At 37.2% G+C, this 72,089-nt stretch overlaps 4 protein-coding genes across 5 annotated transcripts; 2 read left to right on the forward strand and 2 right to left on the reverse strand.

Moving 5' to 3' along the window:
• Nucleotides 1-16,906: 16,906 nt before the first annotated feature.
• LOC107805583 (nucleoside diphosphate kinase 3-like) lies at nt 16,907-20,657 on the forward strand. Its single transcript, XM_016629652.2, has 7 exons — nt 16,907-17,107; nt 19,046-19,180; nt 19,324-19,361; nt 19,476-19,526; nt 19,698-19,865; nt 19,946-20,058; nt 20,328-20,657. Exons 1-7 carry the CDS (start codon nt 17,020-17,022, stop codon nt 20,449-20,451), a joined length of 717 nt encoding a protein of 238 aa, XP_016485138.1. The 5' UTR covers nt 16,907-17,019; the 3' UTR covers nt 20,452-20,657.
• A 19,420-nt stretch (nt 20,658-40,077) lies between these two features.
• Nucleotides 40,078-45,544, forward strand: LOC107798357 (uncharacterized). Its single transcript, XM_016621334.2, has 7 exons — nt 40,078-40,211; nt 42,255-42,321; nt 42,403-42,461; nt 42,558-42,647; nt 42,749-42,888; nt 44,731-44,788; nt 45,059-45,544. The coding sequence occupies exons 2-7, from the start codon at nt 42,255-42,257 to the stop codon at nt 45,233-45,235; spliced, it is 591 nt and encodes a 196-aa protein (XP_016476820.1). The 5' UTR covers nt 40,078-40,211; the 3' UTR covers nt 45,236-45,544.
• A 2,321-nt stretch (nt 45,545-47,865) lies between these two features.
• On the reverse strand, nt 47,866-51,602 carry LOC107798355 (calcineurin B-like protein 7). 2 transcript variants are annotated; one of them, XM_016621331.2, is made up of 8 exons: nt 51,494-51,602; nt 51,328-51,410; nt 51,150-51,209; nt 50,339-50,447; nt 50,063-50,115; nt 49,087-49,167; nt 48,380-48,492; nt 47,866-48,175 (listed from the first exon to the last, which is right to left on the reverse strand). In XM_016621331.2, exons 1-8 carry the CDS (start codon nt 51,561-51,563, stop codon nt 48,103-48,105), a joined length of 642 nt encoding a protein of 213 aa, XP_016476817.1. In that variant the 5' UTR covers nt 51,564-51,602; the 3' UTR covers nt 47,866-48,102. The 2 variants fall into 2 exon arrangements, with proteins under 2 accessions (XP_016476817.1, XP_016476818.1); XM_016621332.2 differs by lacking the exon at nt 49,087-49,167.
• A 6,667-nt stretch (nt 51,603-58,269) lies between these two features.
• Nucleotides 58,270-60,126, reverse strand: LOC107798354 (uncharacterized). Its single transcript, XM_016621329.2, has 2 exons — nt 59,721-60,126; nt 58,270-58,887 (listed from the first exon to the last, which is right to left on the reverse strand). Exons 1-2 carry the CDS (start codon nt 60,124-60,126, stop codon nt 58,637-58,639), a joined length of 657 nt encoding a protein of 218 aa, XP_016476815.1. The 3' UTR covers nt 58,270-58,636.
• Nucleotides 60,127-72,089: the final 11,963 nt, after the last annotated feature.

Raw genomic sequence — 72,089 nt, forward strand, 5'->3', positions numbered from 1 at the left:
GATAACCAATCCATACCCAATATCACATTAAAGTCAACCATACTGAGCAACAATAGATCTACTCGGGTCTCCAGACCGCCAATAGTCACCACACATGACCGATATACGCAGTCCACAATAATAGTATCGCCCACAGGAGTAGATACATGTACAGATGAAACTAAGGACTCACGGGGCATATCCAGAAAATGGGCGAAATATGAGGAAACATATGAATACGTGGAACCAGGGTCAAATAATACTGAGGCATCTCTGTGGCAAATTGAGACAATACCTGTAATCACAGCATCTGAATAAATAGCATCTGGTTTGGCAGGGAGAGCATAAAAATGGGCCTGACCACCCCCTGATCTGCCTCCCCCTCTAGGGCGACCCCTCGCTGACTGGCCTCCACCCCGAGCTGACTGGGCGGATGGTGAGGTAGCTTGTGTTGTAGTTGGAGGCTGACTCCTCTGCTGATATAGACCTCCATGATGACGAGGACACTGCCTCCACATATGCCCAAGCTCCCCACACTCAAAACAACTCCCTGGTATGGCGGCGGAAACTGAAAGGAACCCCTAGCACTGGGATGACTGGTAGAAGAATCTGGCATGGAAGAGCCCTGAATAGGTGGAGCACGGGACGAACTCTGAACTGGAAGGGAACTAAGTGATGAGTGGCCCTGATGAGATCAGTATAATACCATCAATATACGCTAATGGAATGAATTCCACAAGAAAAGCTTCAAAATTAGACCAAAACCCGAAATTGGCTCAAAAATTGCTTGTGGGGCCCACATCTCGGAACTCGACAAAAGTTATAAAATCCGAAAGCCCATTCAACCACGAGTCTACCCATACCAATTTTACCAAAATCCGACCTCAACTCGACCCTCAAATCTACAAATCTTATTTCCAAATTTCTAAGTTCCAATCTCCTATTTACACCTCAAAATCATATAATTTAGTCGGATTATTCGATGATAATTCAATATTATGGAGTAGAAATGATCACAAGGGACTTACCTCAAGTTTTCCTTGAAAATATATCAAAAATCGTCTCTCCTCAAGCTCCAATTTGTCAAAAATGGCAAATGGGACGAAGTCCCTATTTTTATAATTCTGCCCAAACAACCTCGGTTCTGCCTCGATCTGGACCTTCGATCGAGGTCCTCGATCCTGGTCCTCGGTTCTGCCCCTCGATCCTGGTTCTCGATCCCGGCCCTCGATTATGTCTTCGACCCGGCCTTCGACCGTGACCCTCGACCCTGGGCTCGATCATGCCTTCGATCGTGGCCCTCGACTCTGGGCTCGATCATGGCTTCGATCGTGGCCCTCAACTCTAAGCTCGATCTAGGCTTCGATCGTGGCCCTCGACCCTGAGCTCGATCTGGGCTCACATCTGGGCTCGATTTCTGGGCAGAAGCAAATTTCCAACATAAGGAAATTGCAGCAACTGTTCTAGTTTAATTTATGATCCGTTAACCATCTGAAACTCACCCGAGGCCCTCGGGACCTCAACCAAATATACCAACAAGTCCTAAAATATCATACGAACTTAGTCGAATCCTCAAACCACCTCAAACAACGCTAAAACCATGAATTACACCCCAATTCAAGCCTAATGAACTTTGAAATTTCTAATTTCTTCAAACAACTCCGGAACCTATCAAATCACGTCCGATTGACCTCAAATTTTGCACACAAGTCCTAAATGACATAACAGAGGTATTTCAATTTTTAGAATCGGATTCCGACCCCGATATCAAAAAGTCAACCCCCCGGTCAAACTTCTCAAAAATAAAACTTTCGGCATTTCAAGCCTAATTACTCTACGGACTTCCAAAAAATATTTCGGACATGCTCCTACGCCCAAAATCACCATACAGAGCTATTGGAATCATCAAAATTCAAATTCGAGGTTGTTTACACATAGGTCCATATCCGGTCCACTTTTCTAACTCAAAAGTTTTTTTTTTCAATTATGAGACTAAGTGTCTCATTTCACTCCGAGTTCTTTTCGGACTCGAACCCACTAACCTGATATAACATAATATAGCTGAATAATACCAAAAAGAAGTAGGAATAGGGAAAACAAGGTCATAACTCTCGAAACGACCGACCGGGTCGTTACACCTTCGTACACTGTTGATAATAAAAGAAACACGCGAAATTTCATGACCACTTACCAGATCAACATGTCAAAGAGCTCTCTTGCCCCAACCAGAACCATAATCGCTTTCTGAGCCGACTTTCAATATTATACCCCTGAATATACCGAAATCAAACCTGACACTACCCATTCTAGGTCCAGTGACCTTATATTACTAGACACAATTGTTCCATAGACATGCCGCACCAATATAACATCAGAGCCACAACCTGTGCTATCCGTGCACCAATACGCAACAATTCCAATGTACCCAGTCATGAAAAATGACTCAAATGAGAGAACTGCCCCGCCAAATTAATAAGTACCGCCACAACGTAACGCTGAAAATTCATCATACACCATAGAACCATCACCCGATTCTAACACAAGGTCCATACCTTAACATAACTCCGCTGCAATGCGTGACCCCATCCAAAAGTTGGTCCATGATATATACTCCGAGCCACCCTGCTCTAAATTAATAACGACGAATAGGCAAATGATAAAAATACCACACAAAACCTGAAAGGACATAACCATTACGCTATCGATCATGCAATACCCAAATACTCATCACACTCAAATTTCGCTATAAAGTTCAAATAGAACCGCACCATCTGTGCACATAACCAATGAATCACAACTCTTCGTAGCATAAAGGAGTAACTCACAGATCATTTCAGAACACGAATAAGTTCAACATCAACCGAATGACACATCCCTCAATAATAGCAGTATGGAGCCAACCATTCCGGCTCGGTGTAGAATACACATCTTAATTGGGCCTACCTATGGGCCCCAAATCAACTCTCGTCACCACAATAGATAAATAACCCTTCAAAAATTCACCGCAACTGATTCATAATACATCATATCATCTAACTCGCTTCGGTCACGACTTCACAGTCCACAACCACAAAATAATCTGCTCATGAGAACTCCCAGTCTCCAAATCCATAGAACACACGAAGCACTATTTCTGATTCCATCAAATTTAAATCTCTCTAACTCAACCAAGCCATGCAGGTCGCCAAACCCAAGAGTATTGCCACAAAGCACCTGTAGAAAACCCCCACATCATAAGCACCCAAAGAACCGATCATATCCATTACCATACTGATCCAACATACTACCAAGTAATCCTATTTCTCCAAGTCCCTTCCGAATTTGTCTTGAAATTGATACTTCTCCTTGCTAAAATGCCACGATCTTTAACCACAACTCACCCCACAAACCTTAGCATAGAAACATAACACCCTACGGTCCATAAGCAGTTGTATTCTTCTTAAGAACCTTCAAAAATACCACAATTGTAACACTCACTCTGAAAATACTTTATGTGAATTTGAAATTGTTATTCTTACCCTACTTATACTAAAACATAGAATCCATAATCATACAGAATTTCCGCAAGTCCAGGCACCATCCAGTGTAAATCTCAGGTTTTTATCCATACACAAGTCTGGAGAAATTCTCAATTGCTATATAAAATTCTCAAACCCACTAGAATTTTCTCGGAAGTCACCCACTTTGCTCAAATCTAATTGCACCGCCCAAATGGGCCAAAAGACAAGTACCCCATTAGCACAACAACACTCAAAGAAGTAACTCTACTTCAATACCCCCAATCAAATTCATACTCCGTGCGTACTATATATTTTGAAAATAACAACTCACTCATCCCATGATTTTCACATACTCATAAAGTACAATATAACTCATATCCAAGAATTCGTTTACTCAAGTCATTCTCGAACTCCACCTCTGCAAGTCATAACTAATCCACAAGCATGCCTCAGACCAAACCTAAAATTTAATATATAACCATGAAATTAAGTCGTCTGCAGCAGGCTCCCCCACTGGCTCAAAGTCATAAATTTAAACACTCTATAACTCACAATATCCATACTCTACTACTGCCCTAATACTTCCGTCAGTTCAACGAAAAATTCTTCTCAAGCTCATATAACGCCAACCATAAAAATACCCTAAATCATCTGCTAAGCTCGCAATCATTCTCTTGACACTCAAGTCCACTTTCTCAGCCAGATTTGAATTTAAATCTCCACACATATGCCCCACTGGCAGAAAGGAAACTCTCCACTCACATCATAAGGAATACACCTATGTAGATTACTCCGCAGGAAATAACCCACCTGCTTAACCTCAAATTGGCATCTTGTTATATCTTTTCGCAGCCATAATTTCTATGCAATCACTAAATCTTTCTGAGTCCAAACTCACTAACTAGACATGAGAGTTTAATTTGTCCCAAAATTTAATAATTGTGAAAGATCCTTCAAAACATTCACATTCGAGACTGTACGTCACATCAAAATGAAAATCAAGCACCTAACGGCCTTCCTTTATATTTCAAGGAAACACTTCTCGTCACATTCAAATCGTCTTAACACATCCCGCAGTTACATTGTACTCATCACAAGGCCATTCCACCACTCATCGAGCTACAAATTCCCCTTGTAGGGACATTACCGGACATACGAGTCCAAATGTACAAGTTCTCACAACAGAAATTACCAAGCTTAAGCTGCGGTCTAAACTTGGCCTCAGGTCCTCCAGACTAGCCCATCACCAAAACACACAATACACATCTCGAACCTCGTCCATAGAATTACAAGTCGGAGATGCACAGCTGATACCGAGTGCTCATGTGCGCATACGAATACGTGGAAGGAATTCAAAGAGTTATGTCCCAAGATGAATCAATCTCGCACGATAAGGAAAGAAAGATGGGAAGTATATATCCTAAATGCTATGTAGCATGTCGAAGATAAGTATGGACGTCATCATACCGATCCGCAAGACTCTACTAGACACTTGCTCATGACTTATAGAACCTATGAACCTAGGGCTCTGATACCACCTTGTCACGACCACAAATCCAACTAGTCGTAATGGCACCTAACCCAACCCGTTAGGTAAGCCAACTTTTAACTATCCAATTCCAATAATAATTATTAAAGTAATTTAAGTAAATAAAGATCTTAATCTTATATATTTTTCAAGAACTGGTAGTACAAATCATGAGCTTCTAAGAATAGAATTTACAAAGCGAAAATGAAATAAATACATAATTTGTTTGAATAGTACATAAACAGAGCTTTTATAAATCTAAGGCTACCATGAACAAGAGGCAGCTACAATAGGAATGCAGGTAAATCTTTAAATCCCGCAACCATCGAGCACAACAACAACAACAGCCAATATCTACATGCAATGTGCAAAAGTGTAGTATCAGTACAACCGACCCCATGTACTGAGTAAGTAACAAACCTAGCCTTAGGTTGAAAGTAGTGACAAGCTTCCTCCAAGGTCGGGTCCAAAACCATTAGTCCACAGCAATCCATAACAATATAAAGCAAATAATACCAGAAGTAACTCAAGGATAAAATACTCAGCCAAATCATGATTTCAAAAATAATAGTTCTTTCTTTCAAATACATCAGTGAAAACCTAAATCGTTTGCCGAAGTTGCCAAAAATATGAATAGTTTGAAAACAATAAATTTCTCCCAAAATCTTTTCAATAATAAATAAGATATTTCATTTTCCTTCCGGATAACCCGTGTAAAACAAATGCATCACTATGCTCATCTGTCAAAATGTGTGAGAAATCATGAATGAAGTGATGTTGTACAACATGAGGAAAAATACAACTCTATGCTTGTATGTCATGTGTGCATGCCAATACGATGCAACTCAGTGATAAAATCATAAACAGCCCCTCGGGCAGAACATCACTCATATACAACCCCTCGAGAAAACCTCACAGTCACTCGTGCCACTCGGGCATACCTCACAATCACTCTTGCCACTCGGGCATACCTCACATTCACTCTTGCCTCCCAGTCACTCAGCACTCGGCACTCGCACTCAGTTGGTACCTGCGCTCACTGGGGGTGTGTACATACTCCGGAGGGGCTCCTTCAGCCCAAGCGCTATAATCTGCACGAACAACTCACGTGCTGCACGGACAACTCACGTGCTGCACGGACAACTCACGTGCTATAATAATAAAGTATGCTGCAGGCGGGCACCCCCGATCCACACTCATCCTCACAATCAGGCCCTCGGCCTCACTCAGTCATCAATCTCTCCAGTCTCTTGGGCTCACAATGTCATGAAAAATAGCCAAAAAATGATGATATGATGTATCAATAAATAACAACAGAGACTGAGATATGATATGCAATGAAATGAATATGACTGAGCATGAATTTTCAATTTAACACAATAATTCACAGTAATATGACCTTTGTGGGTCCCAATAATACTGGTACATAGCCTCAACATAATTTTTAATATGATTTTCAGCTTAATTTCTTCAACACATAAAACTACATAGAAAATGCCAAGATTAATTGACTACAAAATTTCAAGGAAAGAATTACGTCACAGTTTCTATAATGCACGCCCACACGCCCGTCACCTAGCATGTGCGTCACCTCCCAAAACTTTCACATAATACATATGTTCAGGGTTCATACCCTCAGCTCCAAGATTAGAAGAGTTACTTACCTCGAACAAGCCAAATCCAATGTCGAGCAAGCTAAGCAATGCTCCAGCAATTCCACTCAGCGCATATCAATTTCCAAACGGCTCGAATCTAGTCACAATTAATTTGATTCAGCCCACAAAATTTATAGGAATTAATTCCATATCAAAATACTAATATTTCCACAAACATCCGAAATTATGCACCAAAAATACCTGTGGGGCCCACGTCTCAGAATCTGACGAAACTCACAAAATCCGATAACTCATCCAATTATGAGTTCAACCATACTAATTTCATTCAAATCCGACTCTGAATCGGTGTTCAAATCTCAAAAACTCATTTTATGAAGTTTCTACAATTTCCCCCAAATTTCCACCTCAAATTACTGATTACATGATGAAAACAATGATATATTCATGTATGTTAACCAAATCTGAGTTAGGATCACTTACCCCGACGAATTTCTTGAAAACCCCACGAAAAATCGTCTCCAACCGAGCTCCCAAGGTCCAAAAATGAAATAATAACCTAAGCCTCGGTTATATAGCCCATTCTCTGAACTCACCATGCGCGGTCCGCAAAATTCCAAGCGCAGCCGCGCCCCGGGTCCCGCGGTCGCGAAAAATTGGCGCGTCCGCAAAATTCTGGGACTGCACTGCCATGCTTTAGTATTTTGGCAAACCTTTCTCTACATATGTCCAAATGATGAGTTTTTTACCTTTATGGAAACTAGACACGAAGGTCTACAACTTTCATTTTTGAATCATCTCAAAATTCCTTGTAGATCAAAACATTAGGCTTCCAAAGTCGGACCAGCGGATCTGCAGAACTTCCAACCGCGGTCCGCGAAATTCTAAGCGCCTCAGCGCCCCAAAATGTGCGGTCCGCGTTCCTCCTTCGCCTCAGCGTCCAAAAATGCACGGTCCGCGTCCCCGAAAGTACCAGAACAATATTAGAGTGCCGAAATGCCCGGACTCGCTCAAAACGCATTTCGAAACTCATCCGGAACATCCCGGACACAAACCATATATGAATTTCAATCATAAAATATGCTACGGACCTGCTCGCGCACTCAAAACACTGAAAATAGGTCACCTTGACCCGATATTGACAATGGCCAAACTCCCAAATTTTTTAACTTTATAAATCTCTCAACCAATGATCCAAAAATACACCCAAGCCCCTCTGGACCTTCAACCAAATATACCAACATGTTCCATAACATAACACGAACCTACTCGAGGCCTCAAATCACATCAAATAATGCTAAAATTACGAATCACACCTCAATTCAAGCCTAATAAATTTTGAACTTTCAAATTATATATCTTGTGCCGAAATACATCAAATCAATTCGGAATGACTTTAAATTTTGCACACAAGTAATAAACTACATAACGAAGCTATTCAAATTTCCAGAATCGGATTCTGACCCCGATATCAAAAAGTCAACCCCCGGTCAAACTTCCCAAAAATTTAACTTTCGACATTTCAAGCCAAATTCCACTACGTACCTCCAAATAATTTTTCGGACACGCTCCTAAGTCCAAAATCACCATACGGAGCTATTGGAATTATCAAAACTCCATTCTGAGATCGTTTACACATAAGTCGACATCCGGTCACTATTTTAACTTAAGCTTTAAATCTTGGAACTAAGTGTTCCAATTCATTCCAAAACCTCACCGGACCCGAACCAATTACCCCGATAATTTACACAATAAATGTAAAGTACAATTTGAGCATTAAATGAGAAGACGGGGTTGTAATACTCAAAACGATCGATCGGGTCGTTACATAACTCATACTTAGGCATCATTTATTTTTTTAAGATTAAGACGCCTGAATCTGAATACACGTCTGAATATCAAAATGTGTATTAAGATTAAGTCGTTCGAATCTGAATACACATCTGAATGTCAAGATGTGTATTAAGATCTGAATACTAAATGATTAAGACTGTTTGATTTTTAACATCTGAATGTATAAAATTTACGTTTATCTGAAAATTAATAAACATAAAATTCAAATAAAATACTAATTAATCTAATATTATATCACTAAAATATATAGATTTTTAAAATATGATAGTTGCTGGTGGTGATGGCTAACGGTAGTACTTGTGAATGCCGACTAAAAGCGGTGGCTGGTGGTAGTTTAGGGTAGTAGCTAGTGGTGATTGGTAGTAGTAGCTATTATAATTAAAAATGGTGGTGGTGGATGGTGATATTTAATAATGGCGAATGGTGGTGGTTGTAGTTGTGATTGAGGAAGATGGTGGTGGGTGGTGGTAGTTTATAATGATGGGCAGTGTCAGCTATAGTTGTTAATGGTGATGGGGTGGTTAGTTGTGGTAGTTGAGGTGGAAGAGTGTTGGTTGTCGTTAATGATAGTGGTGGGAGTGGTGGGGATGGTGGGTGGTGGTAGTCGACAATGGTGGCGGCTATGATTGAGGATGGTGGTGGTGGTGGGTGGCATGGTGGGAGTTGATAATGGTAGGCGGTAGCGGCAGTTAATAATGAATATGGATAATAGCATCTTAATGAAATTAAGTCTCTGTTATAGATCTTAATGATACATACCTATTCAGACTCATTAAGTAGTTGTGAAGTAAAAAAAAATAAACACACTTATTGATTAAGATCTGAATAATTAAGATTCAGACTTTGAAAACAAACACACTTAATGTCTGAGATCTGAATGATTAAGATTCAAGCCTTCATTAAGTGCAAACAAATGAGGCCTTAATGTAGACACTTGTTTGCGTGAAACTTTCAAGTAATTTTAATATATATTACATCGTTAGAGAGTAAAATGTACACTCTAGGGGTGTATAATATTTTTCGGAAAATATTTTTTAATTTTTTCATGTTTGGTTGGTCTAAATGTTTGGAAAATATTTCCCTCCAATTAGAGGAAAATATTTTCCATATCAAGAGAAGGGAAAATATTTTTCAAAACTCCTTCTCAACCTTCCCCACCCTATTTTCTATCCCCACCAACCCATGTCCATACCCCACCCTACCCCCACCTACCCATCCCACCCCCTCCATCACACCCCTACCCTAAATAAAAATATTATTAATAGTACTTTCTTTTCATGTTATAGTTAGATTATTTTTTTCATTCAACAAATGAGTATTTTTTTTCATGATATAAAAAAGTATTTTTATTTTTATTTTAACAAAAAAAATACTTTCTTTTCATGTAGAAAAAGTATTTTCTTTTCATGATGTAAAAAAGTTTTTTTTTTCATTTTAACAAAATGAATATTTTCTTTTCATGATATAGAAAAAGTATTTACTTTTATTTCAATAAAATGAGTACTTTATTTTCATGTTGTAGAAAGAGTACTTTCCTTTTCAACCAAAAAAAGAGTATTTTTTTAGTTATGAAGCACAAATTTCAACTTTAATTTTACGTAAAAAAGTAAAGCTGCACATTAGTTCCTTTTGGGTTTGTGTGAATTCTTAGAGACTTGTGGGAAGGGGGGTGGGGTGAAGGATGAGAAGAGTAGCATAAAAGAACCCTACCCTGTAGTCCACAAAAAATATTTTCTACTCTCTAACCAAATACTAGAAAATATTTTTCGGGAAAAGTTTTTCACTCACCAATCAAACAAGAAAAAATAAGTGATAATATCACTCCAAATATTTCTTTAATCCTAGTAAGACAAAACTATATAAGGTATTTTTCAATAAAATAACATAAATATGAGATGAATCATGACATTGTACTAAAATATTCAACAATAAAGATAATAAAATCGCATAAAATAAATATTATTAATAAGTCATAATGAAAACAAACATAATTTAAAATTATGACTAATAAGTATATTATTTACACACTAAAATAAAAATAAGTTATACATTTTATCTAAACCATGGGAAAACTAAAAAATAGATATCCAACACTATTTTCATTCATAGTACAATTGAATTGAATGTCTTTTATTAGCATTAGTATTGATTTGATTTTGGTTTAGGATTTATTTGAGTTACTAACATTTATGGACTATAAAACTTATTGGAGCATACAAAAATTATAAGCTCAAGCTTGAAATAACACGTTAAAAGATAAAACTATGAAAAAACTTAGGAAATATTTATAAGCTACACTATCATAAATATTTTTATGTATTAAATATATTTAAAATTTCTATACATATAATGTCGGGTTGGTTTGGTTTCGGATTGATTTTTTTTAGTTAAAACCAAACCAAACCAAATATGGTCTGGGTTTTTTTTTCAACACCAAACCATAGTCATTTTTTTTTTCTCGGTTCGACTTGGATTATCGAGTTGGTGCGGTTTGTCGGTTTCATTTGTACACCCCTACCCTCATGTGTACACCAAACTGTATTAACTTATCATTTAATGAGGTGAAAATATAAAATAATTAACGAGTAAAGAAGTATATTTTCTATTATATAGAAAGAGCAAAGATGGTCGACCACTGGCATCATTGCAAATCTATCTTTATTTAAGTACAAAATGGTAATTACGTCACAACAATTAAAATGAAACTCTAGAAGGATCCCTTTTTCTTTCTCATCTCTAACAAAAAAAGAGCACCAGCGGCTCTTTTCTTCATCTTCTCATCCAGGTAAGCTTTCCTTTTAAATTTTGCTGAAATTTCTCTTTGTTGTTTTCAATCTTTTCAATTTTTGGTCTACCCATGTTATATTTGTATTGATTTTGCCCGTTTCTTTGTAAAAATCCAGTCTTTTTTGCTTCATTGTTGTTTCTTTAACATAGTCTTTTTGCTTTTCTAATTTTATTAGGTCGTCCTCTCTGTATTTCCAACTGCAGCTTCTTGTTTCTCTCCCTCTCCCTCTCCCTCTCCCTCTCCTGTAATTCTTGAGGCTAGCATATACATTCTTTTTGTTTTTTATATTGCTTTCAAATATGTGAAGAAGATTTTCGTTTTCTCATAAATAAGAACTCTGTAATTGAACTATGATCAGATTTTAAAGAAGTGTAGCTATACTGCAACAACAATTAATTTTTCTTTTCATATTACTATATATAATTTGCTATTAACTGGTATGATAATTTTTTTGGTCCGGCGCTGGAGAAAATATGCTTCTGCTCTATCTTTAATTTTGATATAATACTCCAATCAGAAGTTGTAGTATATTAGCTTAATGAAAAATAGCAGAAAGTGACAACACTCTGAAAACCGACCAAACCTAAAAGTACTGACTTAAAGCCAATGCGGAACTAATAGTTAAATTTACGAGTTACTTTAAGAATTGGGGGTTTTGTAAAACTTTGAGTTCAATCAATCCTATGCAAAAAAAAGTTGAATTGAAATTCCGTCTATATACTTTGAAAAATAATCTTGATGGTTTAGAACTTCCTTCTAAATCAAGGAAATAAAGTCATATCCAACAGACTGTGCACAAACTAAAGGACTAAGCGCCTGAGAACTTCAAGGTTTGAGGATTCCATGTTGAACTACTCCAATGGGTCTTCAATCTGTATGTATTTTTCAAAATGAGGTATAAATATAGGTATATTGAAGTTACTGTTAAATTGACAAATGATTAACTTCAATATAGCTACATTTATACCTTATTTTGAAAAATGCATACAAATTGAAGACCCATTGGAGCAGTTCAACATGGAATCCTCAAACCTTGAAGTTCTCAGGCGCTTAGTCCTTTAGTTTGTGCACAGTCTGTTGGATATGACTTTATTTCCTTGATTTAGAAGGAAGTTCCAAACCATCAAGATTATTTTTCAAAGTATATAGACGGAATTTCAATTCAACTTTTTTATGCATAGGATTGATTGAACTCAAAGTTTTACAAAACCCTCAATTCTTAAAGTAACTCGTAAATTTAACTATTAGTTCCACATTGACTTTAAGTCAGCACTTTTAGGCTTGGTCAGTTTTCAGAGTGCTGTAACTTTCTGCTATTTTTCATTATGCTAATATACTACAACTTCTGATTGGAGTATTATATCAAGATTAAGTTTTTAGTAAAGACAATCTCCTATAAACAAAATTAAAGAGAGAGCATAAGCATATTTTCTCTAGCGCCGGACCAAAAAAACTATCATACCAGTTAATAGCAAATTATATATAGTAATATGAAAATAAAAATCAATTGATGTTGTAGTATAGCTACACTTCTTTAAAATCTGATCATAGTTCAATTACAGAGTTCTTATTTATGAGAAAACAAAAATCTTCTTTACATATTTGAAAGCAATACAAAAAAATAAAAAGAATGTATATGCTAGCCTCAAGAATTACACGAGAGGGAGAGGGAGATGGAGAGGGAGAGAAACAAGAAGTTGTCGTTGGAAATACAGAGAGGACGACCTAATAAAATTAGAAAATCAAAAAGACTATGTTAAAAAAACAACAATGAAGCAAAAAAGACTGGAGTTCTACAAAGAAACGGGCAAAATTAACACAAATATAACATGGGTAGACCAAAAATTGAAAAGATCAAAGACAACAAAGAGAAATTTCAGCAAAATGTAAAAGGAAAGCTCACCTGGATAAGAAGATGAAGAAAAGAGCCGATGGTGCTCTTTTTTTGTTAGAGATGAGAAAGAAAAAGGGATATTTCTAGAGTTCTATTTTAATTGTTGTGATGTAATTACCATTTTGCTCTTAAATAAAGATAGATTTGCAATGATGTCAGTGGTTATTCAGAAGATAAAAGTAGCAGAAATGAGGATGTTGAGGTGGATGTGCGGGCACACTAGAATAGATAAGATTAGGAATGATGTTACTCGGGAGAAGGTGCACGTGGATCCTATTGATGACAAGATGTGGGAAGCGAGGCTTAGATGGTTCGGACATGTTCAAAGAAGAAGCCCAGATGCTCCGGTACGGAGGTGTGAGCGGCTGGTTGTGGAGGACACGAGAAGAGGTAGAGGGCGGCGTAAGAAGTATTGGGGAGAGGTGATCAGACAGGATATGGCGAGGCTCCAGATTTCCGAGGACATGACACTTGATAGGAAGATGTGGAGGTCGAGTATTAGAGTTGTAGGTTAGGATGTAGTTGAGTCTTGACTTACTTCATACCATTGTGGGACTGGCCACGTAGAGTTTTTGTCTAGGGTAGCTAGTGACAATGTTGTGTTTTACTACTTCGCTTTTCAGTGCATGTCCTATTTACTAGCTATCGTTTTTGCTTTGCTTCTTTCTTCTGCATTTCCTGGTGTTCCTATTTTTTCTATGATTGTTGTGGTGATACTAATGTTGTTTCGTCTTGTCGTTTTGTCTTTTTGTTTTCTTGAGCTGAGTGTCTTTCGGAAACAGTCTCTCTACTCCTTTGGGGTAGGGGTAAGGTGTGCGTACACACTACCCTCCCCAAACCCCATTAGTGGAATTCTATTGGATTGTTGTTGTTGTTGTTGTCAGTGGTCGACCATCTTTGCTCTTTCTATATAATAGAAAAATAAGATGCCTTCTCAGTGATCTATATCTACTCAGCAAATTTAAAATATTTACAGATTTGGAAAACTTATTAGGGCTTTCATAAGCCATGAACCAACTTCAGTGGAAGAGGCTTCTTCAAGGACAGAACTTAAACTATAGAGTTAGTATCAGTATAGTGCAGTGCTTCTTATAACTGATAAGGCGTTATTGACTAACCACATAGGTTTTTTCTTCATTAATTTTCACATGTGCTTATATACCAAGTCACAAAAGTTATAAGCAGCAACTTTCTCCTCTGCTTTAGCCACTTTCTTAATATCAACAAGTAGATACGCTTAAGCAACATTAGCCTCAGTTTCCATTTGAACATGAAGCTCGCCATATTACCACCCATAATTTTCATTTAAATCATACATGGATCTTTTACAAATTTATTTTTAAAGCTTCCATAATAAGCCTCCCACACTATTAGATGTCATATACCAAATTCCACGGCATGATTTATGGTGCTTGATTTGTAATTCTTAGCTATTTATTTGGTTATTTTTGCTTTTATTACTTATTCATTTATGTAGAGTAACTAATAAATCAAGTACCATATTCTTTCTGGGACATGTATCTCTTGAAATATATGCTCCTGAAGTCAAGCATTCAGAAGAAGTCAAGCATTCTTTCTGAACGTTTCTATGCTCGAGATCATCTTTTAACGTACTGATTTTTTTAATTCCAATGAAACCTGAAGGTTTTGCCAGGCAGCATGAAAGTGTAACGCCTAAAAAGTACTCTTCGTGTTACATTAGAGATTTGGTGTTACAGTATATAAAGTAACAAATTATGCCCAAATATTTATCTGGTTATAGCTCATAAACTATTGGTTCTGGAATCTGGTTGTTCCTGTATTACTATTATTTTAACTCATGACTGGAATGCAGGTTCATTCTAGGAACATCAATGTTGGTGTTATTATCTATTGATGCCGTGAAATAAGATTTTCAAGTAACTAGATATTGAATCAGCATATGCTACATTTTTCTGTTCTTTCTTATTGCGATTCACCTAAAAGTTGATATAATATACTTGGAATTTACTTTAAGTTTGTATTTCATTTAAATGTTTGTGTGAAAGTATAAGTGGTGGATTGATATACCATCTTAGCATACTTGGTAGGGACTAATTCACTTGACCATTTGGTTTGTTCTACTTTTACTTCAGTACATGAAATACACAAGGATTATATGTTTCATGTATATTTATATAAATACACTCACATATATGCAATCTTTTAACATATATGAAGTATGTCTTATAAACATGCTTCTGTGATGAGTGCTTTCAAGTTCTATTTTTCTTTGTTTGCAGATTAAAACTAGCAAGCGAAACTCTGAGCAAAATTTACTTACCATGGTTGCAGAAGACTTAAAGCTCCTCTCCTCCTCTATCAGTTCAAATGGTAATGGCTCTTGACTAATTATATTGGTACCTCTTTTCATTCAATCTCTCAGCATAATATTTTCTATATATTTATGTTTATTAGTAAGATGGTACGACCTAAATCACTTAGAAGTATTTCCTTGAAACAGTAGTGTTGGTTGTGCTTTTTTTCGTTCAGTTTATTTATTTTATTTTCTTTAGGTTGTAGTTATACACATGCTTCAATTGGTAACAATATGCTAGTGAAAATAGTTACTTTATGCTATATGTGTCGTTTTTTTATACAAACTATTATTTAATTATTTTGCTTGATTTAAGCAAATTATTCCAATCACAACCTTGATTTGTTATGAATTGTGCATGCTCAGTATCTTGTCAGTCACAAAAATCTAATTTATTCAAGGGGGTATATTTTATTTCTAAGATACCCTTTTACTGACGGATGATTGGTGCATTTCTTCTTTGTCAGTCTTTCTTAAGGTAATGTACTTTAAATTAAAAGGTTGATGAAGAAGTTACTTACTTTTAGAGGAGGCTTATGGTGTTCTTGTCATACCGTATATTCATAGACTTCCTGAAGTTAGGACATTTTTACCCTGCTCAACCAATTCAAGCAATTAAGTAAAGACGCTTCTTAAGACCAAGTAACTATCAAAGCATATAGTTTGGACAAAGATGTATGAAGGACTTGCATCATCAATTTATCTGGTGTTATCTATGGTAACTTAGTCATGCAGTTATAGTAGCTACCTCCTAGCAGAAGATATTTCAAAAACCAAGTCATGAACAAATAGTGACTTTGATCTATCATTTTGTATGGTTTACCTTGGTAAATTTAATTTCATTAGGGAGTGAGATTTATTGTTCCTAAATGCACAGATTCTGAATATGCATGCTCTAAATAGTAGGTGGTCTTTAATGTTTGTCACTATTTACTAAGAATGGAACTGTACTTATGTATTAGTGAAAGTATAGTTATTCTAGAGTATGTATTCCTATTTTGGGATCAAATCGTACGTGCAACTAAAGATTAGACATAAATTCTCTGAGCTGTATCAAAATTTAAAATATTTGGCCCGTGCTATGCACGGGCGAACCTCATCTACTATGCCAATACACGTTGTGCATATATTGATTTGACATCAACACTGAGTGCAAATATATTTTTAACGTCAAATAAAAAAAAAAGACAAACACGTGATTCAGATTTAATGAGAAAGCAACATATATAGATACGAAGTCGTAACTACAAAACAACGAATCTGATTCATTCAATCAAATTCCAACAACTTCGGTTAAGATTTGACCCAATCAAAGCCCAAACTCTCTTCTCCCACACACCCCTTTAGCGCGTGAACCACGTGTGCATTAACAATACTTTCCAAATCAGTTACCTCAAAATAAAAGCTCACTCAGTCACTGATCACTATTCCATTCTTTCCTTTCTTCCTTCTCTACATTTCACTCTTCACAAAAGAGTGCATTAGATTTGTTTTTATTTTAAGGTTTAGATTTGAATTTTGTTTGAAGATGAATTCTCAGATTTGCAGATCTGCTTCACGAGCTACTAAATCTCTGTTTTCTGCTTATTCTAAGCAGCGTTCTCGTGCCTTTTCTGGTAAATTTTTGTTCCATTTCTATTTAATTTCAATTTATTCACTCATGAAAGAGGTCGTTTTTATAAATGTATATAAAAATTTGGATGTATCTAATATGCACCGACCATGTAAATATTTTTTGCACTATGAATCTATGACGGGGAACCTTGTAGCAACGGTAAAGTTATTTTCGTATGACTTATAGGTCACGGGTTTGAGTCGAGTAATCAGCCAGTTATGCTTGCATCATGAGTGAATTATCTTTTAAAATGCCGGTGCACGGAACTTAAGCTCTAAAAATTTATCAATGTGTGTGTGGTGCACATATCGATATCAAATCCTCATTGATATTCGAGCTCAAATTTCACAAATTGTTATATAACTATTTTTTTTTTCATTAAAGTCATATAATTTTGTTTTTTCACACGAAAATCATATAAAAATGACTTTTTTTCATCAAAGTCATATAACTTTGTTTTCTCACACAAAAATCATAAAAATTTCACTATCTCACACAAAAATCATAATGGTCGAAAAACAAAGTTTTCAGTAATATTTTCTTATTTTACGTTTTTTTATTTTTTATTTTCAATCTAATAAATAATTATCCAATTAAAATAGGAGAAATATGAGTATATTTTTAGCCGTTCTCAAAAATAATAGCCGATAATATATATATATATATATATATATATATATATATGTGTGTGTGTGTGTGTGTGTGTGTGTGTGTGTGTGTGTGTGTGTGTGTATTATATACATATAATATGCACATTCCATATATATTTTGTCTAGCAAATGCAATTAGTTTCGGTCGACCGATTAATTTTATATTTTTCTTTTAAAATAGGAATGACCCAACCCAGCTGACCCAATACTCATATACGTAAGTTAAAATAATACTACCATAAGAAACTTAGTTCGGAATTCATGAGATTCTATTAAAAAAAATAAGAAAATAAAAGGTATAATTAGAGAGCACTTGAAATAAAAATGATATCGATTTGAATAAAAATCTTGAAAAAATAAATAAAAGATAGAAGCATTATGTTTTAAAGGATTTACTATTCACTTTTAGTATTATTTTAATTTTTATATATGAGTATTGGGTCGGGTGGGCCAGGTCGGGTTGACTCATCCCTATTTTAATTGGATTATTATTTATTAGACTTAATTGAATTATTATTTATTAGACTGAAAATAAGAAAATACTAATAAAAAATATATTTTTCAAGTTTTATAATTTTTGTGTGAGAAAACATAGTTATATGACTTTGGTGAAAAAAAATCATAGTTATATATATGGTTTTTATGTGAGAAAACAAAGTTATATGAATTTAGTGAAAAAAAATCATAGTTATATGACCATTTGTGAAATTTACCCCGTATACACGTGTGCATATATGTGATGTATTGATTTGAAATCCTAGATGTTCCTATGGCTACCTTTAGCATCGTGATGAGTTTGATCTGCCGGCGGGGAAGCATTGAGCTTTCCAATCATGATATTTAAGTTTTTGAGCTTTTAGGTTGATACTCGTCTTTATATCTATATTGTAATTCATTTATTTGCAATTTGGCATGTCTATTTTTATATCTCGCCGGTGTTCCACTTCCTTCAGTAGATTGGTGTTTATGTTTTAGAGGAAACAATGATTAGTGGATATTTGAGAATTTTAAGTCTTATGGAACAATGGAGGAGATAGATCTGATTGATTCTGATTACTAGTGGTCTTTACCTTTACATTTGTTGAGCGATAAGTTAACTATCAAAGCAGAAAAACAAGTAATTGCGTACAGAGGCGGAACCAGAATTTGAACCTTATGGGTTCGAAATTGTAATCCTTCTAAGTTACCGGGTTCTAAATTAATAAGTTGTACATTTCAATGGATTTCTTAAGACATCCCGCACTCTGCCTCCGCCCCTGATTGTGTGAATATACTTGTCCTATTTGCAGGGGGACGAGCAGTGGCTGCAGCAGCCACAGTTTCTTTGAGAGGAGTTGTGCCTTCTTTAGCTTCATATGGCAGGACTGACTCTGGAAATTCATCTAGAGCTTGGATTTCGGGAATCCTCGCCCTTCCTGCAGCAGGTTCATATCTTATTACTTATCTATGTTAAATTAATGTTGCCGCTCAAGTTTGTGTCATTTTGAAAATGCAACTTCACTAAAAATTTGAATTTTCTGTATGATAATCTGATTTCATTTGTTTTGTTTCTCTCTTTATTATATAGCTTACATGATCCAGGAGCAAGAAGCACATGCTGCTGAGGTACACTATCTTAACTAATTTCCCCTTGATTGAGATGTTAGATGTTATATCTTGCATTTGTCATCATCTTCATTTTTTGTCACAACTAACATCACACAATATTTTTCGTACAAGATGGAGCGTACCTTCATCGCCATCAAGCCAGATGGAGTACAAAGGGGCTTGGTATGTTAAGTAGGGTTAGAATGCTGCTTCCTTTTATTTCTTATAAATTCCTGTAATATGCTTTTTCCTTCATTCTCACTTAAGTGGTTGGAACAGTATGTTGGACTCCTATGCGCTATGCAGATGTTAGTTCTCTTTCCAATTGGCTTAGAGAGTTTTGTACCATTGCAGATTTCAGAAATCGTATCGCGCTTTGAGCGCAAAGGTTTCAAGTTGGTTGCGATCAAAATTGTTGTTCCATCTAAGGATTTTGCCGGAAAGCACTATCATGACCTTAAGGAGAGACCATTCTTTAACGGCCTATGTGATTTCCTCAGCTCCGGCCCTGTTGTAGCAATGGTTAGAGAAATTTAGCCAAGTCTAAATTTACTTGTTTGACAAAATGATTCGCTTTAAGTAATTCCATAATCAATCTCTAGGTATGGGAAGGCGAGGGAGTAATTAGATATGGACGGAAGCTTATTGGAGCGACAGATCCGCAAAAATCAGAACCTGGAACAATCAGAGGTGACTTAGCTGTTGTAGTCGGAAGGTACAAAAACTTCTTGCCTTAATTCTATAGTTAGTCTTCTTGAGCTTTGGAGCAACAGTAAAGTTGTCTCCGTGTGACCTATAAGTCACGAGTTCGAATCGTGGAATCAGTCATTGATGATTGCATTAGGATAGGCTGCCTACAGCATACTCTTTGGAGTGTGTCCCTTCCTCGGACCTTGCGTAAATGCGAGATGCTTCGTGCATCGCCTGCCTTTTTTGGTCTTCTTGTGCTGTTGCATATTGCCGTTAACACGAGTTGCTTTACAGGAACATCATCCATGGAAGCGATGGACCCGAGACTGCCAAGGATGAGATCAAACTATGGTTCAAACCAGAAGAGTTGGTTAAATATACAAGCAATGATGAGAAGTGGATATATGGTGTGAACTGAGCAAACGTATTTTCTCTTAATTTAAACTGCGATTAACTCAACATGAAGACTAGAAACTACTGATTATCTGAATAAATCTGATGCCAATTGCCTTAGGCTATAGTAGTAACATAACCTTTAGCATATTGTTATTTTAATTGTTCAATAATCAGATGTACTGAAATGCTGCTGAGACTTTGTCAATTGCATTTTTCTTTGTTGTGCTCCGAGCATAGTTTTTTTTTTAGTATGGGAAGATTAGGTGCAACTCTTCATATCCCCCCCTCCCTCTCTTTATTAAACAGTGAACATTTATATTCACACTCGGTGTTTACACCAAACTAATAAATGAAATAGATTTGTTTTTCTAACCAAGGTCAAGCAATGTATTTTCTCAACGTAATTTTTAAATGGAAAGGTTAAAATTACTTCGTTTGGTGTAAGTACGGGTAAGTATTTATCAATTTCTATGGTATGAGTGAACGACTTTTGACTTGACTCTACGCTTACTACTTTAGAAGTGTTAAGGGCTAAATAAACATCTCAAATTGGTCTATATTAGCTGCAATTCTCGACTTTAATGATCTGAAGCAGGTTTTTGATTGAACTCAAGAAATTACAAAAAATTGTGTTATGTTGTTAGAAATTGGTATTTATAAAAGTTTTTAAAAAAGAAACAATATATTAGAAATAAGTTTGTCAAGGAATATTTATATGTTTTTTGGTGGAGTCAAGATTTGAACTTTATGAGTTCAAGATTAGATTCGGTAACGACCATGCGGTCGTTTTGAGTGTTGTAGCCCCTTTCCCCCATTTTCTTGTTCATTTTATGCTTAATTGTTGCTATGTGACTTGTCGGGGTAGTTGGTTCAGTTCCGGGGATGTTTCGAAATGAGTTGAGACACTTAGTTTCAAGGTTTGAAGGCTTCAGTTGAAAAAGTTGACCGGATGTTGACTTATGTGTAAATGGCTCCGGAATAGAGTTTTGATGGTTCTGATAGCTCCGTTAGGTGATTTTCGACTTAGGAGTGTGTCGTGATAGTGATTTGGAGGTCCGTAGTTGATTTAGGCTTGAAATGGCGAAAATTGGAAATTAGAAGTTTTGAAAATTGAGAAGTTTGACCGAGAGTTGACTTTGTGGTTACCGGACTCGAATTTTGGTTCCGAGAGTTGGAGTAGGTCTGTTGCGTCATTTATGACTTGTGTACAAAATTTGAGGTCAATTGGATGTGATTTGATAAGTTTCGGCATCGATTTGTAGAAGTTGGAAATTCTTAGTTTTCGTTAGCCTTGAATTGAGGTACGATTCGTATTTTTTATGTTGTTTAATGTGATTTGAGGCCTCGACTAAGTTTGTATCATATTTTAGGACTTATTGGTATGTTTAGTTGAGGTCACGGTGGCCTAGGGTTGGTTTCAGATGGTTAACAAATAAAAAATGGAACTTGAAGCATTGTTGAAGCTGTAGACCTTCTGGTGTGATCGCACCTGTGAGGGGATTGGTTGCAGGTGCGACTGGAGTGACGTAGAAGCGAGGTTGGTTTGGCTAAGGGAGTATCGCAGGTGTGGAGGGAGGAGCGCATCTGCGAGTCCGCAGAAGCGGAACAACAGTCACAAGTGCGAGATTTTGAAATTGGCTCTCGGTGCACAGATGCGGACGTGGGGCCGCAGGTGCGGTCTGGCAGGTGCAAGCCTTTGGCCGCAAAAGTTGTAGGTCAGGGGTTGAGTGTAAATTCGCAGGTGCGGATTTTTAACCGCAAAAGCGGTACTGCAGAAGCGGAACCTCTGGAATTGTTTAAATTCGAAGGGTTTCGAGGTTTTAATCATTTTTGGACATTTCGAGTTCGGGCTAAGGCGATTTTGAGAGGGATTTCGAAGGAATTTTTTGAGGTAAGTCACTTGTGATCATTTTTATTCAATAATATTGTTTCCCCATTGAATTTTTCACCTAGTTTGTGTGTTTTTAAGGTGGATTTTTGGGAGTTTGAGGCTAGGGATTTGGAGAGTTAAATTTGGGGATTTGAGTGACGATTTGGTGTCGAAATTTGATAAATTTGGTATGGTTGGACTCGTGTTTGAATGAGCTTTCGAATTTTGTAACTTTTATCAGATTCCGAGACGTGGTCTTGAGGGTTGACTTTTGAGTTAACCTTTTGACTTTTGATTAAGAACTTAGCATTTTCATATGGAATTGATTCCTATAGCTTGAGTTGATCGTATCGAATTGTTTATGGCTTTATTCGAGGCTTTCGGAGGCCGTTTCATGAGGCAAGAGCTTGTTAGAGTAGAGATTTGTACGGTTTGAGGTAAGTAACACTTCTAAAGTTAGTTATGAGAGTATGAAACCCTGAATTACGTGTTACGTGATTCGTGTTGAGGTGACGCGCATGCTAGGTGACAGGCGTGTGGGCGTGCACCGTAGTAATTGTGATTTAGTTGATTCTATGGAACTGTGTAGCTATCTTATTTGAACGTTATTACTGTACTCTATGTGTTAGAGCACTTGAACTGTGATTTATACTAGAAAATATGTTTAGGCTATATGTTGGTACTATTAGGACCCACAATGGTCGTTTTTTATTGTTGAGTTATTTGCTTAATTGCAGTTATGTACTCAGTCACATTCATCGATACATATCATATCTCAGTCTCTGTTATCGTATATTATCACATCTCGTATCATTGATTTGGGTTGCTTAGCATGAGTGTTGTGAGCCCTAGACTGGAGAGATTGATTACTGAGTAAGGCCGGGGGCCTATTGTGAGTGATATTTATGAGATCGAGTTGCACGCCGCATCAGACTTTATTGATTCATGCCAGAACTTGGCTTATTATAGCGCTTGGACTGGATCTGCCTTTCCGAAGTCTGCACACCCACAGTGAGCGCAGTTGATATTGATTCATTTGCATTGGGTTGGATCTGCCCTGGATTTAATTGCATTTGGGCTAGATCTATCATGTACAATGCTGAGTGATTGAGTGTGATGAGTGAGAATTGATACAGTCAGGTTAAGTACTCTGAGAGTGTGAGTACGCGATGCTTTCATTGTGTTTAAACACATATGATATGCATATTGGCATGTAGATATAGAGATGTCATATTCCTTTTATCATTCAAACTTGGCATATTTTATCCGTTCTGAGTTTAATTGCTAAACCTGGAAGCATGTCTAAATTCTTGTACTGTTACCTGCAAATGATGAATTTTTGAGATATTACTGTCATATTTTTCATAAATTTCCGTGCTGTTAATTCTGTATGTGGGCTGTAATGTTCGAGCTTGTCACTACTTTCGGTCCAAAGGTTAGATTTGTTACTTATTGAGTTGGTTGTACTCACGCTATACCCTGCACTTCGTGTGCAGATCTCGGTGTTTCCGGGCACGGTGGTTGCTGATTCTTAGAGTTTTCAGTCATTCGGACACTATCGAGGTAGCTACATTGGCGTCCGCAGACCTTGACTCTTATCCCCTAACCCTCAGTTTTTTTTTAGGGTAACAAAATATGAATTTTAGAAAAGAACCAAAATTTCCAGTACAAAAATACCTAGATCAAAAACTGTTTGTTCACAAACTCAAGATAGCTAATAGCCTGTTACATGCTTAAAAGTATTTTGGCAAAGACGGCAACTTAAGATCTGGGATTCTCTTTCTTCTCCTTAAAGAGAGCCAGCAGAGAGACACCAGAAACCTTCACAACCTTGAACCTAACACCAGGAAATGTCCTTTACGACCAAATCCAGCGATCAACACCTCATCATTTTCTTCAATGTAGTTCAAACAACCATCATTGGGGACAAAAGCAACAATCTTCTTCCCATTTTTGATGAGTTGAACCCTAGCACATTTACGAATAGCAGAGTTCTGAGTTTGATTTTTTTTTTTCAAACACCCATATTTTTTTTCTTAGACCGTATATCAAACGTGACACCCTCATTTTGGGAAACTTGTGTATCGAGCCGTGACACTTTTATCCAGTTTTATGACATTATTCAGTATATTCTGAATTTAAAAGTGTTGGGTGTGTATGAGTGTTGGTTTGTCTAGTATCATGATATGTGCCATCACAACGGTCGAGTTTTGGGTCGTGAATGATTCAACCGAACATTATTTAAAAAAATTGAATTTTACATATTAACCTTTTAGCCAATATTAGATATAACATTAAATCAGCTACCGATGGAACAAGGTAACATTAAACAAGAAATAATAGACACAGACACGATATATAAAACATTGATCTCTGAACCTTATTCTAAAACGAAGCATCTCAATCATGCCGAGAATGACCAAAATTCCCAAAAATTTTCTTATTAACCAACTTTTGTTATAAATATATTATATTATGGATGTTCATTTAGTACTCCATTGTAAATAAGCTTTCTGAAGAAGCTTATTCCATATGAGGCTCTGCCGTAAATATGTTTATCTATTTAGTACTCAATTGGAAATAAGCCTCCTGAAGAAGTTTATCCTTTCGGTACTCCGTTATGGATAAATATTACCCATGGTAGAAGATTATCTATATCTGACACAACAGCTTACAAGCAGCTTACACAGCAGCTTACAAGTAGCTTACACAGCAGCTTGCAGTAGTAGCTTACACAACAGCTTCCTTTCTTCTATAAATAGAGGAGAATTCAGTTCATTATGTACATAAGTTTGAAGTTTGAATAATATATCAGTTTCTCTATACTTGTCTTTACTTTACTGTCTTTACTTCATAACACGTTATCAGCACGAGACTCTGTCATCTCGAGAAAATACTTTGAAAGTATCAGAGGTACGAACTTTCTTTTTCTAAATAATATCAAATCTTTCTAAACTTGAGTTTGTAGCCCTGGATATATCGGGCAAAAGCTACATGTCTTGGGTGTTTGATGCCGAAATTCATCTTGATGCGATGGGTCTAGCAGACACCATCAAAGATAAAAATCAGCCATCAAACCAAGACCGTGCCAAAGCAATGATATTCCTACGCCATCACCTTGATGAGGGCCTGGAAATGGAATATATTACTGTTAAAGATCCAGTCATACTGTGGAATAATTTGAAAGATAGATATGACCACCTGAAGATGGTTGTTCTTCCACAGGCACGTTATTATTGGACTCATCTAAGGCTACAAGATTTTAAATCTATCAGTGAGTATAAATCTGCTATGTTCAGAATTATTTTCTAATTGAAACTATGTGGTGACAATATTACTGATCATGATATGTTGGAGAAAACTTTCATGTGCTCCTGCAGTAGCAATATCGAGATATGGGATTCAAAAAGTATTCTGAACTTATCTCACATCTTCTTGTAGCCGAGCAATATAATGGACTATTAATGAAAACCCATGAAAGCCGACCTACTGGTTATTGTCCATTCCCTAAAGTGAATGAGACGAACTTCCACCAAGCTAAGCGTGGAAGAGGACGTGGCCCCAGTCGTGGTCATGGCCGTGGTCGGGAAGGAAACTCTAATCGTGGTAATAATAATGCACCAAAGAACCCTCCTCACCACCAACAGTGGAAAAGGAAGGAACAAAGGCATGAAGCGGTGCAAGCAGCAAAGCCAAAAAATGCATGCTATAGATGTGGAGGAAAAAGGCGATGGTCACGTACATGCCGTACGCCAAAGCACCTGGTTGAGCTGTATCAAGCCTCCCTGAAGAAGACAGAGAAAAATGCTGAAGCAAATTTTATTTCTGAAGATAATTTAGACTTCATACATTTGGATGTAGCTGATTATTTTGCACTCTCTTCCTTGCCACCTAGTTTAGCAGTTGTTCATCGGTATTCCATGTGTCCATGCTTTGAAATATCACAGCGTTTCGTCCCATGTGTTTGATTTCAGCTCTGTCCAGTTGGACAAGGATTTGACTTATGAGGAGGAGCCGGTGGCAATTCTAGCCCGGCAAGTTCGCCAGCTGAGATCAAAGAGTTACCCTTCAGTTCGAGTGCAGTGGAGAGGTCAGCCTATTGAGGTATCTACTTGGGAGTCCGAGTCCGATATGTGGAGTAGATATCCCCACCTTTTCGCCAGCCCTGGTACTTTTCTATGTCCGTTCGAGGACGAACAATTGTTTTAGAGGTGGAGAATGTGATGACCTAAAAGGGTCATCTTATGTTTTAGAACTCGAATCTGCGCTCTTAAGACATAAAAATCTCATTTTTACCCTCCTCGATTTACGTGCGCAGTCTGGGCATGTTTCCGGAAAGCTTTTATGTTGAAAACTAATGAAAATAAGAATTTTTGCCTTAAAAGTTGATTTTAGTTGACTTCGGTCAACATTTTTGGTAAATGGGCCCGGATCTGTATTTTGACGGTCCCGGTGGGTCTGTGCCGAATTATGGGACCTGGGCGTATGCCCACAATCGAATTCGGAAGTCCCTAGCTCAAGTTATGAATTTTTGATGAAAATTAAAAGTCTGAAAATTTAATTATTTTTAAGAATTGATTGGTGGTTGGCATTGTTAGTATCGGGTCTGTATTCTGGTTTCGGAGCCCGTTATAAGTTCATTATGATATTTAAGACTTGTCTGTGAAATTTGGTGAGAAACGGAGTTTATTTGACGTGATTCGGAGGTCCAGATGAGAAAATAGAAACTTTAAAGTGTTATTGAGAATTTTATTTGAATTGATGCTAAATTCGTAGTTCTAGGTGTTATTTTGGAGATTTGATCACGCGAGCAAGTCTGTATGATATTTTTCGACTTGCGTGCATATCTGGTTTGGAGCCCCGAGGGCTCGGATGCCATTCGCGCGATGCACGAGTTGAGTTCAAACCTCAACAAGGCTGCTGGTGCACCAAATCTGGTGTGCCCGCACCTGCAAGCCTTTGGTCGCAGGTGCGAGCGATAGCCCCGCAGGTGTGACCAAAGCCTGGACTTCATTTTTTCCGCAGATGCGGACGTCGCTCCGCAGGAGCGGGACTATAGAAATGGAACCCTATCCGCAGGTCCAGCCCTAGTTGGCCCAGTCCTTTTCCGTAGAAGCGCACGTCCTGTCCGCACGTGCGGATGCACAGGTGTGAAGGTCGCTGGGCAGTGAGTTCATTTAATTTGGACTCTAGCCATTTTTCTTCTCGTTTAAAAAGGATAGGAGGCCTAGGGCAATTTTTCAAAGATATTTTCTTCCCCAAATCATAGGTAAGTGTTCCTTAACTCGTTTCTTTCAATCTTTTACTTCATTTTACAAGAATTCAACCTAAAACCTAGAGTTTTCATGGTAGAATTAGGGGTTAGGGTAGAAACTAGGGATTTCGGGAATTTGAGGATTTAGACCTCAATTTGAGGTCAGATTCCAAAACTAATTATATATTTGGGCTCGGGGGTGAACGGGTAAGTGTATTTTGGTCCGAACCTCGAATTTTGACCAAGCGGGCCCGGGGTCAAGTTTTCAACTTTTTGGAGGAAATTTTGAAAAATTTAATTTATGCAATATAATTGATTTCTTTAGCAATATTTGATATTATTGAGTCATATTTGAATAGATACGAGTGGTTTGGAGGTGAATTCCAAAGGAAAGGTTGTGATTGAGAATTAAGTGGCCTTCGGAGCGAGGTAAGTATTGTATCTAACCCTGACTCGAGGGAATTAGAAACCTTAGATTACTTGCTAAGTGAAATTCATGTGAGCGGCGTATATGTGAGGTGACGAGTACTTATGCGCTGCCAATTTACCTGTTTTTCCATGTTTCTTCCGTTTTCTTATATTGTCTCTTCCTATGCCTAATTGCTACGCGTTATACTAGTGTTGTTAAATTGATCGTCATTATCATATTTGCGGATTTTCTTTTGGTAATCGAGTATTTATTTAAAAGTTGAGATTTATATTGTGGAACCAAATATTGAAGTAAGGTTTGTACTTGTTATTCTATCTCCCTGTTGTTATTTATGCATTGCATTATGGTAAGGGAGAGTGTTAATGCACGAAGGGTAATGTCGTGCCATATTGTGAGTGTAAAAGTACGAAGGGTGATGCCGTGCCATATTGTGAGTGTAAAAGTACGAAGGGTGATGCCGTGCCATATTGTGAGTGCAAAAGCACGAAGGGTGATGTCGTGCCATGATATGAGAGTTAATGCACGAAGGGTGATGCCGTGCCGTTTCTATTAATTTTATGGTGAGATTGAGAGTAAAAGTACGAAGGGTGATGCCGTGCATTTTTCCTTACTGTATTCACTATTCCTGTTGATTCATGGTATATTGACTGCTCCGGTGATCATTTTGTTGTAGTTCTTTATCTTGTATTCCCCTCAGTATGTTCCCCTCCCGACATTTCCTGTTTAGTTTTTCATTTATGTTATTTGTATATACATTGTTAAATTGTACAGGTTCATTTGTAGGTGCCTTGCCTTAGCCTCGTCACTACTTCGTCGAGGTTAGGCTCGACACTTACCAGTACATGGGGTCGGTTGTACTGATACTACATTCTGCACTTTCTGTACAGATTTTGATACCGGCTCGGGTTGATCGAGATTTTGCTATTGGTCCGCTGGCCGGAGACTCAAGGTAGATCTGCCGGCGTTCATAGACCTTGAAGTTCCCGTCTATCTTTTTTGTTCTACTGTTTCTTTCATTCAGACAATTGTATTTCTTCCAGACTATTGCTTGCAGTAAATTCTAGAATGCTCGTGAATTGTGACTCCAGATCCGGGTAGCAGTAATTAATACAGTTTTATGATATTCCGCACTTATTATATTTCATCTTAGTTAATTATTGTTAATTACTGAATGAGAATAAGGAATTGGTTTAATGATTCTCTAGCATTGGCTTGCCCAGAAAGTGAAATGTTAGGCGCCATCATGGTCCCGTCGGTGGAAAATTTTGGGTCGTGACAGCAAGCACTCCCTGGATAAATTAATCCAGTCCATCAAATTTAAAGTGCTACTTCTTGCATCAAAGCATCTCGACATGGAGCACTCCAAGGATTAAATCCAGCCCATCTCTCATGAAGGAATTAGAGGCACCTTTCTTGAATCATGGGAGACAATTTGAAGTACTGCTCCCTTTCCCAATAAAGCATGGAGCATGCAAGCATTCCATGGATAAATTAATCCAGCCCATCAAATTTGAAGTGCTGCTCCTTTCTTCAAAGCATCTCGGCATGGAGCACTCCTTGGATTTATTAAATCCATCCCATCTCTCATAAAGGAATCAGAGGCAACTTTCTTGAATAAAAAATGAGTAAAATATTGGGTGCATCTATCAAAGACAAAACTACAACAACTCTCAAATCATGCCTATAAGAAAACAGGCGAACTCAAGAATCAGATACGCAACTTTCTATATAATTGTCCATCCAACTACAAGTTCTTTGTTCTACTCTTAACAAGCATTGAGATTTACTTTTAGTAGATTTACTGTGTACACAAAAGAGTGAAGAGAGACTTAAAAATATTGGAGAGGCAGTGTGTCCTTAGAGGTTGTGTCATTATTCATTACTTTGGTGAGCGAGTGAGAACCAAAGAGTCGTTGTTGGTGAGTGTGTTAAAACCAACCCTTGTTCGTTGTTGGTGAGCGAGTGAAAACCAAACTTGTAAACGTTGGTGGTGAACATCGAAAATAACACAAACTGTACACAACTCATATTACAAAGAGATCAAGAGATAACATCTTTGCAACCCAAGGAGGCTGGAGTAGTATACCACATTGGTTCCGAACCAGTATAAAATTTCTGGTGTCATTTACCTTACTGCTTTCATATGTTATTATAAGTAATTACTGTTTGTTGAGATTAATATTTAATTGAATCAAAGTACTAACAGTATTGGGCACTCTGTCTCCGCATCAGTCGACTAAGAGCATACATAGTCGACTAGAAATTTTTAACATGCTACAATTCATCCGCCTCTTGCACTTTCAGTTGTCACATTACTAGTCTCACTAAAATTACAAGTAGTACTTCTTTTGGGCAACTTTTTTATGGCACAAATAACATAATCTTTACGCTCAGAATTACTGAACTTATTAAGAATAGGATCAGACAACACATATTCCTTCATTAGCCACTTACCATCATTATAATCATCAGAATTAATACACTTATTATTATAACACATACTCTTCATTCGTCCAATAATCAAATCTCTTTTCCTCTGATCACAACTCTTTATAGTAACAGCTCTTCCCTTATCTTGTTGTATCCAAGTTCCACCTCTTCTTCCTACAATCCTACTAAACCTTCCCTTGTTCTTCTTCCTTGGTGTAATAAAGTAACGGTAAATACATGTGTCCCAATTATCTTCTACTCCTCCAGTAGAATGGCCATGGCTGTAAGTTACCTAAGGTTCTTGTTTGTAAACATCATACATTGCAATAAAACCATTGTCATTCAATTCTTGCTTAGCAACAAACCTCAAAAGAAATTTCACTAACTCTGAATCCGTCGGTCGAAATCTATACCCTTCTCCAAGATTATCCAACTCCATCATATTCATTGTTTCTTCAATATGAAGATGAAAAAAACGCAGCAGCCGAGACTAGAGAGTTTTGAGTGATAAAATAGGGCTATATATATGACTTAGGAGTTTAGATACTTTGTATTTATAGAACAAAAAGTTGATTATGATCAATGGCAATGAGTTCGATTTTAGGGAAGTACGTGAAGCCCAAGTATATTCAACAAATTTTACCTGAAATCCCTGCCTTTGTAGGAAACCATCCAAACGTGTAACAATTTAGGAAACTTTCTTCTAACGGTCGAAATTGTTCGTTGTAAAATAATTTAAAAAAAGGAACTGTTAATATATGGAAACATGGGTGTATACGGTCGAAATAGATTTCGGCCTTCATACGTTCGATCGAGTTCGAGTGTTAAGAAGTCGGAATGAGATTTTGGGAGTGAGCTCTGAGGTCGGTACTAACGAACCTCGAGCCCAAAGGTCGCCCAAGGAGGCGGCTCGATAATCCTATCGAGCCCGTGACTGAATCGATCCGCAAGGCACTGCTTCGAGGTCAGAAATGCGCGACACCCATCTCGAAGGTCGAACTCGATCCAAGACCGAAGGGCCCGACCCAGTAACGAGTTCGAGCTAGTATCGAGCTCACAGACAAGAGCCGTTGCAACCACACCAACAAAGAGAATCTTGGCGGGAATCAAGGAAGAGACAAGTCATCATGGGTCTTCCACTACATGTTTTATTTTATTATTTTTTGGTAATGACCCTCTTCTATAAAAGGGGGAATCCTTGTAAGCTTGGCAGGTGGAACATAAAAAAAAGATCACTTCCTCTAGATATTGATAGTAATCCCCTTGTGTTTGTTTTACTTATTCATTCTTTTTGCTTATTATTTTCGTTCTTATAGTCAACAATACACATATTTCCATTTCTCTACGCGATTTATATCAAATTGTATCGCATATCCTTAGAACCATCCACAAATCTAATGTTATCCGATTTTTCCGGTAAACAGTTTGGCGCCCACCGTGGGGCTAAGGGTAACAGTGATCATTTGATATAAACCTAAAGTACATGCCAGTTTGCAACTTCAAATCAGCAATGACTTCACCTATCGACCACGAAGAATGTCGACAAAGATCTGATTGGCCAAAATGGCAAGAGTCAATTCAATCGGAATTGAAGTCACTTGCTAAAAGAGAGGTCTTTGGACCAGTAGTCCAAACACCTGCTGGTATAAACCCAGTTGGTCATAAATGGATTTTTGTGCGAAAAATGAATGATAAAAATGAAGTTGAAAGATACAAGGCTCGCCTTGTTGCACAATGATTCTCACAACGACCTGGAGTCGATTATGAAGAAATATATTCACCAGTTATGGATGCCATAACATTTCGATATCTCATCAGTTTAGCCTTACGTGAAAGGCTTGAAATACATCTAATGGATGTGGTTACAGCTTATCTGTACGGGTCACTTGATAATGAAATTTACATGAAAATCCCTGAAGGATTTAAAATGCCTGAAGCATATTCAAAATCTCGGAAAATGTACTCAATCAGATTACAAAGATCTTTGTACGGTTTAAAACAATCTGGGCGCATGTGGTATAATCGCCTCAGTGAATATTTGCTGAAAGATGGTTACATAAATGATGTTATTTGTCCATGTATTTTTATAAAGAAAATGGCTTCAGAATTTGTTATACTTGCTGTTTATGTTGATGACATAAATCTTATTGGAACTTCAGAAGTGCTCCAAAAGGCAATTGAATATCTTAAGAAAGAATTTGAGATGAAAAATCTTGGAAAGACAAAACTTTATCTTGGTTTGCAAATTGAATATTTAGCAGATGGGATCTGTCACGCCCCGACCTGGGAGCGAGACTGGCACCCGGTGCCTCAACTAACCTGGTGTACCAAATTGCGACTAAGGGACTCTGAACATATAATATCATAATTTGGCCATGGGGCCACCTTGCAAGACAATTTGTGAATCAAAATATAAAACTGAATGGAAACTAGCGCTGACTAAACATCAATATAAAGTTGGGCTGATAAAACCAACAGGATATGTCTACAAGCCTCTACTGATGGATATATTGTGATCGGAACAAGGCCCCGACCTACCCATAACATATATACATACATACAGAAGATGTACACGAAAACCTAGACCCGATAACTCCAAAGGACGTGGAGCTTACCGATCAGGCTGAACTCTGCAAATACCTACTGAGGAGGTCTACCCGTCTGTCTATCTGAACCTGCACGCATGAAATGCAGCGTCCCCAGAAAAGGGATATCAGTACAAAATAATGTACCGAGTATATAAGGCAATAACATAACTGAAAGTTGAAACTGAACTGATAATATAATAACTGAAAGTAATTGGGAGTCAAAGATGATCTGGAGATATACTTACCTGTTGATACTGACTCAACTCCTTCAATATAGTAAGTAAAATAATTGTCCGGCCTTATAAGGCTCGGTATATATATATCTGCTCTGCCGTAGTAGGCTCGTTCATTGGCGCTCGGCCATACTAGGCTATGTATCTCGACCATGCTGGGCTCGCTCATAGGCGCTCGGCCACAGTAGGCTCGGTATATAACTTTTCATCTGATCAGAGGTTGCCCAATAGGGGCCTGCCCATCGATTATAGTTCGATGGTAATGAAAATACTGTAATACTGTATATATAGGCTTGCTGCTCTCTTGACTGGAAGAAGACAATACTAAATTGAATATAGAGTCTCGATAAGGAATAATATTGTAACTTATGAGACTAGAATAATGTGAATAAATTCATGAATACGAACTTCTCTTTATGTCTCATTACTAACACATGTAGCTACGAGATCATGCCAAAATGAAGGAAGGCTTAGCCTTAACATACCTTATCACACTCTTTCCAATCACCAAGTTGAACTCGCCTCTTCTCACCTTAATCTACAACAACGATAATAATACTATCATTAAGTTATGAAACGTATAACTATCGCACAACGAATAACATGCTTATTTTGTATTAAAACGGACAGCATCTCCCCTATAATCCTTACTTCCTCCAAATTCAAGATAACACCAACAACACCAAAAATAACAATAACAACATATATACATTATTTTCCAACCTTATGTACACCACAAAATACTACAAAATATCCCAACACACCACAATCTCTTCATACACAAACGACCATCATAGTATTGTCAACAACCCCGAAAATGTTACGACGAACGACTAGCCCAACATCCTGTATTTATGTGGTGTTTCTCCATACCCTTCCTCCTCCAAAACTCTACAAAACAGTAGTAAATCACGCAGCCCAACAGCAACACCAAACAGTCCACAAAACAATCCATAAAACAGTCCGCTACAAGTGAATAACTCGAACTCACGGCTTCCGATCACCGTCCCGTGAGTTCTTACAAATATAGAACAACTTACCATGCATCTACAACTGTAAATAATGGATGAAAGAGAGTAGTAAACTTACCTTATTTGTGGGATAACTCAGCTCCTATCTTGGTTCTTCAAACTCTAGGCTTTACCTCCAATTAGAACTTGAAAGGGAGAGAAAATCAATTGGGGTTTGTGGAAAATTTTTGGGAGGATTTTTGCAGAGATTAAGTCTGGTTATTTTGCCCTATTATCATCCTAATATATGAAGGGGATAGTCCTTTAAAAATTCCTCTTTGAGCTACCCGAACTGGCCCAGTTTTGGACTACCCGAACTGGCCCAGTTTTGGATTCTCGTTTAAGCAAGTAGGTGACAGTCTGCGCAGTCTCGCAAAAATGCCCATATCTCTCTACTCAGATATCATATTGACAAACGATTTAATGAGTTGGAAAGTAGACTCATAGATCTTTAATTTTATGGATGAAACAACCCATAACTCTAAGTATATTGGGAGAAAATAGCAATTACATTTGACCCAAAGTTTCAGTAAAACTTATGAACGTAACTTGTGATGACTTTCATCGACTTTTGTTCCACCACTCGCTTGACTTCAAAACATAACACACGACTATCATACGAATAACATAACTCATAACATAACCTCCTTGTCATGTAAAACACCCTGGTCTCATCCCAAAAGTATATGCTACAACATTCCCAATTTGTCGGCTTTCGACGAAATATTATTTTCTTCAATTCCTTTAGCTTCTAAACCTTCCAACCCTCTTTGTACTTGTTGTTCATGATATTCAATATTTGTAACTTCCGAAGTAACATGATTAACTTGCTTTATATATTTTCAAAGATGATCTCATATTTTGGGTCCTACATTAGTTTGCTCACGACGCAGTATTACGTACAAAAATATATAGGGTGTAACATCATTCCCCCCTTGGGAACATTCGTCCTCGAATGTTTACTTTTAGAGACTTTGGAAAAAAATTTCCAGAGTTTCCTCCGTACACTAGACTATAACTAACATGCATGCAACCAGAAAACATATTATGCATGCCACACATGGCCAATGTCTATAAATAACAACACTTTGCCTCAAAGAGTCGTAAATCATAAATACTGAAAGTCAGAAAATAAGAGCTTACCTGATAACCTACTAGCCTGAATAGAGTTGTGCTGTAGCATCCCATCTCGAGCCATATCTTCAGTTTGAAATAGGTGGGGGTATTTATACTTTATTTCTTCCTCCGCTTCCCATGTCATCTCTTCCACATTATTGCTTCTCCATAAAACCTTCACGGAGGCTACCTCTTTATTTCGTAGCTTGCAAATTTATCGGTCTAAGATGGCAACTAGAATTTCTTTGTATGACAAGTCCTCCGTAATTTGTACATCATATGTGGACACCACTCTGGTAAGATCGCTAATGCACTTCCGTAGCATAGATACGTGAAAAATCGGATGGACTGACTCCAATTCTTAGGGCAATTCTAACTCATAAGCTACTTGTCCCACTCTCCGAATAATCCTGTAAGGCCCAATATACCGTAGGCTAAGCTTGCCTTTCTTGCCAAACCTCATCACGCCCTTTATAGGGGATACCTTTAAGAATACCCAGTCATTAACCTCAAACTCAAAGTCTCGTCGCCGCACGTCAGAATATGACTTCTAGCGACTCTGAGCTGTCAACAGTCGCTCCCGGATATGTTTTACTTTCTCTACGGCCTGCTGAACTAGGTCTGGCCCATGTAACCCAGATTCTCCAACATCAAACCACCCTACAAGAGATCTGCACTTACACCCATGCAAAGCCTCGTACGGAGCCATCTGGATACTGGAGTGGTAACTGTTATTATATGCAAACTCGACAAGAGGTAGATGTTCATCCCAACTTCTTTTAAAATCCAACACACATGCTCGTAACATATCCTCGAGCGTCTGAATTGTGCGCTCGGCTTGTCCATCAGTCTGTGGATGAAAAGCTGTGCTGAGATTCACCTGAGTCCCTAGACCTCTCTGAAATGATCTCCAAAAATATGCTGTAAATTGAGCCCCACGGTCAGATATAATAGATACTGGTACTCTGTGTAGCCGTACTACCTCCTTAATATATAACTTTGCATAATCTTCTGCTGTATATGTAGATCTGACTGGTAGAAAATGAGCTGATTTAGTGAGCCTATCGACTATCACCCATATAGAATCGAACTTACGATGAGAACGAGGTAAACCCGTAACAAAGTCCATGTTTATCGCCTCCCATTTCCATGTCGGGATCTCTATAGTCTGCATTAGCCCTCCGGGCTTCTGATGCTCTATTTTCACCTACTGTTAACTAGGACACTGGGCGACAAACTCAGCAATGTTCTTCTTCATATCGTTCCACCAGTACATATCTTTAATGTCATGATACATCTTCGTCGACCCAGGATGAATGGAGTACCACGAATAATGTGCCTCTGACATAATCCTGTCTCGTAGCCCTGCTACATCTGGAACACACAAACGACCCCTGTATCTCAGAACCCCATCTCCCTTGAGCTCTAACAATGGATTCTTCTGCTGCGGAACTCGCTCCCTTAACTCGACAAACTCTGGGTCCTCGTACTGCCTTTTCTTGACTTCAGCTATGAGAGATGATTTTGCAGTGTTTTGGAGTACAACTCCACCATCGTCGGAATCTACTAACCGAACCCCCAAACAAGCCAATTGATGAATCTCTCTAGTTAATTGTCTTTTCTCAGCCTTTACATGTGCTAAGATACCCATAGATCGACGGCTTAAGGCGTCTGCTACAACATTAGTTTTCCCTGGATGGTAGAGAATGTTAACATCAAAATCTTTCAATAACTCAAGCCATCGCCTATGTCGCAAATTCAACTCTTTTTGCTTGAATATATATTGCAGACTTTTATGATCTGTAAATACATCAACATGAACACCATATAAATAATGCCGTCAAATCTTAAGTGCATGGACAACCGCAGCTAACTCGAGATCGTGGGTTGGATAATTCTTCTCGTGCTTCCTTAACTGCCTTGAAGCATACGCAATTACCTTCCCATGTTGCATCAGGACACATCCTAACCCGACACCTGAGGCATCACAATACACGACATAACCCTCTGGACCCTCTGGAAGTGTTAGAACTGGCGCTGAGGTCAACCTGTTCTTAAGCTCTTGGAAACTTCGCTCGCAAGCCTCCGTCCACTGAAACTTAGTTGATTTCTACGTCAACTTTGTCAATGGTGTCGAAAGGGAAGAAAAACCCTCTACGAACCTCTGGTAGTATCCTGCTAAGCCTAGAAAGCTACGAACCTCTGTCGGAGTGGTAGGTCTAGGACAAGATTTCACGACCTCAATCTTTTGAGTGTCTACCTGTATACCTTCATCGGATACAATATGCCCCAAGAATGCTACAGACTTCAACCAGAACTCACATTTAGAAAACTTAGCATACAACTTACGATCACGGAGGGTTTGGAGTACCGCTCGCAACTGGTCCATATGCTCATCCTCTGAACTTGAATAGACCAGAATATCATCAATAAATACTATCACGAACAGATCTAAAAATGGCCAGAATAGGCTATTCATCAAGTCCATAAATACGGCGGGTGCATTCGTCAACCCGAAGGACATGACAAGGAGCTCGAAGTGGCCATATCGGGTCCTGAAGGCTGTCTTCAGAATATCTTTCTCCCGAACTCTGACCTGGTGGTATCCCGATCTCAAATCTATCTTTGAAAAGAATCTAGCCCCCTGCAACTGATCAAACAAGTCATCAATCCTTGGAAGTGGATACTTATTCTTAATAGTTACCTTGTTCAGCTGCCTATAATCGATACACATCCTCAACGAGCCGTCTTTCTTCCGCACAAAGAGTACCGGTGTACCCCAAGGTGAGGTACTGGGCCTGATGAAACCTTTCTCCAGCAAATCTTTTAAATGCTCCTTCAACTCCTTTAATTCGGCAGGTGCCATTCTATACGGAGGGATGGATATTGGTTTAGTTCCTGGAAGCAAATCGATGCTAAAATCAATCTCTCGCTCTGGAGGAATACCTGGAAGCTCATCTGGAAACACATCTGCATACTCAGTGACTACGAGAATAGACTGAAGTGTAGATATCTCAGCATCTGCATCTCTAACTTCGCACAATATGATAAATGCACCCTTTTGCAATCATTTCCCTCACCTTCAGATAGGAAATAAACCTACCTCTGGGTGTCGCTGTATTACCTACCCATTCAAGGACTGCCTCACCTGGAAAATGAAATCTGGCGGCCTTTGCTCGGTAATCAACTGTGGCATAGCAAGCTGACAACCAGTCCATGCACATGATAGCATCAAAATCCATCATCTCTAGCTCAACTAGGTCGGCTGAGGTCTGACTACTACAAACTGTCACCGTACAACCTCGGTAAACCCGTCTAGCAATAATCGATTCTCCGATCGGTGTAGATACCGCAAAAGGATCGCTTAGATGCTTTCCTTGACCACAAAACGGAGACTATACTCTCGAACACTCATATGGGTTTGTTTTATGCTAACAAAGATAGTGCAAATCTTGTTGGTTATACAGATGCAAGTTATTTATCTGATCCCCATAAAGCTAGATCTCAAACCGGCTACGTTTTTACATGTGGAGGTACTATCATATCATGGCGCTCCACAAAATAATTTATTGTTGCTACTTTTTTAAATCATGCTGAAAGCTATTCATGAAGCAAGTAGGGAATGCGTATGGTTGAGATCAATAATTCATTTTATTCGAGAAAAATGTAGTTTGGAATGTGAGAAAATACCCACAATTTTATACGAAGACAATGCTGCATGCATAGCCCAATTGAAGGGGGGATTTATAAAAGGAGATAGAACGAAGCACATTTCACCAAAATTATTCTACACACACGATCTTCAGAAAAATGGTGATATTGATGTGCAACAAATCCGTTCAAGTGACAATCCGACAGATTTATTCACTAAATCTTTACCAACTTCAACTTTTGAGAAGATGGTATACAAGATTGGAATGCAGAGACTTAAATATTTGAAACAAGGTTTTCACCAGGGGGAGTAAAATACGCTATGTACTCTTTTTTTCTTACTAAGGTTTTTTTCCCACAGGGTTTTCCTTATAAGGTTTTTAATGAGACAGCTAGCAATACGTATTATTAAATATGTGTACTCTTTTTCTTTCACTAGGATTTTTTTCCACAGGATTTTTTCCTAGTAAGGTTTTAATGAGGCACATTATCTTTTAATGAATATCCAAGGGGGAGTGTTATAAATATATTATATTATGGATGTTCATTTAGTACTCCGTTGTAGATAAGCTTCCTGAAGAAGCTTATCCATATGAGTCTCTGCCGTAAATATGTTTATCTATTTAGTACTCCATTGGAAATAAGCCTCCTGAAAAAATTTATCCTTTCGGTACTCCGTTATGGATAAATATTATCCATGGTAGAAAATTATCTATATCTGGCACAACAGCTTAAAGTAGCAGCTTACACAACAACTTTCTTTCTTCTATAAATAGAGGAGAATTCAATTCATTATGTACATAAATTTGAAGTTTGAATAATATATCAGTTTCTCTCTATACTTGTCTTTACTTCATAATAATTTTTTTTTTTTTTTTAAATTTCGTTATCAGTCAAATTATGCTACGTAAATTGAGACGGACATTGTAAATTGCTAATAATATGTCTTAATGTTGATTTCCGCAAAGAAAAGTAAACGTAACTCTCACGTGATTGGCTCGTGCCTGATCCAATAATTAATGGTGCACCTGCACCGCCTCTACATATAAATATGTCAATATCTCCTTATTTCATTCTCAGTTCACCATAATTTTTCGCCGTCTCGAACTTTCTCTTCTCCTCAAAGCTCGAAACCCTAACTTCAATATCAGCGCTATTCACGAATCTCTTCTTCTAATTCGATTTCGCAAGCATAAACAGGTAACGATCTTACTTCCAGAAATTTTCAATTTCTATAGATTGCGTTTCTCACGAGCTCTATTTTTGCTTTTGTTATTTATGTTCATGTTATTACGCCACAAAATGTTTTGATAGAGTAAAAACTGTGATTTAATTAGTTCAAGTTTAATTTTTTTTTGTGGCTATCGGAGCCTTAATTTTATAATTATAGCCTCTTGTTATGTGGAATTTGCGTTACTCACGAGCTCTTTTTTTTGTTTTTTTTTGTTTTTGTTATTCATGTTCATGTTATTATGCGGCAAAATGTTTCGAAAGAGTAAAAATTGTGATTTAATTAGTTCAAGTTTAGTTTTTTTTATTTATTCTGTAGATATTCGAGCCTTAATTTTATAATTATAGCTTTTGTTATGTGAGGATTCTAGACTTTTGTTATGCAGACTTGTAAAAAGTTTCATACTTTTGTAGGAGCTATAACTAATGATGCCAAAAGCTGAGAGTACGAGCTCCTTTTTGTTTTTATTATTTATGTTCATGTTATACACTGCGAGTTGTTTTGAACGAGTAAAAATTTGTGATTTAATTCACTCAAGTTTATTTTTTTTCTTCAATTTTATAGCTATCGGAACCTTAATTTTATGATTATAGCCTTTTGTTATTTGGAGACTCTAGCCTTTTGTTATATGTGGACTTGTGAAAATTTTCTTGATGTTCTGGAAGTTATAATTAATGGTGCCAAATAGTTGAGAGTAAGGCTTAGTTTCTGTTGTTACACTTGTATTATCAGAAGCAGAGCTAGGATTTCAAGCTTTTGAGTTTGGAATTCTAATCCTTTTACGTTAGTGAGTTCTAAATATAATAATTTGTACATATTAATGAATTTTTATAGACAAATACTAAGTTTAGATCGGATCTACTGGGTTCGGCCCGAACCCGTAGCTGAAGGGCTAGCTCTGGCCCTTGTGTATTATGGTCCAGTTTGATGAGTGTCTTTTTGGTTTGGTAAGAGTTATGTATGTCATTTTGTGATACGTAGAACCTCTAGTGCTTTTAATGAATGCCTAATAAGATAGTATGTTTGAAGGATTCATGTATCTAATTGCACCTAGGGGTGTGGCCTAGTGGTCAACAAAGTGAGAGAGCAACATGAGGTCTCAGATTTAAATCCCAACGGAGGTAAAAACACTATGTAATTTCTTCCCATCTGCCTCAGGCTTGGTGGGTAGAGTTATCCCGTATCAGTGTTTGTGCTGGCCGGGGGGGGGGGGGGGTTAAACAGGTAGTCGGTGGAATAGTCGAGGTGCGCAAGCTAGCTCAGACACCATCGTCATATAAAAAGGGGATTCATGTAGCTAATTCTATCTCGATTGAGGCGTTGTTGTTGCTGCTGCTAGAACTTATTCCCCTTCACCGTGTTTTTCTTTTGGGCTTTGTTTTCTTATGAGGTCATTGGGTTATTCTCCTAGGAGAAGCTATAAATTTAACATACTTTTGCCGTTTCTAAGAACAACTACTGCTGCTCTCTGATTTCTAGTTCCTCTAGTTTATTTTAGATGGGAAGCCTGGGAAGTTGGAGAAACTGGTAGGGAACTCGAGCTTGGAGTTAGTTTCATCATATGGTGTGTTGAAAAAGTATAGCTGGGAAGGGTTGAAATTTAGTTTCTAGATATTCATGTGAGAGGAGAGAGCTGACTTATGAGCAGAAGGCCTGATTATTTCTGTTTTTTGTTGATGGGGATCCTTAAAAGGTTGAATGCTGTAGAGATGTGTTATTACTTGAAAAGGTGTGGGAAAAAGCAACTAAAGCTTCCATTTTTATCTGGATCTCATGTGTGTGCGCAGTTACTTTAATGCATGTCTATTTGAACAATTGCTTTGGTCTTTTAGGTAATACCTATAAGTTTCTCTGTCGTTTGAATAATGTGCTTCAAGCATCTGGGTTCTAGTGTGTGCTAGCATTGAGACTCTTCTTCTCTTGATCTTCCATCTGCTGATATTCAAGTTTAGTTGGATAGTCTCCATGTTGTCAATGCTGTGTTCAGTTGACTGACTTTCCTCCTCTCTCAGATGACAGCTAAACCACTAACAAGTGAGGCTATTGCTCTTACAGAGAAGAAAATGGACATGACTTTAGGTATTATTGTCAGCTACACATGTTTTACTCCTCTCTTTTGGTTTTCTTCCTCTCCTGCTGATAATCAGTTGGTGCTTGCAGATGATATCATCAAGATGTCCAGAACAAACACAACCAAGCCTAAGAAGCAAAGAGTTTCAGTAAGCACATCGCTCTCTGACCATTTAGTGTTTATTTCAGCTTTTGTCAGTTTGATATGAAACAGGATTTTAACATTTATCATCTGCTTTCTGCAGAATAGAAGCCAAAAATTTTCTAATAATGTTGCTCAGGATAAATCTGCTAAGATACAAAAGTTTATGGACACAAGATCATCTATGAGACAGGTACTCATCACAATTCTCTCAACCTATGAAGAATTTGATGGTTTCTTTTTTGTATTGGTGGATGCTGAATGATACTTCTTTGCTGATATTCTTATGCTTAGGGGGCTCTTGCTCGTAGAAGATCAAATTTTCAGGGAGACCAGTTCCCTTTGGCAACTGAGGCAGCCAAAAAGGCCGCAGTTGCTCCTATTCGCAATAGGCCTTTCAATCGAAGCCGAGCAGTGACTGTAAATAAACAGAGGTGTGTTTAAACTGTGAACTGTGAGCTTAATATATGATTAAGCTAGTCGGTTATTAGTGTCCAGGTTTGCTGCGCATGTCAAATTCTGAGCAATTTAACTCTCATTTGATGCAGGTAAATTGTGGTCCTATTTATTGTTGATGAATTTGCCATGTGTCTCTCCTTTATGCACTTTAAAAGCTTGCTGATAGTTTGGTCGGGTGATGTTCAAACTACAATCCTTGGAAGTTGTATACTCTAAAAGCATGCTGTTAGTTTGGTTGGGGTGTCGTTGACGCTACAATATTTGGATGTTTGTTCAAGTGTCAAATGATGATTATTTTCCATCAGAACATTGCATCTTTCTACAGTGTGTCAGTGGACTTAAGTTTGTTGTGCATGTTTTGAGTTTGAGTCCTACTCTTTTAAGTTGGTATTGGACACCCGAGACTTGGGAAATTTTAAGGTGGATTAAAGTGCATCTGTGAGAGCTGGCATAGAGAAAAGAATGTGTTACAATATATTGTTTTACCTAGCTGCAATATTGCCCTTGGAGTATGAGATGAATGAGAACTTCCCCGTAATGGCAATAAGTGTATATTTTCTGGAGGTTTGTTTGGTAGCACTAGCATCATGGGGTATACTATGTCTCGTAAGTTTGTGGTTTTGGAATGGTTGCTTTCATATGAACAGACACCCTTAGAGAAGCTTGTCCCAAAATAACTCATTAGTTCTTTGAAAGTTGATCATCATTGATTTCCTTTCGAGTCACATTGAAGTATGTCCTGGTGAAAGCTTCTGTTCGAAGTAACTCAACTATTTGGCATGTAATTGTCTTTGAATTTCCTCTGGGATATGGATGATCAATTCTTTCTGATTTTATTTCCTCTGCCCAACCTCCAAAATTGTTGTTGATATGAAGTTTGGAAAGGCATGGAGCATGACACATGGCATTCATCTGCTTCCTTTCAGCAATGAACTTGCGAGGCTGCTGTGCATTTTTAGTTTTGCCTTCTACCACCTTAAACAATATTACTTATATTATTCTATGGTTGGCATGACACTATTCATTTTGAAATGGTTGTTCTGGGACATGCAAGTGTTGATACTTCTCTTTCCAGGGGTTTGTATCCAACTGTGTGCCATAATCTAGACTAACCGGGGCTAACACTCCGGAAATTAAAAATGCCAAAATAGGAACAAGGATGGATATTATTAGAAATGCCTTATGTAATAGAGTCGATCCACTAAAGTCTTGAGCAGCGGTGTAGGATCAGATCCCAAAGATAGTAAGTATTTTCTTTCTTATGAAAGAAAGTCTTCTTCAGCAACAAGAAGAAGGAAAAGAATTGAATAGAGGAACTCCTGAGCATTTTGCACTGTTTTGGAGGATAGATATTGCATGTTCTGCATATTAAGTTGTTTACCAGAAATTTTTAGGTTTGTGGGTTGTGCGAGGGGCTCCAACTCGAAACTTTTACTTGCAACCCTGTTGAAGAGATTCTGGAATCTTGGTGAAGCTTTACTTTTTGCCGAAGTTAACGGATGATGAAATCCCAAGGATGTTATTTCTCCCACATCAATGGTCTGATAGTTCTACTTTGGACTTTGTTTCCTTCTGGTGGGAGATATGCGTATGAAGTTCTGTTTCTGGGTGCCGCTTCTGTTTCTAAGGTTTGGCTAGTTGAGAATTTTTTATTAGCAGACTGATGGTAAGTTGGAAATATACAAGAACTTGTATGCTTATAGTGCTCTGCCACCACACATTGATCCTGCAACTTGGGGCTGCTCACTCTTTAATAAGAAATCTGTGGATAAGCACTTCTCCTTACAGTCGCTCCAATTCTTTTTTTCCTTTTGCAGGTTCGGGGCTCCTTCGGTTCAGAGGGGTGCTGCAAATGGTGGCCGGTTTATTATTAAGGTAATTGAAGGTCCAACTAGAATTGATATAGCTGTTCTTAAACTTATAAAGGTCCCCGCTTTTCTGCTCTTCCCACATTGAAATTTGAAAGCTTGGATTTGAGTCAAACTCCGCAAGGACCATATCACTGGAGGTGTCTCCATTTTTTGATAGTCTGATTTGTCACTTTTTAGAAGCATTGCCTTCTCGCTGCTGTCGGTTCTGTAGATCAGCTTGTATGCATCTTCTAAGGTTTGAAGAAATGTAACAGTTTGTGTTCTGTGTGTGTAGCAACAAAGGCAGGAGGTCAAGCCAGTGTCAAAGCAGAGGCCTCAGACATTAGATTCTCTATTTGCAAATATGAAGGAACAGAGGATGAAGATGCAATCTCAGCAGAATAACGCTCCAAGGAGAAATGGAGGCGGGCAACAAATAGTGCCATGGGCTAGAGGTCGTTTTGGGAAGTGATGACAGATCATGTTCTGCTGATTCCATGTGCTATGGGCTAGATGTCGTTTCGGGAAGTGATAAACAGATTACTGTGCAGCTAATGCCATGTGCTCTTTGCAGATTAGTCCTTTAGGTCCGTGTTGTGAATTTGATAGCAGAGCTCTCTGCACCTGATCATTGTGGTTCTTTTTGTGTCCGTAGCAGCCTTAGGTGCTATCTTTTCTTGGGGAATGGCGAAAACTGTTTGGAACTTGTTGTGATTTGACGCAGATGCGCTTTATAACTATCCATATAAGAAATTTGTATAGCATTTCTTGGTTTTAGTTCGATCCTAAAGTTTCTATGTTTGATTCGTAACTTTTGTAGCTTTGTATTGTTAGGTAGGAAGCATATATTTGATAACAGTTGTCCCGAACCAAGGACAAGGCATTGCTACTTGCTAGTTTCTTTTTGGCACTATACATTTTTCTTTAATTAGGTTGAATCTAACGGAAGTTTTTTTTTGTTGCTAATAATCTAACGGAAGTTGAGTCTGAATCATTGAGATCTCAACTTGATTAAATTCACTTCTTTCAAAAGTATTTATCTTTAAATAGGTTTGAATCAATCAAATCTTGTATAGACTTTTACTTTCAGAGAATGTATTTTCACCACCACTCTATTTATTATCATTGGCTACTACCATTACTATTACTCCAGCCGCACCACTAGCTTTCAAAATATGGTACATCAAAGAAATCATTTATACAACGTTAAACAAACTAATATTTTTTCTTTAATATTTTGTACGTAGAGTATTATTAATAATTTATTTGAATTATATATTTTTTAAATAAATGCAGCAACAACAACAACAATCCAGTGGAATTTCACAAGTGGGGTTTGAGGAGAGTAATGTGTATACAGACCATACCTATCTTGGGAAGGTAGAGAGACTGTTTCGATCCTCGGCTCGAAAAATAAACAATCTTAATTATACAATGTTTAGTCCTAGATACAATATCTTAATTAGCAGAACGGCAAAGGGCTAAATATACCCCTCTACTTTTGAAAATGGTCTAAGAATACCCTCGTTTTACTATTGGGTTATCTATGCCCCTTCAGTCATACTCTGGGTTCAAATATACCCCTCATTTAAACGGAGGGACACATGTCATCGTCCTGTTGGTCAATTCTAAATATCTCCTAATTAATTAAAAAGACCCATTACCCATACACGAAAAATAATTTTTTTTTTTGTAAAAACTGGAAAAAACTGAAATTATTTTTACTAAAAACTGAAAAAAACGAAAATATTCTTTTTTTTAGTTTTTACAAAAAAATGCCTTAGAAAAAACTGAAAAATATTTTCTAAAACAATGTTTTTGTAAAAACTAAAAAAAAGAAGCTGAAAATCAATTTTCTAAAGAAATTTTTTTTGTAAATACTGGAAAAAACTGAAATATTTTTTACTAAAAACTGAAAAAAACGAATTTTTTTTTCTTCTTCCAGTTTTTACAAAAAAACTGCTTTCAAAAAAGCTGAAAAATATTTTCTAAAATAATATTTTTGTAAAAACTGAAATAAAAAACTAAAAAGCAATTTTCTAAAGCAATGTTTTTGTAAAAACTAAAAAAACAAATATTTTCTTTTTTTCTTCTTCAGTTTTTAGTAAAAAATATTTCAGTTTTTTTCAGTTTTTACAAAAAAAATTGCTTTAGAAAATTGATTTTCAGCTTTTGCAAAAACATTGTTTTAGAAAATATTTTTTAGTTTTTTCTAAGGCAGATTTTTTGTAAAAACTGAAAACAAAAATATTTTTCTTTTTTTTTCTTCCGTTTTTAGTAAAAATAATTTCAGTTTTTTTCAGTTTTTACAAAAAAAATAATTATTTTTCGTGTATGAGTAATGATTCTTTTTAATTAATTAAGAGATATTTAGCATTGACCGACATGACGATGTCACGTGTCTCTCCATTTAAATAAGAGGTATATTTGAACCCAAAGTATGACTGCAGGGGTATATATAACCCAATAGTATAACGAAGAGTATTCTTAGACCATTTTCGAAAATAGAGGGGTATATTTGGCCCTTTGCCGAAAATCTTAGTAAAACAAACGGTCTAAGTTAGAGAGCCCTAGATATGAATTTATCTGGTTGTTAATCTTAAAATTATTCCAATTAAGCTAAATAAGGTATTTAACAAATATCGGGGTGTAGCTCATATGGTAGAGCGCTCGCTTCGCATGCGAGAGGCACGGGTTTCGATTCCCCGCACCTCCAATTCCTCTCTTAGCTTTCATATATTTTATTTACCGTTTTCAGATGTTACTTTATACTGGTCGAAAAAGGTCATATAACTAAAATAACATTTGTAATGAACTACAAAGTAACTAATAACATTTATTAGTGAAACTACACTTTGCTTTCGTTATTGCATGCACGCCCAAAAACACAGATTCTTTAAGTTTTTGAAAATAAATTTTACATATTTTAAGACCAGTTTAAAAAGCATTATAAATCATAAGGGTTAATAGTTTAAAATATGAAAAAATATATAATATATGCGTGATCAAAGAAGAACATCCTTTGACTCCCCAATAATATTATCTGGTGTAGATTGTCTTCACTATTTACTATTTTGCTTCTTACAATTTGAATAGAACAGATTGACCCAACAAAAATTTCATATATTTTATTTACCATTTTCAGATGTTACTTTATACTAATCGTCTATGATGTTATTTGTAATGACCAGATGAATTTTCAAGAATACAATGTTAGGGAAACATTTTGCATTTTACAACCTAACAATTGTACTTTTTCCTTTGATATTCGTGCAGTTAAACTTAGTTGTTTATTCACAACTCGGCAAAGCAACTGCATTTTCCTTAATTAGATATAACTCAGAAATCCTTGTAAATGTCATCATTCGCTTCTGTATTCAGCACAAAACTAGGAAATGCAGCTGTGATATCCCTGCAAAGTAACAAAACTCATCCTTTCAATTCACTAAAATCAGCAGAAGTTTGATAAATTAGCACTACTCAAGTATTTTATGAGCAATTCCAACATAGTTCTATTACTTTGATGTGACAAAATATAATCCTATAATTTTATTGTTATAGCAGGTAAATTTTACATAAATACAAAGCAAGTGATAGAGGAAGATTAGAGAATTACTTGAGATATGGAATTGTCATGTTCTTCAATAAAGATGGATTTAGAGCTGCAAAACTATTCCACTCTTCTATATCTATCTTTCCATCCCCTTTAGAATCTGCCTCCTCAAATGTCTTGGCCCAAAAAAATTAGATTAATAATATGAGTTAGTTAACTTTAAATGCTATATTATTCCGACTTTATACTATTGCATTTTTTCTCTATACTATTATGATTTTTGCATGCTTGCTTGGAGTCGAACGTCTACTGGAAACAACATCTCTACCTCCACAAGGTAGGGGTAATGCTTCTATTCACTATCCTCTCCAGACCCCACTTGTGGGATCAGTGGTGAAGCCAAAAAATTCAATAAATGTGTTCAAATTTGAACACCCTTTGCAGTGGGCTATGCAAGGATGTTCAAACTATTTTTTTAATCAATAACAAATAATATTTTACCCTGAACATAATATAATTTCTCGGCGAAGATTGTTCAATTGACCACCCTTGGCCATACGTAGCTTCGCCCCTGTGTGGAATTACACTGTGTTTGTTATTGTTGCTACGTTAGTCGGACTCTTCAAAAATGCTATTAGGCACTCGTTAGATTCTCCAAAAGTAGTACATCTTTGGAGGATCGAACACAAGTACGACAATATTATTGAATAATTTAGTGACCATCCCCCCACCCCCCACCCCACACCCAGTAAGTTGCATGTAAATAATACCTTGTCGACAATAGCTTCAACTATATCATCAGTGAGTATCAATTCTGACTCATATAATAGTGCTAAAATCAGCTCCTTCACCTGAACTCAGCTCAAATTCAAGGAGAAAAAACAGAAATAAGGGTTTATTTGGCCTCTATTAAGAGGAATTAACTTAAATAGCCGTCCATTCAATTGCTTAAATTAAATATAACTAGCGGATATATAAAATATGTATAATTCATGTATAATATGTATATAACTGTATATAATCAATATATAGTTTATGTATACCGGTTAGAAAAAATAAGGATTAAATATGACAGGTTACAACAACAACAACAACTCAGTATAATCCTACTAGTGGGGTCTGAGGAGGGTAGTGTGTACGTAGACCTTACCCCTACCCTGGGGTAGAGAGATTGTTTCTGATAGACCCTTGGCTCCCTCCCTCCAAGAACTCCTCACCTTGCTCTTGGGGTGACTCGAACTCACAACCTCTTGGTTGGAAGTGGAGGGTGCTCACCACTAGAGCAACTCAATCTTGTCAAATATGACAGTTACTTGTGTAAAAATCCCTTCTATTAAAAGTCATATGTTATGCTAACTTCACACTAAACCAAATTTATCCACTATAACAATAAAGTTCCAAACCAATTTTTTGTAACTACAAGTATAATATAGTCACAGAACTATATTTTGCATATCAAAGTGACTGAAATTTACCCGCTGTAATAGAAAAATTACAAAACTTTTACCCTCTATAACATTAACGATAATGTCACCTTGATGTGTAGGTTTGTCGTTATAGTGTATAAAGTTTAGTGACTTTACCGTTATAGCAGGTAAAAGTCAAGTCACTTGAATCTACTATTATAGTAGATAAAGTTTAGTGACTAATGTTATAATGACTAAAGTTTAATATTTTAAGGTGATTAAAGAAATAGTTTTGTGACTCTACGGTTATTATGTTGTTATATGAGTAGTGCATATTTACCTCTTCACGTCCAATGAAGCCTCTTTGCCATAAGTCATACACTTTAAATGCAACTGCAGCATCAGAAACCACAGGGTTCAATGCAACAGCAGTTTACGTTGCTCGGACCTTCCAAAAATATTGCCGATCCCGTATCGAATTCTCTATGTATTTTTGGAGAATTCAGCACACAACCCGACGACATTTTTAAAGAGTCCGAGCAACATTGGTAGAAACATCTGTCTGATTTCATTGCCTTATCTAATGCCAGAAAAACACCTAATTGGAAATTCATACCAGCAATTTTCTCTGCTTGAGAAGCATCAGGATGGAAGATGCTTAGTGTACGAATAAACTCGCCAAAGTCTATTAGCCCATCATTGTTGGAGTCAAACAACTTGAACATCTATACGTAACTGACATTACTGTCAGAGTCAGAGTCAGGATTTGAAACTTATGAATTCAGTATTCTAATTTTTTTAAGTTACTGGGTTCTAAACTAATAATTTGTGCACAATTCAATAATTTTTACGACAAATACAAAAGTTACTGGTTCAGCCGAATCCATATCCAAAGGGTTACTGTCAAACCAAGGTTTAAGAAAATGTACATAATGAAAAAATGGCCATTGCAGCGCATAAGCAAATCGACGCGGATTTTTCGGGTTCAACTGAATCTATTACTTTCTGTTCAGATTATGTATACAAAAAAATTAAAATATATTATATAACAAGATCAGCTCATGCTGAAGCAGTGGCAGAATTAGGAATTTTGGCAATGAGATTAAGAAATACAAGAATAACACATTTTGGATTATGAACCTATGACTTTAAGTAAATTTTGAACCTCTTTACCATTACACTAGACGTTTCTCTTATGTCAAGGGAAATCAATAATAGTCTATATATACAAAAAAAAAAAAGGAAGAAGATTATTTTTACTGTATTTGCGCAGTATTATTTTTTTAATAAAATGGATTTAGTTCTCCTTCCCAAGAGGTGGCTCGGCTCTTGTTCTGAATTCACTGACTCTAGATCTTGAATTCGCCACTGGTACAACGTAAAATATATGCACGCTAAAGTATAGAGCTAAAAAGAAGTTAACTAACCCTGTCTGAAAACAGAGATTGCTTCCTGCTATCTCTGAATAATCCAAGCTGGAACTCTTCCTGTAACAAACTCAAACTTATATTAAGTCATCAAATATAATAAGAATTTTTTTTAAGAAAGAAAGAAATGATGGAATTTACTCTGCTAATAAAGAAAGACAGAAATGATGGAATTTACTCTGCTAATAAAGCCATCATTGCAAATAGAACAGCTTAATTTTCTGAAGAGTTCACTTAAGGTCTTGACTTCTTCCAAAGAAACTGAAATCAGAAAAAATAGAAGTGAATGTTAAGGGAAGAAAAAAGAAAAAAGAAAAAAGAAAAAAGGAAAAACCTATACGTACAATGTGTCTGAGCTGCCAGTACAACATGATCTTCATATATCTTTTCTTGCTTTATTAAAACACAGCCCATTTTATAATAGTTTTCTGTTTTGTGTAGGCTATATATATACAGGTTTCCTGAATCTCTATAATTTATATGGAGGGGTTGGTTGTATAAATGGAAGGGAACTTTGGAGCAACGGTAAAGTTGTATCCGTGTGACCTACAGGTCACGGGTTCGAGCCGTGGAAGCAATGACTAATATATGCATTAGGATAGACTGTCTACATCATGTACCCTGGGGTGCGGTCCTTCCCCAGACACTGCGTGAAAGCGGGATGCCTTGTGCACCAAATTTAATTGTATAGATAAAAAGCATAACTGAACATTCATAAGCCTTTCACCTTACTTTCTTGACCATAGAGAGGTGACAATGGGCGAGTTAGGTTAAATTTGAGTAGGTCAAAGATAGTCAAATTAATAAGCGAGTTATGATCCAACTAGTTTGAGACTAATATAAGGTATAATTGTTTTTTAGTGGAGAAAATTGTGGGAGTGACTTGGTAATATGTACGAGCAATATAAGGGGCGGAGCTACAGCCCGTGTAAAATTATACTGAATATATAGATTAACATTACTTTTTTTTACATACGTATTAAATCTTGAACTTCCTTAGAAAAATTCAGCCACTGGCCCTATAATTAAGCGCAAAGTGTACATTCTATTAAAGGTATTTATTCACATTCCTATTTTAGAGATTTTAAAAGGTACATTATATTCCTTAAGTTATCATTTTATTGTGGAACCAGGTACTCTTGCTTTTATAATGTGCGGTTGTAAGGAACGAAATTGTTCACATTCACCAAATTGGTTGTACATAAGTAGTTCCCAATGTTCCAAATTCAGGAAATTGGAAGAAGAGTAAATTTTTTTTTGGTTGAAAATATTTCGGAACGCATCAATCCTCCGTTCATACGTATTTCATACATTCCAGATATAGATTTGGATAAAATTTCATGTGGTTCGGAAAAACTTACTAAGTTAGCTCGAATTTCATGTCGTTTCCATTGACATTATTTGACAAATTTTTAATACAAAAAGAACTCAAATTATTTTCTCAAGAAGTGGTGAAGTATTAGAGCTCAAAAGTCAGTGCTACAATAGCAATAATTACGCTTCAATTTCAAGTAAGTTGAAGTGGGTTGTATTAATTGTCATTGGTCATATCGCTCAACAAAGATCATTACTGAATGAAAATATGCAAACTGAGCCCCGGACCATCACTCTGTCATCACCATACTTGTCCCGCGGAACATGAGCTCTGATACCAGTTGGGCAAAACCAGCTCAAGGATAATGTACTCTTACACGGTGTAATATTATCCGCTTTGATCAAGCCCACACGGTTTTTTCCATAAGACTTTATACTATTAAGAGATCTCTGCCCCTTATATGTTGACTCCCAATATTTTCAACTACCAATGTAGAACATTATTCGCATCACCAACAATCGAAAAATGCCAATTCTTATATACAAGATTAGAAAATCAAAAGATGCAAGTCAAAAGAGAGATTTGAGTACCTTGAATTGGGGTAAAATGACATAAGCAATAAATTCTAAATGGATAATGACAACAATTAACTAGGCTAGTGGTGGATTTAGCATATAATTAGCTGGTTCAAGTGTATTCAAAATTCTCAATCAGAGTAAAAATATTTATGTAAAAATTATTAAAATTTTAAAATAATAATTTTTGAACCCCTAATTTCAGAAAGTGCATAATAATAAGTAGAATCTACAAAATTTGAACACATCAAATTTAAATTATGAATTCGGCTCTCGACAAGATATCCATTTCGACTAAAACTTAAAAATTTGAACACATCAAATTTAAATTATGAATTCGCTTCTTAACCAGACATCCATTTCCACATTGTTCATTTAATACAATAGGAGGTAAGGAGTGTACTAGCATTAAGTTGTAGTCTTTCCTATCATCCATATCGATTGAGCTCTCTGTAGTTATCAATCATATCTTCTTTGCATAAAACTTCAAATCCTGCTTGGAATATATTCCTCCAATTAATTTTCTAACTTATTTTTCGCCTTATACCTATATTAATCAAGAATATCTAAATCATAGCAATTAGATTCGCGTAAGGTGACACGTCCACCTCTTCTTCAGAAACTTCCTAGCCTAGAAGCATGTCATTGATGCTTGACTGGCCCTTATCAGCCCGCCCTCCATCATGGGCAGGGGCGAAGCTACATTTACTTAAGGGTCGTCAATTGACCACTTTCCGTTGAAAAATTACATTGTATATATAGGTAAAATATTAAATTTTAGAGGTATATTATAACATATATTGAACACCCTTTGTCGGATTTGTTTTACTTCTTTCTAGTTTGAACACCCTTAGAGAAATTCTTGACTTTGTCACTGGTCATGGACATAATTTTATAAACCATAGAAAATTTTATGGGACGTTTAATATGACAAGTTTCAAAAATCTATCTTTCATACTTAAATTTTGTGCCCAATCAAACTACGTTGTGTAAATAGAAACGGAGGGACAAATGAAAATTTCTAACACATCTAGCTCTTACATGAGATATTTCTGCTTCAGGAGTCTTCTGGTGGAATATACTTTAGTGACCAAACAATTTTTCCAAATTCTGTAACCCACTTATGCTTACGATCTAACATATCAGACCACTACAATAATGCTACAAAAAAGGTAAGGTTATTATCTGGAGAATAAAGTTGAAGATGCTGGAGTTTGTGAAAAGGAAAAGGGCCAAATTTGCCCCTCTACTATATAAAATCGCTCAATTGCCTTAAGAAAATAGATTTTCAGTGACGATATTTAGTGGCGACTAATGAAGTCGAACGAACTTATGCCCATTAGTGGCGATAAACCTGGTTGCCACGATAAGTAAAGAGTTTTAGCAGCGACTTGGGAAGTCACAACGTATAACTGCGATCAAAAGTGAAATTTCTGGTAGTATACCCTTGCCGTTAGCAACTTGTCTCATTTTTAAGTTTCACTTTTTATTGTGAAATAAAATGTTTGAGAGTTGGAGTGTTTCATATGGGTCGATGTGGACTTGTCATGTACTATTTCTTGGCGTGGACTCCTTTGAATACAGGAAGATTTTTTTCAAGTGTTCGAAACCTGAAATAAATTAATTTTTTCACTCAATTGTCTATATATTCTCTTAGTTTTCACATTTCAATTGTTTGATGAAATGATATGAACTAAAATATAAGCCTATTAATTGCTTTTGTTAATTAACTGTTGTTTAAGCACGTAAGAGAATATTACAAGGACAATATTTTCTTTTTAAATCTTAATGGGGTAGACACTTGCATGTACATTATTTAATTTAATTAAATAACATCTTTCAATTTTCAAAGAGAAAATGACAAAGAAGGAATCTACACTACTTCAAAAGGTGCATTCAATCTCACCTAAACCATAAACTTTTACTACTATTAAACTTTTAATTCTGACATTACAGTCCTTTTTCCAATTAAGACCTAAATTTATTACCACGTTGACCTGCAATTGTCTCATGTGATGAGATTAAGGGAATTTTTGTGATCTTTTGTAACTAAAATCCTCAAAGAAACACAAAAACTGAAAATAAATAATAAAGAGAGAACAAATAAGGAAGAAAAAGCAAGAACGATTAAGCAGACAAACACAATTGACTTTCCAATAGCAAATTTTCATAGATTCATACAAAGAGGCATAACAAAATGCCATATCCAACAACTACCTTAGAGATGTTAATTAATACTATAGTGAAAATCCAATAGTTTTTTTCTCATTAGATCAGATTGATCATTAATACTCTCGCTATTGAGATCATATGTTAACTACCATCATACAACAACAACAATAATAAATTCAGTGTAATTCTACAAGTGGAGTCGGGGAAAAATACTGTTACCTTCTAAAGATAGAAATGTTGTTTTCGATAGATTCTTGGCTCAAGAAAAGTAAAATCACAGCAGCATTGAAAAGAGATGTTGACTACCATCATGTTAAACAAATATAATCACCCGCTCAAACCAGTTGCTATTGCTCCTATTAAATGGCCTGTCATCCTAGTTAACAGTTCCAGCTCCGTATCAAGATCACAATCGATGTATATTTACTAATATTACTTAAGCAAATATTCTTGTTATACTCTTGTACATCGTTGTATCTAATCTACCTTCTATATAACAGACCCTTTTTTGCCACTCCACTTTCCTTTATCTCGGCCTCTTTCCACTCTACTGGTCCGACTGATCCAATACTAGGATTATATAGGGAAAAGGTCCAAAATTGCCTATCTACTATGGTATATAGTTTAAGTTTGTCCCCCGTTAAACTTTTCGTTCAGATCCACCCCTACAGTTAACAAACTTTCTAGAATTGCCCTTAACCCTAACAGATCTCCACCGTAGCTCCCAATCCTCTATTAATTTGTCCATATCAGCTTCCATATCAGCAGGTCCCACATTAAAATTAACCTCATCATCACACACCACACAACATGACCTTCATCTTCCTCTTTCAATCCAAAATAAATTCACACCAAAACCACCGGATAACATGGCAGCTCACCAAAAAATTCCTCCGGTAGTACTAACCTCCACTATACTGGCCCCCTCTTCGTTTCCCTTCTTCTCTTCTTCTTTTTCTTCGTGTTCCATCATCCAAACAGCAACCCCGTTCCACCAAATAAGCAAACGGAACTGGTGAAACTCGCCGGAAAATTTACAAGGCCAACACCACTGACTTACCCCCTTCCTTCATTTTCTTCTACTTATTTTCTTTTTCTTCTTTCCAATTTATTGGAACTAAAAAATCAGAGGTTTCGCCATTTTTTGAACTTCGCCGGAAAATAGAACCTCGCCAGATCCCACTGAAATTCTCGGATTTGCTTGTTGGTTTTTATTTTCCTGTGACCTTTAAATAGTTGCTCATGTTAATAAAAAATCGGTGAAACTTAATTAGAAATCTGCTCGTGTTATCACTGTGCAAAAAATTGCTTCACTTTAGCTAATAAGGAAGCAATATCACGTGATGAACATGACTTTTCTATTAATTTGTTCTCTCAAGTTAATCCTATCTTTGTTGATTTGTTCCAACTTCGAATTACAAAGATGGCGTCAAATAATAGTCGAAAGAAATTACACTAAAAAATTATTTTAATAATTATTAGATACAACGCCGGAAACCTGCTCCAAACATATAGTGACCACCGGTGAACGCCATCGCTTACCAACAAGAAAACCCCAACTCACTTCCCATATTTCATCTATAGGATTTCACTTAAATACCAAATTGGTACCTTTCTCCTGCTTCATCTATAAGATTTCACTTAAATACCAAATTGGTACCTTTATGTTATGATAGAACTTTGTTGAATTTTCTTAGAAGTGTGCTTTGTTATGAGTTTACTGTCGATTTATGTAGATTAAGAAGAAAGGAGCTAACGATGGAAAGGGAGAGAAAGTGAGGGGTTTAGATAAGTGGGGGTGGTAAAGGAGGAGAGATAAATGAGTAAATGAGATTAGAGATGAGTAACCTGAAGTGGCAGGAGGGGAGGGGGTCGAGTGACTTGGCAGCTGACATGGAAAAAATTGAGGGATTAGGTGTCACGGTGGAGATCCGTTAGGGTTAAGGGCAATTCTAGAAAGTTTGTTAACGGTAGGGGTGGATCTGAACGAAAACTATAATGAGGGACAAACTTAAATTATATACTATAGTAGAGGGGCAATTTTGGACTTTTTCCTATTATATATATAGTTCATTTGCCTTTCGCAACACTTTTGACCAATCCATACCAATATTATAAGAAAATAGATTTTCGGTGTAGGGGCGACTATAACGAACTTATGCCTATTGATGGCGATAAACCTGGTTGCCACGATAAGTAAAGAGTCTTAGTAGCGATTTGGGAAGTCGCCGCGTTTAACTGCGACTAAAAGTGAAATTTCTTGTAGTGTTTCATATGGGTCGATGTGGACTTGTCACACACCATTTCATAGCGTGGACTCCTTTAAATACAAGGAGACGTTTTTCAAGTGTTCGAAACCTGATGTAAGTTAATTTCTTCTCTCAATTATTTATGTATTGTGCTAGTTTTCATGACTGCTATTATAAACATGAACTAAAATATAAGCCTATTAATTGCTTTTGTTAATTAACTGTTGTTCAAACACTTCAGAGAATATTACAAGGACAATTTTTTCTTTTTAAATCTTAATGGGGTAGACACTTGCATGTACATTATTTAATTTAATTAAGTAACGTATTTCAATTTCCAAAGAAAAAATGACACAGAAGTAATCTACACTACTTCAAAAGGTGCATTCAATCTCACCTAAACCATAAACTTTTACTACTATTAAACTTTTAATTCTGACATAACAGTCCTTTTTCCAATTAAGGCCTAAATTTGTTACCAAGTTAACATGCAAGTGTCTCACATGATGATATTAAGGGCATATTTGTGACCTTTTGTAACTAAAATCGGAAGCGGAGTCAGAATTTGAAGTTTATATGTTCCGGATTCTAATTATTTTTAAGTTAGTGGGTTCTAAATTAATAATTTGTACATATTTAACGAATTTCATCAAACAAATACAGGGTTCGAACTAAAACTATTGGGTTCGGCCGAACCCGTAACTCGTTCTCTAGCTTCGCCCCAGACTAAAATCCTCCGGAAAACAAAAACTGAAAATAAATAATGAGAGATGTTAATTAACAACATGACAAAGCTCTAAGGGTTCTGGTTTGATTTGTAAATATTTTTTCCCTGGTATTATATAAAATTTTAATTACCAAAAAAAAAAATTAACAACATAATGAAAATCCTGTAATTTTCCATAACTAACATAAACCAACTGCTATTGGTCCTATTAAAGGACCTGTCATTCTAGTTAGCAGTTCCAGCTCCGTATCAAAATCACGATCGATGTTATCACTAATACTTGGGCAAATCCTTGTTATACTCTTGTACATAGTTGAATCTAATTTACCTTCTATATAATGGACCATTTTTTGCTACTTCACTTTCCTTTATCTCGATCTCTTTCCACTCTACTGGTCTGACTAATTCAAATTCGTGCGGCGGAAACTCTATTGGAGACAAAAGATCCATTATTTAGGGCTGCTGGTGGAGGACTGATCCAATGCTAGTATTTTATTCTGTTTTTCATTGGGCAGCTTAAATACACTAGGAAGAGTAGACTTCCAATTAACTCCACAAGAAGTACTTCTTTTGTGCTTTGCAGCTGAATTTGCAGTTGCAACTATCCTCATTTGCTCAATTAAAGCTTCTGTATTCCCTTCCTCTGATAATATTTCCTCTAATTGCTGTGGATGGATAACTAGCTTCACTCTCCAAACACCTGTTAGGAAATACAAAATCAGAAAGTACGAAAAAGGCTTTCAGGCGCACTAGCGGAGACAGAATTTCTACTAAGATGGTTGAATAAAAAAGAAGAAGAAAAAGTTAAAAAATTAAAAGATATAGTGTCTAGTGGGAGGTGAACTAGCGACCTTACAAATGTTTTAAATAAAAATAGAAAAAAACCAAAGTTTTTAATTAATGTATATATCATTCAAAAATTCAAGTTTTAAATAAAAATAGAAAAAAACCAAGTTTTTATTTAATGTATATAGCATTCAAACTCATTTTTGCCATCCAGGGTGGGATACATTCACTCTTCATACATGTTAAAGATGTAACTAAGCAAATAAAAGTATGTTTGTAATAGTTTAAACTTTTAGATAAAATGATCACACTTTAACAAATTAAAGTATCATAGCAGACAGAGATACCCGAGGTCGAGTCTCACCGCCTCCACTATAAAAAACAATTTACACTCATGAAAAAAAAACTTGGCCCACACGTGAAAGGCGTGATGAAAATATAGGGCATTCCGGTGCACTAAGCCTCCGCTATGCGTATGATCCGGGAATGATCGAACCACAAGGGTCTATTGTGCGCAAATTTACCCTACATTTCTGCAAGAGTTTGTTTCCACGGCTTGAACCCATGACCTCCTCATCACATGACATCAACTTTACTAGTTACGCCAAGACTCCCCTTTAGCGTGACGAAAATATAATTAAGTAAATTAAAGTGACTATTTTTAACAGTTTAAACTTTTATTAGACGAGATGGCAACACACTTCAAGAATATATGTTACAAATTAAACTATTCCTATCTAACAATACCTTCTCGTTGAGCTGGCAAAACTTCCATAGCTGACCCTTTTGTCAAATTAGTTGATGAAACTCGAATTGGCTCTTTTTCAATCACAGGGAGGAGATAGTAGAATTCGCCGTCGACGAGTAATTCTTGATCATGTAATGGAGAAGACAAACGATTTGAACTAAAAATGTTGTAACCTGGGAATTCATCTAGGACTTGTCGAACTAATTTAGGACCTTTGAGGTTTAATATTTCTCCAGAATCTGTCATAACACGAGCAAAGTTAAAATCTAATTTTCTTGCATCTGTCACTGCTTTCATTGAACAGTTGCAGTTTCCCATTGATAAAAAAAGAGAATATTTTGTTGAGTGAATGAAAGAGAAATAGTGGGGGTTGTTTAATTGTGGTGTTTGTGAGTGTGCGTGCATATATATTACAAAAACTTTTAATTTAAGTAATATATACATAAGCGTAAATAATCTTTACATCATTAGACGTCTTAACTTGTTGTAGTAAGTAATCTCAATTATTTTCAAGATTACGAATAGTATATTTTAAGAGGGATTACTTATACATACTATTTGACTAACTTAATAGTGTAATTATTTTTAAACTGACGTTATATATAACTTAAACCTGATAGTATAAAAATCTATTTCTACTAATCGTTTACATAACTAAACTCAAAATTTTATAGCAAACAACCTGAAAAATAGAGAAAGAATTTTTTTTGGTTACAACCGGTTAAATATAAAGAGCAGTCCAGTGCATAAAATATTTTGCGTTTATTTCGGATCCGGGAAAGAGCTTCACCCTCAGGGGTGTGATGTAGATAGCTTACCCTAATGCAAGCATTAATGAGTGCTTCTACGGTTCGAACCCGTAACCTATAAATCACATGGAGATAATAAAAAAAATATTTAAACTGTAATTGAATATAATTAAATATATATTACAAAGACTAGGGACAGAAAAATCTTTAGCTAAATGCAAAAGGTCACGGATTTAGAAGAGGAGACAAGTGGACGAGAGTAGGTGTACTAAGGGTGCAGAAATTTGTGGAAGTTTGGCTTTTTGAAAATTTGAATGCGAAACTTAAGTGATTAGACCGTTGGGATAATGATACATTAATAATGTGTGAATTTTGTCATACAGTGAATTTAACTTTTATGCACGTGATGGCATTAATTTCAGGATGTCCAGATAAGAAGAACATCATGAAGAACAAAGTAAAAAAAGTGTAGATTTTCTTTTATGTAAAAACAAATTCATGAACGGCTAAGACAAACCGTGAATCACTCTCGTGATCTCCGCCTAATCGTGATAATAACTAATAAGCAATCAATTGAAAATTATTTAAATGATTATAAATTTATATGTGATTTCTAGATAATACATAGACGATTTATGGTAATAACTAATAAACGATCAAACAAGAGATCACTTAGGCGATCATAAATAATACGTGCGATATTTTTAGATAACACATATGCGATATATGATTTTATCAAGATCTTTCATTTTATAAAAAATAATCCTGGTAATAATTAATAAATGATCAACCGGAGATCACTTAAACGATCATAAATAATATATGGGCAATATCTAGGTAACACATAGATGATCTATGATTACATCATGATCTCTTGCTTTATAAAAATGATCGTGGTAATAACTAATAAGCGATCAACTATATATCATTTAGATGATCATAAATTCATATGCGATTTCTAGATAACACATACGCGATTTATCGGATCACCAGTATCTTCCACTTTATTAAAAATGATCTTGTAATAACTAATAAGCGATCTACCCAAAAATGATGCTGGTAATAACTAATAAGCCATCAAGAGATCACTTAGGCGATCATAAATAATACATGGACGAATTTTAGATAACGCATATATAGGCAATTTATGAATTTCATCGGTATCTCCCACTTTATAAGAAAATGAAGAATAATAACAACAAATAAACGATCAACCGAAAATCACTTAGGCGATCACAGATAATAGAGTAACAGTCATGGCAAAGCAATGACTATTATTCCTTAGGTCATTTTTGATGGGCCGACAAAATTTTAGGTGATTCGGGTCCGATCGCCAAAAACGAGGAACGGTCATGGCGAAGCGATGACTATTGTTGCTAAGGTCATTTTTGATGGGCTGGACAAATTTTAGGCGATTCAGGTCCGATCGCCCGGATTCATGCAGATGGAGTTGGATATAGCAGATGGCACACGAAAATTTGGAAATCGGGCAGAATTCTATTTTTATGGCCCTAAAACGCTAAAAATGAGGAACGGTCATGGCGAAGCGATGACTATTAGTTCTTAGGTTATTTTTTATGGGCCAGTAGGTGATTCAGGTCCAATCACCCAAATGCATGCAGATGGCGTGAGCTATAACATACGAAAATCAAGTAATCGGGCGAATTTCCAGTATTATGGCCCTAAAATACCAAAAATGAGGAACGACCATGACGAATTAATGACTATTGTTTCTTAGGTTATTTTTGAAAGGTCGAAAAAAATTTTAGGCGACTCCGGTTTGGTCGCCGGGATGCATGTAGATGGCGTGGGCTATACCACACAAAAATTTAGGAATCGGGCAAAATTCCTATTTTGTGGCCCTAAAACGCCAAAACATAAGGAACAATCATGACAAAGTGATGACTATTTTTCCTTAATTCATTTTTGATGGGCCGACAAAAATTTTAGCGATTCGGGTCCGACCTGCCCGGATGCATGCAACTGGCGTGAGTCAGCACATGAGATTTGGGAATCGCCCAAAATTCTAATTTTTTTGCCCTAAAATACCAAAAGAAAGGAACGGTCGTGGCGAAACGATAACTATTGTTTCTTGGGTCATTTTTTATGAGCGATAATATTTTAGGCGATTCGGGTCCGGTCGCCCGGATGTATGCATATGGCATGAGCTATAGCACGATAATCTGGGAATCGGGCGGAATTCAGTTTTATGTCCCTAAAACGGCAAAAATAAGGAACATTCATAGAGAAGCAATCACTATTGTTCCTTAGGTCGTTTTTAATGGGTTGGCAAAATTTTAGGCGATTAAGGTCCGGTCGCCTGGATGTAAGCAAACGGGTTGGGCTATAGCACACGAAAATTTGTGAATCAGGTGAAGTTCCAGTTTTATGATCCTAAAACGTCAAAAACGAAGGAACGATCATGGAGAATCGATAACAATTGTACCTTAGATCGTTTTTGATGGGCCGACAATTTTTTACGCGATTCGAGTCCGGTCAACCTGATACAATTAGATAGCGTGGGCTATATAGCACATGAAGATCTGAGAATTAGGTGGAATTCCAATTTTATGGCCTTAGACCGCCAAAACGTGGAACAAATATAGCGAAGCGATGACTATTGTTCCTTAGGTTGTTTTTATGAGCCGGTGAACTTTTAGGGGATTCGGGTCCGGTCGCCCAGATGCATGCAGATGGCGTGGGCTATACACATGAAAATATGGGAACCGGGAAGAATTCCAGTTTTATGGCCCTAAAACACCAAAAATGAGGAATGATCATGGAAAATCTATGACTATTGTTCCTTAGGTCGTTTTTGATGGGCTGACAAAATATTAGACTATTCGGGTCTGGTCACCCAGATGCATGCATATGGCGAATCAGACGAAATTCCAGTTTTATGGGCATAGAACGCCAAAAACGAGAAACGGTCATGACCTCTCGCGCACAATGCACACCTCAATACAATGTATGAATCGGTCGATTGCAATTATAGTAACCAAACAAAGAGTCGGGATCGAATCCACATGGAGTTAGATGGGAGCTAGAAGTATATATTCTAGTGCGTGAATTTGAACTATCTTAATTTTCACCTCCACAAATTGGTGTTGTTTCTATTTCTATTTTAAAACTAGAGATTATAAAGTAAAGGAATAAGACTAGGGTAATTGTTTTTGTTGTTTTTCAAGTTTTTAAAAAGCCTAGCGCTATGACCATCACCTAGGTATTCGCCTAATGAGATTTAAACTGTAATTCTTGTTTTGTTGATCGGGGTGTATTATAGCTATAAACTCTCAATTACCCACTCAATACCTCTCGATCAAAGAGTAGTTTTTACCAATTTGGCTTTCTCAAATCCAAATGGGTATCACACAAAACAGTTGATAATAGCTCAAGTCGGGTTATTACTATCTCTAGGTTGAACCATTTAATTGGGTTGATCAATCTCTCGATTGACCCAATTTCTTGTTAGCCAAGTATTCCCAGACTAGGTCTTTCTTTCTCAAGTAGAGACTAAGTCAAATATGCATGAACTTATATTTGCAACCATTAATTCCACAAATTAAAGCATGAACAAGGCTAAATAATAAATACTCGATCATAAACAAGCACTAAATTAGATATCCATAAGATTTACACACTAGGATTGGGTCACAACCCTAGTAAAAATCTAGCTACTCATGCTTGAAACTGAAGAACTAGAAGAAGAAATACTAATTAAACTCATATTGTAAAGTTAAAATGATAAATCAATAGTAAAAAACTTCCAAAAAAGGCAAAGAAAAACAGCTACAGGACTTGCTAATATCAAAAGTTGACCTAATTTTGTGAAACTCATTTATTTATACAAGGCTAAAAATTTCGGACAAAAATACCCTTCGGGAGGTTTTGCGGTCGCACAATTCCATCTGCGGTCCGCATAAATATTCATCTTGCAGGAGCTAGGATTCTACGTCCGCACAATTATCAACAGTGGCCGTGAGGCAATGTTTCTGCGATCCGCAGATTTATCAATGCGGCCGCAATCTGGTCTTCTACGGTCCGCATCTTTACTTCTGCGGCCGCAAGGCACTTCTTCTGTGGCCGCACAATTCTTGTGCGGTCCGCAATTTTGAGGGACTTAGACTTTGGAAATTTGCAACCCTATGAAGTTGATCCTCAGCTCGTCATTTGCGGCCGCACAATTCTTGTGTGATCCGCAGTTTGCTAGAAAGCATGCTGAGATTTTCTTCATTGTTTGCGGTCGCAGATGGAATTCTGCGGTCCGCACTTTGTGAGCTTCTGTGCCTTTTATTGATTTGTGTTTAGATTACTCCTTTTTAAGCCGAATTTTATTTCGGGAGTCCAACTTCCAACATTCCTACAATTTTGCACATTTCATCAGTTCCGAGAACATCATTCAACGCTTTTAGACTAAAACAAAATCTAAAAGGTGCTAATAAGTAGTCAAAATCCCCACTTATCAATTCCCCAGACTTAAGTTTTTACTTGTCCTCAAGGAAATAAAATAGTTCCCACCTCCACAAGTTAAGGGTCATTTCAGCAAGTCAAAGGTGAGCCATTCACACATCACTTTAGACGAACAATTACCCACACTACTTATGTATTATCAACAAAGAGACAAGTTAAACTTTTATGCACATATAGTTCTAATGTGACACTTGAGCATCAAGAGTTGACTTTATTCATCAAGGAAGCTCGTTCTCTCATGTAGGTCATTGTGGATCCCAAACTCCTTCTCCTCTACACTCCATTTTCCTAGCTCACTTAAGAATTTTAGAACTCAATCCAAAGATTTGCAAAAGGTTCACTAATCTCTCTCAAGAGAATGTCGCAAGTACGACTGCAAGTACCATAGGCTTGCCCCTCATGTAGATCGCCACTAATGTAAGCTCACTCGGCTTGAAATCACGTAGGGCTTTTTCGGGATGTAATAAAGACTTTTGGACTAAGATTGGATACATTATGGTTGAGTGGGTTCACCATTCCTTAAGCACTCCATTTTTTTATTCTCTGCTCATGCTTTGCCAATTCTTTGAGGCACTTTCTTTTCCTTGGGAAACTAGAGAGACTTAACATCACTCTTTCTTGAGCATGACATTCATTTTCTCCCTCTTTGATTTTCTATGCTTTCTATCATTACTTTTCATTGAATCCCTTCAACTCCTCCACTTATTCACTTTCTTTTGCATTTTTTTTTGTTCTTTTCTTTTCTTGCCTTTCCTTCTAATCATTTCTTTTCTCCTTTTGTGCCTTGATAACTCTTTCAAGTTACTCTTCTCTCCCCCAAACTTACGTTTTTAGCCAATTGTCTCACAAGAGTGTTAAGGAAAGCTCGGGTGCCAAGAGAGGGTCACGACAAAATGGGTAAAGGCTTGTAACATGGTTATTAAATGAGAAAGGCTCGAGGCACAAATGGGTTAACTAGGGATAAGAACATTGGTAGGCAATGGAAAAATTCAAGCGGGTCAAGAAAAGCCTATAATCACTTCTCAAGCGAAGCAAAACTTAAGATTTCGCCTTGAAACATATTCAAGGCAAGTTCTAGACCATTTGTACGGGTACTTGGACTTGAAACAAAATATATCACCCCTCACTCAACTAGATTGTTAAAGATGATAGAGTTGAGGGCCCACAACGACCACATTCAAGATTCAAAATCACTATGGTTTGATTAAACCACTTGATGATTGCCTAAATCAACACAAGAGTCACAAAGTCACTAACTAGAGCTATTTCTTTCAAAAACCTTGTTTCTAACCATAAGCACGTAGTTAAGTGTGTTGGTACCAAGTGAAGCATGTTTGACTCTTCGAGCATGACTTAATTAGGCCTTTTTATTCATTACTACTACTATTATTACCTAAATACCAAAAACAGATTCAGTCCCTTAAGAAGGTTATCACACCATCCATCGTTGGAAAGAGTCACCCGGTTCACACAAAAACTACCTTTGGAAATAACTGTGGCATTAAGAAAACCAAATGCTTATTATCCACTAAAACATAAAAAGAACCTGCTAATTCGAAAAGAAGTTACTAAGTAGAAAATAAGCTACTAAATTAAACACTAACTAGTAAGAGAAACAAATATAAAGAAGCTACAAGTAAAAACTATCGAAAGCAATACGAATATACATAATGAGAGAAGATATATACATAATGAGAGAAGAAAAGAGAGAATATATACAAACTAAGGAAAAAGAAGAAAATACTTTCAGTTATTACAAACCAATTGTCTCAGAATCATCAAATCAGATCAAATAAACTCCACCCCGAATAAAAGTAAGCATTGTCCCCAATGCTTAGCAAAATAAGAGTGAAGGAAGGGTAAGAGAGAAGAAAACTCCCTATGGATCCTTGGCCACCTCTGTGTCTGCAGCAGCGTCACCGACCTCAGTCTCATCCAACTGGATCTCATCATCCTCAACTCTATGAGTGACTGGGTTGGTGAACATCTAACACACTGCCTCGGCAGTGTCAGCAACAAGGTCTGGCTCCTCAGACTGGCCAGCTGGTACTGAAGGTGCAACAGGATCTGGACCCGAATGGTGTGGGTCAATCAACATTTCAAAGGGAATGACTCCGACTGCTGCAAGCTTGGTAACCTATCTCCGGATCTTGTCCACTGACTTCTTGGAGGCGTGAGACTTTCTCATCCTTTTCACTTCCTTGTCCAGCTCTTTTATCATTGACCCATGCCGCACCAATGTAGCCATAATCATGTTCTGGTTCTCCAGGAGCTTCTTCAATGTTTCTTCCATTGTTGGGGGCATCTGAGGTGCCAGAATGGAGGATTGTACTGCAACAACACTGGATATGTAAGACAACTTTGCAGTAGCTATCTGCATCCAGCTGTTGAGGCTCGCTAATGTCTAGGAGACTCGCAACGCAGAGAGTGGAGCATTAGGCATCGACACTAGCTTCAAAGCTGAGGTGGAACCTGTAATAGGGGTTGCTAAAGGCACTGAGGCTGGAGGTGGAGGCATAGCTGCTGCACTAGCTGAAGGCTCGGCTGAAGTAGATGGAATGTCAATTGTCTCTGCAACTACCATCGATGGCTCATCATACTGGCCTGTGGTGGTAGACGGCTGACCCTTTCTCTTAGGGTTGTGTGCATCCATCAACGAGTACCATGAGAAGGGCTTCTTCGCCCGCGCCTTCGTATCAAAATCTCTCGGCTCCACCCTCACATCCGTAAAATTCTCTGGAATGGTGTTGGGATATGGGTAGGATGTGTCAGCTTACCTGGCGACCACGGAGATGTTGGCCGAAATCACGACACCTACATTGATTGGGTACCCGGCCATGATAGAAGCCACATTTCTCATTGCGACCGCAATTCAGACATCACCAATATGACAACTCTCTGATGACAGAGAGTTGGCTGTTTTGCAGCCGCAACCAGTTTTCAGCGGTCTAGATAAATAGTCTTGCGGCCGCACTTGAGAGTCACCAAAATGATAACTCTCTGATCACAGAGATTAGGTTGTTCTGAGGCCGCAATGGGATTTTTGCGGTACACATAGTTTTCATTGCGGCCACAGTACCATGCCTTACTATAGTTCCCTAGACCTTAACTTCTGCGGACCGCAAAATTTCTTGTGCGGCCGTAGATTCCAACAATTACGAACAAATGGTCGTTTTTCACCTAGGGCTTGAAAAGTTTGCACAATTTTGATGTGAAAACAACATTTAAGCACGGAAATCAATTTACCCATTCCCCTTAGAGCAGTTACCAGTCTATCTACTACATATTTATCCCACATGGTTGTTCAAATAGAATCAATCAAACAAATGGTCCAAAATTTCACTAAAAATCTAAAAATTAAAAGAAATTAATCAAGATGATGATGCATACCAGATGTGAATGAGTGCAAGAGATGAGTGATCAACAATTGTTAGGCTTGTAAGCAGATAATGTAACAAGAAATTTCAATTTAGTGCAATTTGTGAGCTCAGAAAGGGAAAAAGGGAACAATTCCCTAGCCTCTTCTATTTATAGTGAACGGGTCTTGTAAGAGAAGGGGGCTTGAGTGAGGCCGAAAAATTTCAATTGCGGTCTGCACTCTATTACCTGAGGGCCCTATTTCCTTGGCGTTTTGCGGTCCACAGAAGTGGGTGTGCGGCTGCAAGTTTTGTTGCGGACCACAAAATTTGGCTTGCAGACGCAGATTGGCCATTTCTCTGTCGGACCAACTTCAGATAGTTGACATTTTCCACCTTCAACTTGTGTGGTCCACAGTGTAATTTTGTGGCCGCAGAGCACCTTTTGTTGTAGCAACCATAATTGTGCGGTCCGCACAATACAATTGCGGTCCACACTTATTCCCCCACTTAACCAAAATTCTGGGTACAACTCCTGTAAAGTACACTCATCCCTGCAACACACTTCAAATCCAGTTAGTACAAAAATAACACCTAACTACAAAAGAAGAAAATAAAATAAAAACAAACATGGGTTGCTTCCCAAGAAGCACCCGATTTAACATCGCGGCACGACACATAGTACCGTCATTTGAAATGAATCACTGCCACAATGTGGACATCACCAACCTTTCCCAAATAATGCTTCACCCGGTGACCATTGACTCGGAATACCTCATTGTTTTTGTTCTTCAAGTCGAATGCACCAAAAGGTATCACACCCACAATTTCAAAGGGACCACTCCATTTAGATTTCAGCTTTCCGGGAAACATCCTCAACCCTGAGTTGAACAACAAAACAAGATCTCCCACCTTGAACTATTTGTTCCAAATGTATCTGTCATGAAGGTACTTCATCCTCTCTTTGTACAAGGAAGAACTTGTATAGGCATGGTAATAGAACTCATCCAATTCATTCAAATGTGCAATCCTCAAGTTAGCGCCTGCATCCCAGTCAAGATTCAACTTCTTTAGAGCCTACATGGCTTTGTGCTCAAGTTACACAGGAATATGACAAGATTTTCCGAACATCAACCGGTATGGAGACATTCTGATAGGAGTTTTAAAAGCAGTCTGATAAGCCCATAATGCATCATCAAGCTTCTTTGACCAATCCGTCCGGTTAGCATTCACTGTTTTGGATAAAATACTCTTTATCTCCCGGTTGGAGACTTTCACTTGACTGCTAGCTTATGGATGATAGGGAGTCGTAACTTTATGAGTAACACCATACTTGCTAAGTAAAGTGTCAAAAGCCTTGTTGCAAAAATGCGACCCTCCATCACTTATGATAGCCCGCGGAGTACCAAACCTTGTAAAAATATTCTTCTTCAAGAATACCACCACACTTCTCGCTTTATTGTTGGGTAGAGCAATGGCCTCGACCTATTTAGACACATAATCAACCGCGACCAGATGTAAGTGTTTTCACAAGAACTCACAAAAGGACCCATGAAGTCAATACCCCACACATCAAAAATATCAATTTACAAAATGGTAGTGAGAGGCATTTCATTCTTCTTCGAGATACCATCGGCCCGTTGGAATTCATCACATCGTTTTACCACATCACTAGCATCTTTGTAAAGAGTGGGCCAATAGAAACCGCAACTTAGAACTTTGGCTACCGTTTTTGCCCCACCATGGTGACCACCATATGACGAAATATGACAAGACCTAAGAATATCACTTTGTTCTTCTTTTGGTACACATCTTCTAATTACCCCATCCGTGCAGATCCGGAAAAGGTATGTCTCATCCCAATAATAATCTTGAGAATCCCGTTTGAGCTTCTTCCTTTTATTTGAAGAGAACTCATCCGGGATGATTCCACACACAATGGAGTTTGCTAGATACGCGAACCATGGCACCTCCTTCATTAAAATAGATAAGAGTTGCTCATCGGGGAAGGAGTCATTGATCTCAAGGCCATCATGCGTCCTCGCCTCCTCCTCTAAATGAGACAAGTGGTTTGCCACTTGATTTTCAGTCCCTTTTCGATCTTGGATGTCAATATCAAACTCTTGCAACAATAGCACCCATCTCATCAACCGAGCTTTTGAATCTTTCTTGCTCATAAGATAACGAAGTGCCGCATGATCTGTATGCCCAATAATCTTTGCACCCATAAAGTACGGGCAGAACTTCTCAATTATAAACACAATGGCAAGGAGCTCTTTCTCCGTAACGGTATAGTTGACTTGGGAACTATTCATGGTCTTACTAGCATAGTTGACCGGATAAAAAATCTTGTTGATGCGTTGCCGCAAAACAGCCCCAACCACTACATCGCTAGCATCGCACATGAACTCATAAAGGATACTCCAAGTAGGAGCGGTGATAATGGGAGTGGTTGTCAACTTGAACTTTAGCAATTCAAAGGCTCTCATGCAATCATCATTGAAGTTAATTTTTGCATCTTTCTCTAAGAGCTTGCACAACGGGTTCGCCACTTTAGAGAAATCCTTTATGAAGCGTCGGTAAAACCCTGCGTGACCTAAGAAACTCCACACGCCTTTCACCGAAGTCGGAGGTGGAAGTTTAGAAATCACCCAAATCTTTGCCTTGTCGACTTCTATGCCATTCTTTGAGATCTTGTGTCCAAGGACAATGCCTTCCTCGACCATGAAATGACACTTCTCCAATTTAGCACTAAGTTTGTTTCTTCACATCTTGCCAATAATTTATCTAAATTTACCAAGCTATCATCAAAGGAACCCCCGACCACCGAGAAGTCATCTATGAAAACTTCAAGGTAGTCCTCTACCATGTCCGTGAAGATCACCATCATACTCCTTTGAAAAGTCGCTGGTGCATTACATAAACCAAATGGCATCCGCTTGAAGACGAAAGTACCATAGGGATATGTAAAAGTTATTTTCTTTTGGTCCTCTAGTGAAAGCATGACCGGCTAATCTATCAAGCATTTGATCTAAGAAAGGAAGTGGGAAATGATCCTTCCTAGTGACTTTGTTGAGCTTGCGATAGTCCATATACACTCTCCAACTGGTCACCGTTCTTGTAGGAATCAACTCATTCTTGTCATTGGTGACCACCGTCATGCCCCCTTTCTTGGGACACATTGAACCGGAGAAGTCCACGAACTATCGGAAATGGGGTAGACAACCCCGGCATCCAACCACTTGATAATCTTCTTTTTGACCACGTCTTGCATAGCCTCATTGAGTCTCCTTTGATGTTCAATATATAGTTTGGCATCTTCCTCCAAGTTAGTCTTGTGCATGCAAAATGCGGGGCTTATTCCCCGAATATCCGTCAAAGTCCACCCAATAGCCTTCTTCCTCTTGTGGAGCACCGCCAATGTAGAGTCAACCTGCACGTTAGTCAAAAAAGAGGAAAGAATAACTGGTAAAGTAGAACAAGGGCCAAGAAATTCATACCGAAGATGGGGAGGAAATGGCTTCAACTCCAATGTAGGAGGCTCTTCAATTGAAGGCTTTGTAGGAGGAATTTTCCTATTTTCAAGATCCAAGGAAAGTTTCCGAGGTGCATAGTTGTACGACCCCATCCCTTGCAAAGAGTTCACACATTCCATGAAGCTATCCATATAGTCATCATCAAAGTTGAGCAAGACGGCCTCCAACATATCACCCACATTAATTGTGGCACTTGTGTCATCAACAATCACATCGGTCACCAAGTCCATGAAAGAACACATTATATTGCTATTTGG

The sequence above is a fragment of the Nicotiana tabacum genome, chromosome 15, assembly GCF_000715075.1.
Source record: "Nicotiana tabacum cultivar K326 chromosome 15, ASM71507v2, whole genome shotgun sequence".
In the NCBI taxonomy this organism is placed as follows: domain Eukaryota; kingdom Viridiplantae; phylum Streptophyta; class Magnoliopsida; order Solanales; family Solanaceae; genus Nicotiana; species Nicotiana tabacum.

Coding starts and splice junctions, on each gene's coding strand:
- LOC107798354 (XM_016621329.2), bottom strand. CDS start 60,126: ATGCACGCACACTCACAAACACCACAATTAAACAACCCCCACTATTTC. Junction 58,888..59,720: donor TTTGCCAGCTCAACGAGAAG/GTATTGTTAGAT, acceptor ATTTCCTAACAG/GTGTTTGGAGAGTGAAGCTA.
- LOC107805583 (XM_016629652.2), top strand. CDS start 17,020: ATGAATTCTCAGATTTGCAGATCTGCTTCACGAGCTACTAAATCTCTG. Junction 19,527..19,697: donor ATGGAGTACAAAGGGGCTTG/GTATGTTAAGTA, acceptor GTACCATTGCAG/ATTTCAGAAATCGTATCGCG. Junction 20,059..20,327: donor TTAGCTGTTGTAGTCGGAAG/GTACAAAAACTT, acceptor GTTGCTTTACAG/GAACATCATCCATGGAAGCG.
- LOC107798357 (XM_016621334.2), top strand. CDS start 42,255: ATGACAGCTAAACCACTAACAAGTGAGGCTATTGCTCTTACAGAGAAG. Junction 42,462..42,557: donor CTAAGAAGCAAAGAGTTTCA/GTAAGCACATCG, acceptor TGCTTTCTGCAG/AATAGAAGCCAAAAATTTTC. Junction 42,889..44,730: donor GTGACTGTAAATAAACAGAG/GTGTGTTTAAAC, acceptor TTCCTTTTGCAG/GTTCGGGGCTCCTTCGGTTC.
- LOC107798355 (XM_016621331.2), bottom strand. CDS start 51,563: ATGGGCTGTGTTTTAATAAAGCAAGAAAAGATATATGAAGATCATGTT. Junction 51,411..51,493: donor ACTGGCAGCTCAGACACATT/GTACGTATAGGT, acceptor TTCTGATTTCAG/TTTCTTTGGAAGAAGTCAAG. Junction 50,116..50,338: donor TCAAGCAGAGAAAATTGCTG/GTATGAATTTCC, acceptor CTGATGCTGCAG/TTGCATTTAAAGTGTATGAC.